A 72,089-nucleotide genomic window follows, 5' to 3' on the forward strand; every position below is an offset into this window, starting at 1 on the left:
GTGACACAATTACTACAGGCCATTTAACACAAATGTATACCCTGTTGCTATCCATTATGCTAGTAGCTTTAGCAATGTCAGTGCGTACAGCTGAGAGCACTGCACGTCATGAAAGAAATATGATTATATATTTCTAGCACAGCTCAGGCATACATTTAGAGCGCAAAACCTATGACAACATCTTACCACCTGAATGTTCAGGAAAATGCTACCTTGCAAACAGCTGCGGGCTACTGAAATCAGATGTTGGGCCAAAATACAATTTTTTTCTCCCTCATAATTGCCAGCCATTAGTCACATGAACAATCATCCTGTCTGCTTGGATTGGGTTCATCTCACCTGTCTAATTAATCTAAAAAGTTCATTGTCAAAGTCTGAACAAATCAGCTTGGACTCTCTGAAGAGCCAGTAAAGAGAAATGTGTATCTCTAGAGGATGATTTGTTTCATCCTGAAGTAGATGTCTGGATTGGCACAGAGGAACTACACCTTTGCTTGCAAGAAACTAAGTGAATCTGCTCATCTATTCCTAAATATAATAATAATTTTATTAGTCTGTACTCTGGTCAAATAACTTCATCTTCTTTCTTAAAAGCATTTAGAGTGTGAGCATTTAGAGTGACCTTGGGGTGGCTGGGAATCCATGGAAATTCAATTCCCACAGGAAGAACAATCAGAATTGAAGGCACTGGTCTATCCTGGCATCACTCAGCATCCCTCACTCAGATCGCTGGGACTCCCAAGGGATATGTGGGGTGTTGCTCCACTAAGCTGCAGAGGGATTTGGGTACCTACTGCTAATTTAGGACAGATGTCTTTCAGTGTCAATTGTCAACCAGAGCCTTTCTGGCAGTAGGTTGAGGAGAAAAACATCTGAACCTCCAAATTTTCTATGGGATTGTAACAATGGTAGCTGTATTTGTTTTACAGAGTTCATTTAAATGTTTAAATGAAGACCTGGAAATAATCTTTACTGAGGATTTTAAACTGCCTAACTTGAAAAGGAGAACGAGCTAACTGTGCAGAGGTACCAAATTTCTTCTCTAATAAAGAGCAGCAAGAATGATTGTTGTCTCTAAATGTAAAAGGAAGATAAGGTTACAATCTGCAAGATGCTTAAATCTCTCTAAAAAGGCTTTTAGAGATTAGATGCTGTGTGATGGTAAAATAATGACACTAGATGCTAGAAACAAGAAGGTCACTGAAGAGTCCCCCTCAACACTGCAATCTGCACACTGTCAGCCTGGGTGTTCTCCCACCGCTTTGGAGAGCAAGAGGCACAGAGGTTAATGCATGAGCCTCCAGCCTTGTGCTTGTTAGGACTATGGTGCTCCAGAGGTGCTGTCACATCTCCCACGCAATCTCCTCAATGCAGAAGGGTAGAATGGAAGAAAGACTGATGACCCTGCAATGCTGGCTGGCCACTGGAGCAAGAAACTGCCTTAAATTACGCTGCATGAGAGAAAATGAAATGGGGATTTGATGAGTTAATGGTAGACTTTGCAAGTCCCATTTTTAAAGAAATTGCCCAGGAACCCCAAGTAACTGCTAAGAAAATGCTGAGGAAGCTCTTGAAGAAATCCCATTTCAATTTCCTTATTTAAGTTAGTAGAAAAAAAGACCTCCTTTTTATCTAATTTGTTGATGAGTTTAGGCATTTTCTGGAATGATTTCTTGCATAATTTATCATATTGATACATTATTTATGAGTCCTTATTCAATTTCAGGCTCAGGGTTGGATGTAAGTCTTACATAATGAGTAGCTGGTGTCACTTCGTGTCAGAGGAATCAAAACTCATTCTGACAACACAGGGCTTGTCTCTGCAACAGCAATATAATCAGAGTTAATCTTTCATTGCTGAATTATTACAAAATACTGCATTGCCATTACCTCATAGGAATCTAATAAATTATAATGTCTTTTATGGGTTGAAGAAAACAAGTTCCTGAGGAGCATCAGTTCCTGGCTAAACTGCTTCCTAAACTGAAATCCAATATCTATGACTGGAAGCTGTGCTTTCACAACTTTCTAAGAGGACACAGAAAGGGTCTGTTAAACTTCAATCTGGATACAGATATAAGAAGACCACTCCACCCACAGTGGTTGGGAGTCACTCTTTAGTGATAGGCAGATAATACATTTTGATATACAAAAGGAATCAATTGGTTGCATGAGATAATAAATCACTTCCTCTTGGTTAAAAGTCTGGTGCTAAATAGCCAAAAAGATTCCTCAGCCTGTTTTGTTGTGGAATATTCTGAAATATTCTATTTCTGCCTTGTTGTTTTGTTTAGAGGAGCAGGCAAAAAATATTATTTGGGGTTTATTCCATGAGAGTTTATTACTTAATATATCAAGCTTTGAATCAGGCTGGCCGTATTAATGTAAGAATCAACCAATCAGTGTTCCCTATGAGGTGTGCTGGGCATTTCAACAACGGCATAAAATCCCTGTCTGTCATGATAAGATACACAGTAGGAGCATTTGTTGCTAACTTCAGGCAAACTCGGTTTTACTCCTAGCTGTATTTTAATGCCTGTTTATAAAGATATGAGTTTGAAATGGCTGTTCTACTGTTTCTTTTCAATTACTCCCCCAAAAAAGAAAACATTGCTTCTTATTAAAAAGTCACTAAATTTTTAAGTCTAGTTGCCAGTACTCATGGTGTGATGTTCTTATTTTTTATTTATTCTTTTTAGACATTAATTTTTAGAAGCTGGGGTTGGATTGAACAAGCATTCAGATCAGTGAAAACCTCCCAAACTCTACATAAGTGGACATCATTACCCAGTTTCAAGCAACGTAAGCCAGATGATACCAAACGATAATTGCTAGCCCTTTGCTGAATCCTCATTGGAGTCTGAAGCATATCACTCTCCAGCCCTGTTCATAATCACCCTTCCACACCAAGATCTAGTGGGAATTTGTTAAGTGGTGTACTTATGTAAATACAATGGGTTCTGCCTGCCCTCCCTTTGCACTTGTGAGTTAGTTCATCTACTGATGGCTGCTTTCAGCTCTGTGCAGGCTATCTTTGCAAATGCTTTGCAAAACAAACTGTGCAAGCCTGGAAGTTAGCAAATTCTTGCTGTTACAGATCAGTAGGTAACAACGCAAACAAACATGTCCTCATCAGGTGAACACTGAAGAGAAAGTAGAAGTGAAAAATGGGGGTTGGGATAGGTACTTTATTTTGAATAGTAGCTGTCGTGGACAGTTAAGTACATCTTTTCAAGTCCACCCTCTCCTGCCATTCACACAACACCCAAGCTTGAGACCAACTGTGAATCTAATCCAAATCAGAGAACTTTTCATAGGGCAAGAGCTTGTGCACTTACTGTACCTTAAGGAAGGATGTATGAGCTACAGCTTTGGTCACCAGCAGCTGCCCTGCTTCTGGCTGAACACACCCATGCCCACTGTACTCTGGTCAAGGAAAGGTGCCTACCTGAGAGTAAACGGACCACTGACGAATTACAAGATGATAATCTAGAGAGGGGAGTCCTCTTGTAAAGGCAATTTAGCATTAGATTTTGGAGATCTGCTCTTCAACACAGTCAGTATACAGATGTGGCAGATGAATGCAGGTCAGATACAGGTCCCCAAGATGTTAATGCAGGCTGCCTTGTCCTTGCAGCCTGGTTTTCAGAGGCTGGTATCTTTGGTCACATTTTGCAATCACACTACTTACAGGCTGGGAGCCTAGGTAGTGCTATCCTTCCACTGGTGCTGGTGTTCCAAGCAAGAACATTCCCCAGTCCTGCTTGTCCCTTGCATTAATGCACACTGGACTTCTGTTCATCAATTCAGAGTGACAAGCATTTTTCAGAAGGTTTTGACTATGGCCCAATATGCTGCAGATTTAATAAGGATGGCTGTGCCAGACTCCTGTATTGCTAGGGTTTATGAGTACCTGAATGGCAGGAAAAAGGATGAATTCAAGAACAACTGTGGAATTTAAATTTATGGACACCCATTATCTGAGTCACCATGACTAATTCTTATCTCAGGTTACTTTTATAAATGCAGGTTCAGAAGATATGTGTGCACAGATTTTAAAGATTTTTTCTCACACACCATTTATACATAGGTTTATCTTCTCCAGCAGTCATTCAGGAGAAGAGGACACAAAGAATAGCCCCATAGCTTAGAGCGAAAGGTTCATTTAGTCATGCTGGATGGCAGGAGACTTTTCTTTGAGTCCCTGAATTTTAGCAATAATTTAATTGCACGATGTCAGCATTTTGCTTAATGACAATATAAAAAAGAAAAAAAAAATGAAGGTGCTGCTCAAGTTACTTTGGTTTACTAGGAAAGGAAAATAACACATTCATGCATTGTTGGGTGCTTAATTCCATGAAACTGCTAGAATGCAGCCAAGCTTGCAAGTTATACAACTGTTAAATAAAAGGATTTTGAGTTACACGGGAAGCTGAGCAAAAAGTTATAAGCGCAGTTTTTGGAGGATGTACATTCAAACCTTGTGTCTTGGCCTTAACCATCAGGTGGATAATCTTTGAGGTCTGGCAAATATAGCCAAAAGGGCACAGGTTTATCTCGCTGCACCAGTTTCTACCAGCACGAACGGCTGGATTTTGTGATGATTATGAAACAATTCTGTCACGTTTGCAAACCTATTTGCATTGCATTTGCAGTGAAAGTGAAGCAGAAAAAAAAGAAATGAGACACCTCAAAGGAAGAATAGAAAAATAAAAATACACCCACTCTCTCTGTGGTTTCAAACTGGAGCAGAACATCAGAGATGAAAGGATCTGCTATTCTTTTAATCTCACAGTGCAGCTGTCTCATCTGTTGTCTGCAATGTGTCGGTGTCACAGTAGCAAGTTTCACCTTTCTGCAAAAGCTACATCCTTTTGACAGCAGTGATAAACAGTAAGCAGACAGTCAGGCTCACAGGATCTTCAAAGATACCACCTCCAACTGTGTCCAACTGACACTCATTTCTTCAAGATAGCTGTAAATCACACTGCAACTTTTCTGGCTCCCAGGGATCTCAGGGTGATCTTGAGTGTATTTTCTGAATTCTCAGTGATTTAAGCTCAGGGACCTCCTATGCTCTTTTGGGGCGAAGGGCATTAGAAGATGATTCTCCCGTGCTGTTCCCAGTGTGATCTAGCAAATCAGTGGATTAGGCACTATAGAAGAAAGTCAGTGAAGAATCACATTCTCATAATCTGGATAAACTCCACCAAGCCAGTATTTAAAGATTATAACAAAGCTTTCATTGTGCCAGAGGAAATAAAAAGAAGGTTTCTTTTTCTTTGAGATTCTGATGCAAAAAAAGAATTTGTTGGAACTTCTTTTCTCTTTATGAGTAGGGAAAAATTAGTTCCTGGAGGAAACAGTAAATTTGTCCAGCCCTGAGGGTGACACATTTGATAAAAAATAAATGAATACCACAAATCTTTAGCAATAAACTGGTTAATAATGTATTGATCTCTGAATTAAGAGACATGGCAGAAGTACAATATATCTTCTTAGAGGGCACACCTCCATTTTCAGGAATTCTGCTTATTTACTGCAGACACATAAATCTGCATTACTGAGGAGAAAGTTTAGTACAAAGGTAATAGTTGCTGCTGGTCCAAAGTTTCTTGGAGAGTGGCTTAAACATGCAACTGACACCAGCATGTGCAGAAAAAGAAAAGATGGACTGGTATTTTTAAAGTAAACAAAGCAATATAGTATTTTTCTGACTCGATTAAAGAATAACAACTAGGTATCACTTAGGGTGTGGACATATCTTCACTTTCCTTGTTTATGCAAATATCGATTTCAATATATAGATATATGCATAAAGCTTAATTATCGTTAGAAAGCTTAATTATCATGAGCAAAAATTAACTTTGCCTTTTCAAAGCACTGCCTTAGTGAGGTAACTGGGATGTGACCCTGTTACCACTGAAATCATGGATGCACACACAACAAAAAATCATTAAGGGGCAAAAATCGGTCTCCTAACCCTCCCCTGAGTTGCTCTGTGGCTAATGCAGTTGCTTCTGGTTCACCAACCCTATGCTTGTCTGTCTTGATCAATAAAAATCTCATTGTAACTCAGTGCCCATCAAAATTGAGGTAGTTGTTCTGGCTGCTTTTGGTTTTCTAGCTGACTATGGTATTACAGCACAACAAACCATAGCAGGCACCTCCAAAATTAATGCCAGCCTTATTCACAAGAAAGCATCACTCCAGGTGCTTGCACAGCCTCAGCAACAGCTGCACAGGATGGTTTGCATTATATCTGTTGAGTTAGTGCTAGACATTAGGTTTTGGACAGGCCATAGTAAAGGAAAATAACTAGAGGACTGTCAGAGCATTAGCTAGTGAGGATATCAAAGGAGAAGTCTTTTTCTTCACCTTCACTTTGATTGAATATTTTAGCAATTTAGACTTTGAGTTTGCAACAAAACTGTGTGAAACTTGCAGAAAGGAGAATAGACTGCAGAAGGAAAAGTTTGAAGATAGCAAGAAGATAGTTCTTGTGTTGCAAAATTAAATGCTACCTACACTTGTTGCACTTCTAATTCTTCCTTTAATAAGGCATCATTTACCTGACAGTTCTAAAATTCTCCTATGTAAACACTTAGTACATGGAGAGGAGGCAGAAGAAAATAAACTCTGTGCTTTTCTACTCTGATGCCAGCCCCATGGCAGAGAGTTTCTGGAGCACAGCTCACTCCAGGAACCTTGCCCACTGCTCCCAGGCTCCATTTTCAAAAGGTGTCAGTGCCATTGTTGTTTGCTTTTAGACTAGCCTGGCCATGTTCATACTGTTAAAGTCTTTATCTTCTAAATTAAGACTGGAGCTGTGCACGGAGAATGGTCATTTGCCCAAATTAACCCTCAGGGTAAGCTTGGGAGGTTTATTGAGTTACGTCTACAGTAGTAACTAAACAGGGACAAATTTTGATCACAAGCTCCAGTCTGTGGTTATCTATACTGCTTAATTGCTTTAGCACTGTCACAATGTCCAGGCACACTTTGGAAGATACCATGGGCCAAGAACTATCCCCATGGTGATGGAGGTCAGCCAGTATGGTAGGGGCAGAGTCTTCTAGTATGCAACTGAGCTGTGCTGTATTGCTAGATCTTGGGGACAGAGAAAAGAGCCTGGTGGGGGCTATTTAGTGGTATAGATGTGGCATCTCTATCTGTTCTGGAATTCTGAAGAAGTACTGTAGAAGTACTGCAAGCACAGTAAGTGCTGAATAAATGTGTTTCTGTGGTTAGCAACATATTACTTATTAAAAAACTCCCAAAACCAACACTGACTTTAAAAGCTACTGGTAAAGAAATTGAAACCATTATTCTCTCTATGTTTGCAGAGTAGCTTCTGTAAAAGTGAACATTTATGTTAGCAGAAGTGTGCATGGACTCTATTTTTCTGTGTGTCTTGTCACTACTGCAGAGATTTCTGTATTACAGAGGAATTTTTCTATATCCCTGCCTGTTTGCTTGATCACAAAATGAAATTGTAATCCTGATTTGGACACCACTGGTTATTGCCATAAATGTGACAGGGATGCTAAAAGCAATATTATCACCTGCATCATCTGATGTGTGTCCCTTGGTGCTAGGTGTAGATTTCTTTTCCCTACCTGTTTCTATGGTGTCAAAATAATGATAAGCTTTTTACAGCAAAGGTTTTACCTCTACCTGTATTTTTGTGCCACCTTGTAAAACTTCATTAAATTTTTGTTTCCTGGACGACTAAAACCAAGGACAAGTGAATAAATTAATTCTTGGGAGAATATACAGCCCTGTTCAGGTAGTCCTGAACTAGAAGGACAAGTCTCAACTAGTCTGGTGTTACTGGCCCTCAAAAGGCCCTTGTGGTGGCAGACAGGCAGAATGTCCCATAGTCCTGACATTCATCTTCTGCCACCAGCAGTATCTCAAACTGGTTGCAGAAAGCTGTGCTTTACTTCTGTGTCATATATATGTTAAGTAGCATAAAGGGCTTTACTGTGGCCCAGGATCTGATTAGAGAACTCTACTGTGAAAGGACAGCTTGCACTATGACTGATCAACTGGTTTAGATATAGACAGCTCTTCTAGCTCTTCCAAAAAATGAAAAAAGACCTCCTTTAACATCATAGGGGAGCATGTTGAGCGTTTGCTGTGACATTTGACAATAAGTATGCCACTTTTAGTCTGCTGGTGTATTACTTCACTCATTTGACACAAGAAGGCTGGTTGGACAGTTGCAGATTAAAGTTTGGTTCACTAAGAGAAACAGGGCTGAATTTTTATGTTACTGGAACTGAAATTCTGACTGCTTCATACTCATGGAATAGAAACTAGTCCCACTGACTTCAAAGGGAACTCTGAGTGCTGTTACTTCTGGCTTTTACACCGGGTTTCCCATACTTCCACTTCTGCCTAACTCAATACCAAAAATGTTGTTTACACTCAAAGGTCCCAATAACTTTGTCCTGACTTGTGTTCATAGCTTGAAACATTTCTCAATTTCTCTGTGTTTTCTTAGTGGACAGCTCATTTTTTCTAATGCTTTAAAAAAGCCAAAAAGGTGAAACTTGTGCAGAAATGCCATCAGTGTTCAGTAGGATGTTCTATTGATTTCAGATTAGAAAACATCATCTGAGAAAGGCTAAAGATAGCCTGTTCTTAGGAAAGACTGGGAAAAATGGTGGCAAAGATCTTGCAAAGCACAGCTTTGATCAGTCTGGGGAAATAGACTAGCTAATCAAATACTGCAGGTCTCTCTCATTGCTGAGCATGGTAGCAGGATTCATCTGTTTATATCTTTACCATTTGTCAGCTTGATGGATGTGTCACATACAAAGAAAACACATCATTAGGTTTAGACATTCATTCTAACAGGAAGAGAAGAGATTTCTCTCTCAGAGGTGGGGGGTGTACTGAACAGCTCTAGTTGTCCTCCAGACAGACCAGCCTTCTCTAGGATGCCATCTGACAAAATATTTAGGTATGAACTATTCAGTAGGTTTTAAGCATGTGGGTAAAGTTAAGTACTTAACTGTTTTGCTAAAAAGATGGGAATTGCAGATGCAGGCTCTTAACTGTGAGAAATAACATTATATTGTAAAGACAGTTCTTTTTTATACTTGTATTCTGCACACATTTGGAATTACATTTTCATTTGTCATCCTCATTGCATTTGAAATGCAATCCTCAGCACAGGCTGAGGCTGGACAGAAGAGTACATTTGAACCTGAGCACTCTGGTGCCTTTATCTGTAGATTTACATAATATAGGGTGTGTACTCCTGTAGTTAATTACATGCATTCATCATCTTTTGGTGGCATATTTCCATTACATGACATCTTTCCAGTGTCAGTGGGTGCCTCTTGGCACAGATTGGTTTGTTCTGAAGAATAAAAGGGAGATAATAGCAGTCTTCCCACCATCACGTTATATGACCTGAACTATTACTGTCCATAAATAAAAGTGATGAGGACTGTTGTGCACTACTAACACCTTGAAGTTTTCCCTGATCATTCTAAAGAAAGGTTTTTAATCATTCAAGGGTAGAGCACTATTTTCTAATGAGATCAAGATTCTTGTTAGGGGAAAACTTAATTTCCTGTTGGTAGAAAAAATTCTTTGGACATATTTTCAGACCTCTCTTGTGATTTGATAAATCTAGGGTGGTGGTGTGACCAGTGAAGAGGAGACAGAACTGCAACAGTACTTCAAAAAGTGCAATACATGGATCAGCTGTGAGTCATCCCCATCAACAACAGAGAAAACTGAGGCAGAGAGAAATGAGGGGACTTTTCTGAAGTCACCCAAGAGCAGACTCTAGTCCTTGTAAATGAAACGACTCATCCCACCTCTCTCCTCTTAGGAATGCCATGTAAATATCATCAGTCGCTCTGTTGAACACAGTAATTTTTTTTGACAAATAAGAAATGAAGGAGATTTCTTGTTCTTCCCCCCCCCCCCCCCCAAATAATTTCTGAGCAGAAAAAAAAGAAAATTGAGCAACTTACTGTTTGTATGAAATGTGTGCTCAGCTACAGGTGCTGTCCCTTCTCCCAGTAAATAAGTGCATATTGCAAAGTCTGCATCACATCTTACATTACCTAGGTGCTTTTTTTGATCTTTTTACTCTTGGTAGCAAAGGTAAATACCAAGTGAGGCCTGAAGACTGAACTGCCCTTTTCTCACTTGATAGCACGAAGCTGGGTGTTAGGGCTTTATACAAAATACAGAGTTCTTTTGCTCAGGTATCCTCAAAGCCAGAACAGGTGACTTCTGTTATTCCTGAGACAGGGGAGGAGGTTGGAGGGGGAAGAAAAAAAATATACAAGCAAACAGGGAAAACCTGTGAATCATCTTGCTCAGGAGAAAGTTTAGGCTGATGTTCTTTAGCTCAGAAATGGAGATGAAGATAGAAAATTAGACAAAGGCTGCGCAGACTAAATACTCTTCCAGGTAAAGTACTCAAAACCCTGATGGAGAAAGCCTACAAAAGACAGGGTGGTGTAAAAACACCCGAAGAACTTAGAAGAAGGTTTGAGCTGGCCATGCTAAGGAGATGCAGCAGTGTACCTTCCCTGTTGGGTAAGACATGCATTTGGCAGGTTCAGCTGCCTGCCATTCTGCCAAGCAGCGGCTATGATGCTTTACAGACACCCCTACATGGCTTGTGGGGATGGTTCAGGGGTCTGCAGCTCTGCCCACTGAGACTGACCGGCTGGTCATGCAACTACTCTTACTGCTTAGCCTCTGCTGATGTGGAAATGTTGCATCGCTGGATGTATCAATGCAAATTATGCTTTCCTGCAAGCTGGACATAATTTCAGATCCTGTCTGATCTCTAATACGTGCTCTGATATTTCCAGTCAACAGCACAAGGCAAAAAACAAAACCCCACAGCACACTTCTGCAGCTAACATAAGAAGATAATACCTACTTGTCACACCAAATACGGTGTCTACGAGTTTGCTTGGCTAACAGTGAGGTTTCCTAGACGCACTTGAACTAAGCTGCAATCAAGCTGCATCCTGGTGAATATAGGTTCACATTTGTTCTAATGGGTGATTGATGATACCACCCCATTTGGCACAGCATAGAATTAATGGAGTATCTGGAAAATGAAAACAACTAACATTCACTACTTCTTTGCCATGGAGAAAATGAGCTAATGATAATAATAATCTAGTTTCCAGACATTGCACATGCACCCTGCAATCTTAAATACTCAGGCCTGGAAATAAAACATGAGCAACTTCATGAACTGTGTTCAAGAAAATCTCAGTAAGTGATTAAGACTTCAAAAAGATCAAAGTTAAGACTGTTGATGAAATATTAATTTGCCTCTCTTGTGTGGTCATGTGTGGAAATGGTCTATAATTCTATGGGAAGATTTTATTTGGTTACACAGCGACATGACTTACTGGGTTTACAGCCTAAGCATTACTTTTGAGGGATTTAGACTGTGAAGGCAGGTTCATATGATCCTTCCTTATTTATTGCAGAAGCTGAAAAATAAGTAGTGATGGAAGTGGATCAATATTCTGTTTCATTATTAGTTTAAATGCAAATCAGCATAATTCCTTTGAGGTCAAAGTAGTTGAATGTGATTTTACCTTATGCGCCCAGAATATGGCCCACAGGAAATGCATACATTCTAAATCACCTCAAAAGGAGTTCTCAAATCTCTGACTTCACTGGCTGCTTATAGGTCCACTTGGGAGGTTGCAGTTCTGTCTGGTTTTCTCCAATAGCCTAAACATCTCACTGTCCACCTCCTGTCTCTCAACACTTCTTCCTCTTCCTTCCTTTCCCCATGTGAGCAGAAGGATCAGGTAGCATCCAGCAGACATGGCTTGGTGAGAATCAACAAATACGTGTAAACTAGCAGATACTGATCCCCAGAATGTTGAACCTGCTGGGCCCAGATCCCAAGCCCTGTTCCACCTGCTCTCCATGCAAGCACAAGGTCTGTGTCCTGCAGCGTGAGGGTGGAAAGAAGAGGTGAATACATTCTGTGGATAGCTCCTGTGACAGCTGCAATCCAGTAGTTCATCTGTCCCTCCTTTCAGTGCATTCTAAGGAGCAAGATCCTTCTTTTCTTCACCTCAAAAAGTACTTGTAGACCCAGACCTTTCTCTCCCTTCCAAAATTATTTCTCTCAACACAGTCACAAGTGACATTCTGCCCATCCCCAGCAAGAAGTTAATGGCTAGAAGGAGCTGAGGAGCTCAAAGCAAGACAAACTGCTGCAAAACATTGCCTGGCAGGATGCGTCAGGGGGCAGAATGGAGCAGTGTGTCTCCTGGATGTCCTACTTAGAAGGAGGTGGAAACAGGATGTACTGGGAGGTGGGTGCAGTGGAGGGTGGTTCAGGGAGGCTCTGCTGCAGCACATTTGACACTCCTCTTATCATCCTTTACACTTCTCTGGCTCCACCAGCGCTGAACTAAAGAGCCCCTTGGACACACAGGTAGGAAATCCTATTTGATCTTAAATTGCAGTCACCATATGTGATTACAAGCCAGGCCTTTTTGCCAGCCCCATTTACCCCTTCATTTGCCAGTCTGCTGGAAGCATTGCTGGGACATGTATGGGCCTTGGCATGCCCAGGGTATGCCAGCACACCCTGGGCATGCCAAGGTTGCTGAGATTGCTTCTGAGATTGCTTCTGAGATACCATATCCTGATGTAACTCAGGTTCAACCTCTGTCTCCTGCCCTGGTCTCCACGGACTTCATCACATATACGAAGGGGATCCAAGAAGGGATCCAAGGCTCAATATTTTTAAGGTAACTCTCTGGAGAACTAGGGACTGTTACTGAACCATGGCAAATGTCTTCTCCATGCTATAGGCATTGCCCTTCTCAATAACTTCTGGCTCTTAAACATCACTGCCCCTTTAGCAGTAAGAACCTCATAAATGAGGTTGCATTTCAGCTTGGCCATGGTGGACTGGACACAAAATTTGTGTTATGGGTTCTTACAGATCTTTGTAAAGCATACAAACCTTAAAGGTTTTGTGGTTTTAAAGATACAGTAAAATGGTGCTTTTCAAATAAATGGTAAAAATTGCGTGCCTGATTGATTGATACTAAATTGATTTACCTGTCAAAGCTGAAGGATGAATGAACTTTCTCAACAGAAAGCTGTAAGACATAGAATATGTATGTGTTCACACACATATATTTACATATGTACATACACAAATGGAATGGCAAAGTGATGCCCCCATCCCTCTGCCTTCCCTTTTTCACACTGGAGAAAACAAAAAAAACCTAACCTTTTTTCCCCTGAAACTTTCCATTAAAATTATTTTTCAAACTATAAAAAGTATTCTTTCTTTCTGGACATTAATTCTTCCCTCTTCCCCATGCAGGTTGAAAAGAATGCTGAAAATTGTTGTTTTCAGTACAGGTTTCTTCATAAGTATGATTTTCCTTTGAAGCAGGAATATCTGAGGGCTGAATGACTGGGGACCGTTGTTTAATTTTACACCCTGGATTGGTATTACTATAGACCATACCAAATATAGATGGCAATGAATTAAAATACTTACAGTTTTCCCTCCAAACCTACATGTTCCTCAAAGAAGTTTTTTTTTTCTTTAAGTTGTGAACCCCATTAGGAATAGACACTGTGAATGTGTAAGTGTGATATCATTCTACCAGATTCCATTCAAAATTTTATGAGTCTGGGGGATTAAATTATCCATTTCTGACTAACACAACTGTGGAAGAAAAAATGCTGCTTATTTGTTGGGAAGTGCCTGTATGCTGTTTCACATTGTGAAAATGACTAGCTGTTTCCAAAGAAAAGTTGCAGCTTTGTAATTAATTTCAGATTGGTAGAAACATATATTTACTTGACAGATTTGTTACACTCAATATTTTAACAGACCAGTCTTTTCTTGCTTTGAATATTTTTGGTCAATATTATCACATTATTTTATTACAAGGAGTCCTCAGTTTTGATTGTTTTCAAAGTCTGACTTACCCAATCAATCAGAACTACACAGTGACAAGAAAGAAAATCCATCAGAAGTGAGATCAAATCCTCAAAAATAACAATAGAAAATAGAAAACTTAAAAAGAAAATAAAATTTCAAAAGATACTTTAATAGGAGGTGAGTTCCAATAAGAAATAGTCTTCGCAAATATTTCAAAATATTTATAATTAAATCTGAGCCAAAATCAGAAATGTCTGCTCCTGAAGTGGGAGAAAAGACGCGCTGGACCAAAGGCAACAGCTGAATCAATAATTTTTGTGCCTTGTTTAACTCATAGAAGCTTCTGGCCAGTGTGGTACCCAGAATTATTTGCCTGTAATAGCAGTAATATGCATATCAAGGTGTTGGGGGCTTTGGCAATCACCAAAGAATACTTTACAGCCATGTCTGCAAGCCAGCAGAGCCAATTAGACCAGACAGCACATGCCGGGTGGTGATCCTGAGCTGGAAATGGTATCAACAGTATTGGACTCTCAGACAAATCTGTTGGCAAAGCAGAATGAGGCAGAGATGTAGCAAACGATTGCAGTAGTTGCATAAACTCATGGAGAAGGTGATGGTGAAACTGGAAGTGAGGTTCTGGAGGAGTTAGATAGTGCAAAAGACATTTTAGGATAATCATTCCTTCTTGTTTCAAGAAAGGGCCCATATGTGGACCTCCAGGGAAGTGCTCCTGGCTGGCGACCTGAGAGAAGCCAGATGCAGTCCTGCATTATCAAATACAGGATTAATAGAAAGACAGGGTTAAAAAAGCCCTTTTGCCATCAGCAGCTCCCCATTTACTGCCTGGATGTGTCTGAGCTGGATTTTCTGAGGCGCTTAGCTTAGAAGAATTACATTAATCATCATGCTTCTGCTTGGGGCTTTACTCTCAGCCCTTCCCTTTCCTTTGATGTGCTGTAGAAGTAGTGCACTTCTACATGCACAACTCAGGGCCTTGTGAAAACTATGTGCTGCCAATTTCCCTCCAAACCTATCTGAAAACCTAAGCTGTGAATAAAAAAAGAGATAGTACCCAAAAAAAAAAAAAAAAAAAAAAAAAAAAAAATCATAGAAGAAATAACAGAAAGTAGCAGAAAATGTGGGCTGGAATTAAAAAATGGGCAATGTTACTTGTTCTGGGCCTTCCAGATCCATTTCTTTACTGGGTTGTGTTTAAGATTTTCAGCCTCCATTATGAAACATACTGTGCAGTCATGTGGATCAAGGCAAGCTAAACACTCATCCTGGCTGGTGTTTTCAGACCAATCTGACGTTTTCCAGACAGACACAGCTGTGCCAGAGTGGTTAGAAAACTGAAACAGTTTTATTACAGTGTTAATTTCCATGGGTTATATTTCACTTTCTTCTGGGTGAAATGAAATTAATTGGCTTTTTCTTTTCTTTTTTTTTAAACTGAACTTTAAAGAATTGTGCAAGTTAATCAAAAGTCTAACTGCTTTTCTTCAAGTACTGGTGGAGCTGCTGTGCTTGCTGTGGATGGGAATTCTTTCCCAGTAATGCTCAACAAAACCAAGACCTATTTCTGTAATGTGATGTGTTATTCTATATTTTATTTAATCAGTGTCTTCCACTGGATGATATAACACAAGATATTGTAGATGGTAAAATGTCCACAAACTTAAAAAATGTCCAGACAATTAGTCGGAAACTATTCTGTAGAACGGTATGAAATAAAAGTAAGTAACCTTTGGCTTAGGAATGAGCATGGGTTGCATGCTCATGATTAGATGCTGAGTGAGTGTACCAGGGAAATATTAAAATACATTAAAACATGTTGTGCTTTCCTTGGGCAGCCTCATCTGTATAGATTACAGTGTTGGTGTTAGTTAAGAGTAATATGCTTATATTTCATCTCTAAAAAAGTGGTACAAGGAGGCTGCAGTTGTATCCAGACCTTATGGCTATGGCTTGTGCTGTTCTTTATGGTACAAAAGTGATAGGACTTAGGCTGAGTAAGCATAAAGTTTTTCTTGTTGAAGCTGCAGGACACAAGCAGCATCCTATGAGTGTTTCTGTTCTTTATGACCTTGACCTTATTATGATCAGGACCACTATTCAGGGTTTTCATTTAATTATGGGGTATGGAAGAGAATAATGAATAGATTCACAGAATAACTCAGTCTGGAAGGAGCTCTGCAGGTCTCCAGTTCAACCTTCTCCTCAGAGCAGGTCTAACTTCAAAGTTAGACCAGCATGCTCAAGGATTTGCTTGCTTTCAAATTCTGAATCTCTCCAAGGACCGAGATTTCATGATAGGACTGGGCACTTGTCCTCCTGCTTAACCATTTGGAATTTCTTTTCCTCTTACAAAAGTCAGATATTCTCCTGCAACTCGTGCCTGTTGCTTTTTTTCCTTATACTAACGACTTAGGAGAAGAATTGGGCATCTTTTCTGTAGTGGAAGAAAGCACCGAGAGCCCTTTTTAACATTTTTAAGGCTAACCCCTCCAATCAACTCACTCCAGTCCCTTCCAGCAGTGGTTTTGGTAGGCATCTCATTAAAAGACAAAACTACCTCCACAAAGGGTGAACTAGCCCAGACCTGCTCACAGTCAACACTGATGTGATCACTGTGCTGCAGGCATAAGGTGCAGCATGGGGCAAACAAACATGCTTAACTATTAAACTGCAGATCCAAACAGGGATGCTATGATCTAGCTGCCTGTGACTGGATCTGGTGATACAATTCAGCTGCGCAAACTGAAAGGGATGAATGTATGTAAGGAGCAAAGAGTTCTCTGACTGGCTTTTACAGATTGGGTGAAGGGGAAAACACTCTCTCAGCACTGAGCTGAATGGGCTGTGAGGTGTTTGTGAACATTTTCAGTCCGTCTTCATACTAAACACTGTAGGAATGGAAACACCAGTGTATAGCAGTCTTGTGGAAAATTAAACTGTTGATTATAATATGTAGAGCTGGATATGATTTTTTTTTTTTTTATTTTTTTTATTTTTTAACTTTTTTTTTACCAAGAGCCTTGTTATAGAAAAGAGTCCATAAATTGATACCAATACCAAAATTTAGTAAGTTATGTGCAGAAGTGTACTCAGCTTGGCAAACATTTCACATGGAATGGTTTCTTTTAGGCAAGGTGTAACTTTTGCTAGGAATAAAGAAAGCAAAACTCATAGCTTTCATGGGGGCTTTTAGTGTTGAGGAAAACCTCACCTGAAGTCCATGCTTGGGACCAGGTAATGTTGTAGAGAGTGTGAGGTCTGTGAGTTTTTTGTGCCTGGATCACTGAAATGGTATATCTGCAAGCACAGATCATTCTTTTTTCTTCGCTAAATAGTGCAAAATGCCGCCCTTTTGTCTGCTGCATAATGAATCCAGATAGTGAAGGATCAATAGTTTATGCAAGGAAGAATTATTCTTCCCTGGTTGGCTCTGATAGTGTGCAGTCCCAGACTTCTGATATGTGTCCACAGCATACAAATGAATAATTTCCAGCAACAAATCAACAATGTCCTCTTTTCATTTGCCATTTTATTACAGGGTTTTTTACATTTATTTTACAAAACATTTTCCTTTATAGGTGTCTTTTATTTCCTCAAAATTGGATGAAGCTGCTCATATCAGAATGATAGAACAACTACAAGTCTTTTAGCAAATAAATAAGAGCTTAAAAATTATTCTTCTATTATGGAAACTGCATTAAATTAAGACTTTATCAAAACCAAATGAAAGTTACATGGTTCATATTTGATTTTCCCAGATTTACTTCCCTTCTAGACAGGTAGAATATTTCAGCTTTCAGTGCTAAAGATCTGGAAACTTTCCTTATCACTTCAATTTACTTGTTTATGCAAAGAAACAGAAAACAGGGAAATCATACCTCTATATTTTAGACCTAGTTGCAGCATTCAATACAATTCCAGTGCCAAAAATGACATTATGCACTTAATTGCATTGGGTTTATGTTTCCCTATACCTCCTTTTCTGATTTATCTTTTCAAAAATCTAAGATTTGGTCTTTGGCCATAATTAAATGTGAACTGTGTAGAGAACTGTGTTTCATTCATAAGTCTCGCATTTCTGAAATCTGTTTTGCTTCTTAGTGTGAAAGAAATAATGAATTTTTAAAATTCTTTCATAAACCATGTTTGATATTTACTTATCTTGATTTGATGATCTGGAGGTGACACTTTGATGGGCTGAGTTGTACTGGGAAGCAGAAGACCCCAATTAAATGAAGCCTTGCACTATGGAAGCCCTCTGTGAATAATTTTCCAGGGCAGCTCCTGTTCATATTTATCACACTGCTATTAAAAATGACCTTTCCACCAGAAAATTTGTATTTTCTAATGCTTATAAAAAGTGGAGCATTGGGGTGTATCCTGCAGTGTTTTGAAGCAAAACTGACAGGTAACTGAGGGCACGATACCATCCCCTGCATCTGGTGCCTCATTTTTCCCAAAACATTCAAAAATGTTGAGGAAGCTGATGATGTTGGAAGCTGTTTAAAGAAAACACTTTCAATCTTTTTCCTGAAACTGGGTCACATATAAGAATTCAGCTGCTGCTAATTAATTTTTCTGTTAGTCTGCTGTCACATCTAGCCTATCACATGATGGCCCTTAACTTTCAGTGCATATACTCTTCGCTCTCCACTGTGGAAATCAAATTTGTTCCCAAGGTCAGGCATCTTTATTAGCAGCTTTCCTTTACTGCATGTACAGTAAGCCTCATCTGCTCTGGTGTTATCACATAAAACCTGGTTGCAATGCCTGCCTCAGAGGTGAGCTGGCATAAGAAACAAGGCATCATTCAGCCATGCAAGTGATGATTTTGCTTAAGCTGTTAAAAAAGTCCAACCCACAGCAAAAAAAATCACCCTGAACTAGTAGGCTTTGCTGGAGATTGTGTATTGCCCTGGGGTACTTGCTGTAGAAACTGTGCTTTTTACTGTCTGTCTAGGGGTGGAGGAACATGTAGATGTGTGTCTTTACTGCTAAGACCTTAAATTCCCTTTTCATATAGCTGCTATGCGCTTCACTACAGACCAAATCTGGCAGCATGATGAGGGAACCAGCATGAAGAAGAGTATTTCTGTCCATTTTCAGCTTTTACATAAGAACTAATATGATCATGTATGCGCTTCTGGGTTGCTGTTAGAGACGTGCTATACCACCTCCTGCCCAGACGGCAAGTCTGGGTTATGATTCTGACTTTTTTTGAGTATGGACAGTGCAATGGTAATGCTCATTTATATCATCTGCATCAGATCCTTACCAGCATGACACCTAACCTCAACCCGGGGAAGGCAGAGAAAGTTCTCACCCAATTTGTGGAAAGGCTCTCTGAGATTTACTTCAGTGTGTTATAACAATTTCACTATACTTCATGGTACAAAATGAAGATAGGGTTATATTTTGCTGTAAATTTTAGAGGAGCTCAGAAAACAGCACAGCCTTTGATTTGTTAGTTACTGTCATGCTGGTAAAGTGCTTTTTTGTAATGGTAATTGCAGTAGAGTAATTGTAGAGCACCTGTAGTGGAGAAATTACCCTTTATTTGTTTGAATAACAAAGACTCTGGGCTATGTATTATATCACCTATTGAGGTCTTTTTCAGCTTATATTTCTAAGCTCCTATGACTCTACTGGGATGACAAAAGCTAAGGACAAAGATTTCTCTCCTCAGAGCTTGCAGTAATTGCAAAGCAATTGCTGAATATGATCTTACAAATTAATTTTACAGCTTTGGGACAATGGGTTGCTCAATTCAACAACTTTTTTACTTTCATTTGGTGCTATTCCTTACTCTTGATAAAGTGCTCTCTTGGTGGTGCATGTTATCATCTTTCATAAGTAACAATTGGAGGAGCATTAAGTACATAATAGAAAAGGCCTGATCTTGCTCCCAGAGTGCTGTAGGTAAGCTTTATGGTTGGCTTATACATGAGCAGAATTTGGCTCCAGGGACAAGCTGCCTCTGAGCAGAGATCACCAAGATTTGTTTCATCGCTCAGATTTGCACTGCAGGGCATTATTCAGCTTCATGTGGGGCAGAGTGTGCGTGCTGATCGTGCTCATGGGATGGCAGCCACCCATGCTGCAGGGCATTGAGTGGAAGAATCACCAAAGTACCAGTGTAGACCTAATAATATTGAATTGGTATTTTTCTTGTCATGGGCCTGTCCTTTTCTTCCTGTCTTCCTCAGACAGCTCACTAGTTACATGCGGTTCTGTGTGGTGCAGCCCCACACTGTGGAGTCAGGACTCCAGCCCCTCCTGTTAACTAACTGCGGAAAGTACCAGCGTGGTTCCTTTAAGTTATCAGCCCCATATGGGCCATGATCAGACTTAAGTTTTCTTTGTTTCCACTCTAGCTGTGGGACATTGTCAGAAACATTCTTGATATATTTCCTGTGAACCTGGATGTACGCCTATCCCAGAGTAAATACCTGGGAGGTACTGTCCAGAATTAACTATATATGAATTTCCAAAGATCAATTCCATTTCAAAGTAACTTTGCAACAGAGAATGTGGAGATGTTTCCACCTGGCTGGCACTCCCTCCTGTGTGTTGCCATGAAAGAGTCCTCCCCTTCCAAGTACAACACTAATGTAGATCTTGTTAATTGCCTTATGTTGGGTTCCTCACTTGATTCCTGAAGAGCAGGACTGAAAATTGGCCAAAAATTCTTTCGGGAATTAAGGCTGTCAGGCTGAATCTAAATTTTAGACTAATTTTGAAACAGCTCTGCTGAAAGTAAGTATCTCCATTTCTTGAGTAGCCAGCATCTTGTAGGAGTTGCCTTTGAAGCTTTCTAGAGGGAAATCCTGTCTGACATCCTTCAGCACTGGTTGTTTAGGCAGGTGCAATGTCTTGCTGGAGATCCTTCAGAAAGATTGGCTTGCCAGGCACCAGAAAGCAATTAATCTTGTATGCATGTACTGCAGGGTAGGACAAATTACCCTCTACAAACAAATTACCCTCTACATCTTTATTTTCATTAAAAGCAACAGGATCTAAATCTTCAGTCTAGACAGGTAGCCTCTAGATACTCAAATGAGGTCAGAAAAATTCACATTTCCTGAACCCCAGGCTCATCTGCTGAGGGAAACTTGAGGCAAACTTCTACTGACAGGCAAGTTCATAAGCATCCTGTAGTAAGAAGTAGGTTTAATACCTTCCTTCCTTTTCTATGCAGATTTTGTAAGGCTTATGCAAAATGATGTCTGTCCCTTCTATCTCAACTGTTCCTGTACAAGTGGGAAAACTTCAGTTACTTGATGTTCTTTCGTAGTCTGAGTCTGTATCAGATTCCTGGTTCAGTGCAAAGAGGTTGGTCAATCACTGACCAGTTTAGTGAACTCAACTAGAATTACAGAAGACTCCTGCAGGCATTTTTTTACATTTTGTCCCAGCACATATGAAGAATTATTGCCATTAGAGAAAAAGCTGAGTAAGAAGAGGATGACCACATGTCACAGATCCTTCTGTGTGTAAGACACTAGTTATGGTTTCCTTTGTGCATGTTTTCAGTAACTTCAGGGGTGCCCAGGCAAAGTACTGATGCTGGGAGGAGCACATCTATCATCTCTACTTTGTAAGGCTTGGGAAAGTAAAGTACCATGGATCATGAGCCCATGGACTAATAAAATAATCTGCTATGAAATGCTATTAAGGAGAAATGCAAATTAAATCACTTTTGCTTTCCCTGTTCTCTCTCTCTCTCTGACATACATAAAGTCCTTTGCATATTGTATATAAGTTCTACATATATATTGTGAAGCTTCTTGCAGTGCAATTTGGAAGCTATGTCTTTCCTCTTTATGTTACACAATGAAACCAAAAATGTATAGCATAGATTTATTACAACTTTGTCTCCTTTTCCAGTCAAACAATCCTTTTCCTTCTTAACAATCAGCAAAATTTGTTCCATTCAAAAATATTTTGGAACAGGCTGTAATATATTGTTCTACGTGCGCTAGAAATGAAAGTACTGATCCAGTTCTTTTGCAGGTCCTGTGTGGCTGTGATGCTTCAGGCTGCTTTAACAATAAACTTGCTTCGCCATATCTTCCTTTTGACTTTCACTCCCTGTAAATCTTCAGGGGACCATTACTGCTGAAATAAAAAGTGAGTTGGAACTTCATTGACGTTTACCTTTAAAAATAGCATGTGTGATGAAGTAACAAGACTGCAAGACTGCATTGTTTTTCAACCTAATCTTTTGTCATAGTCATCAGCTTCTGTACCTGAAGGAAGAGAAGGCAGGTGTGTTAACCAGATGGACAGATGGAACAAAATGTCACTGAATTGTGCAGGCATGGAAATAGACCTAAGACAAATGTCATTTTGGATGGAAGGTGACCCAGTCAGTCAGTTGTAGGCAAATTATTAAAATTGAAAGAAACTTCTAGAAAACAAGTTTTCAGATGCAGAGAATGTTGCTGAATGTTTGTTACCATTGTAACAGGACAGGCAGGTCTAAAACTGGAAGTTTAATACACAAGAAATGTATTGGAGAACCTCATCAGAGGAATATGATGCTATTTATTTATTCCCTTCAACCACCTTGGTTTAACTAGGAGATCACTTGTAGTAATTTCAGACCTTTGGGGATGTCCTGGTTTGAGCTGTAGCAGTTATTTTTATCTCCTTCCTAACAGCTGATGCAGTGCTGTGTTTTCGACTTTAGTCTGAGAACAATGCTGACTGATAACACACAGATGTTTTTAGTTGTTGCTAAGTAATGCTTACTCCAATCAAGGACTTTTCAGTCTCTCATGTTCTGCCAGTGAGGAGGGGCACAAGAAGCCAGGAGGGAGCAGAAACAGGACACCTGACCCAAACTAGCCAAAGGGGTATTCCATACCACAGCATGTCATGCCCAGTATAGAAACTGGGGTGAGTCACCCTGAAGGCCCAGATCGCTGCTCGGGTTGGGCTGGGTATCAGTTGATGGGTCGTGAGCAATTGTATTGTCCATCGCTTGTGTTTATTGTTTTCTTTTCCTTTTCCCCTTTTAGTTTTATATTCTCTGCCTTTGTTATTTCTATTACTATTATTATTATTACTATTATTTATTATTATTATAATATTATACTTTAGATTTTGAACTGTTCTTATCTCAAAGATCTCCTATGGGGTTTATACTCTTTTGATTCTCCTCCCCATCCCACTCGGAGTGGGGAAAAGGCAGGGGTGAGTGAATGGCCGCGTGGTGCTGAGTTACTGGCTGGCCTTAAACCACAGCAGAGGAACACCCCTTGCTTCAGGAGAGCTCTCTCTGGGAATATCAAAGATAACTCCAGTCTCCTTTAAACTCTAACCTCTTTGGAGCAAATTCTTCCACTTTTCCCTTCTTGATTACAACAGCCCATATCCATATGCTGTTTCCCACCTTCTTATTCTGACCCACTATCTGGATATTTTTCAGTTTGTTTTTCGTTTGTTTGTTTGTTTGTTTTTAGCCAATAACAGATAAACTGCCTCGCTCATGTCGTACAGGAATTTATAATATGGCCTTTTCTATTATTACTACCATGTGAAGGATTTTGTAGTAAGGGCCTTTTCTGTTACTACTGCTGTATAATGATTATAGTGATAGTCTGAAAATAACTATAGTGAGATTCTCATCTTGGCTAGACAGCAGCATGGAACGTGTCATTCTGGCACTCAAATTGCTGTTTCTGGGAGGCCACGGAAACCCTACAATTGGTTGTTTTTCACTATAATTCTGAAATCTACTTTTTATAGATGCAATCCTGGAAAAATCATATAAACTATAAAATTAACCTCAATTTTTTTAATGCCAAGCACAAAAAATTGATTCTTTTGCCCATAATGAAAAACAAAAAAATACATAAATATCAATGACTTGGTATCGGCCCAAAAAAGAATAAAAGAAAATGTGTTGGTTTTGGTCATTTTGCAAAGTGACCAGCTGCCCAGTCTGGCATAATTAATAAGATATGCACAGAAACAAGCATGCTAATTATCTTCAGTTTTCAATTCAGACGCATGGATGCAGTGACTAAGGAAGAGCAGAAGACGCACATAAAAGAAGACACACACCCATGACTGGACTGTAATGAACTATGAATATAAAGGAAGCTGTCCTACAAGTTGAAATTCAGACCAAAGGTGACAGAAAATAGAAGCTAGTGGCTCAGCACATATATGTAGATTTCATCTTCATTCAATCTGATTTGTTTGCAATTAAAAAGCAATTTATATTCATACAACTGCTTGTTTTTTCTTTTTTTGTTTGGGTTTTTTTGGGTGGTTTGGGGTGTTTTTTTGGTAGCTGCATTTCTTGATGTAAATTTATTAGCCAAAGAAAAGACTTTTTTATATCTGTACAGACATTTACACTGAGAAGGTTCATAACTTAGCATAGGAAAAAAACATTGATTAAGGTATGTTTATTATTTGTGTGTGCCATTAAATAAAAACACATTTTTCTTCCTCTTTAGGAAGTGCAACAAATGATCATCAGTAGTAACTACTATTGATATTTTTTACTTATTTCTTCCCATTTAATAACCCTTAACTTTTTTGATACAACTTTCATGTTCAAAGACATTAGGAAAATAGGACCACATAGATATCTTGTAGTCATTCACACGTAAAGTAAGTGATTTGGTTTTGTGACAGTTTTTGGAGGCTGCCACACACGGTGTCGTAAAACTCTTGGACACCCATTCATACTTGTTCTTCGTCCTGGAGGCTTCCATCCCCACAGTGGTGTTCAATGTCAATATCAAACTTTATGTGTGTTTGATAATACTCTAATTATGGGAGATGTGGAATAGGAAGGCAGAAGCAGCTGTGGTGGCAGGGAGAAAATGGTAATTGCTTTTTCACTTAGAAAGAAAGTCAGTCAATTGCACTTCTAGGGAATGATTAAAAATCCTATTTTGTGACAGGCTGTTTCCAGTCCTGACACAATTTTTGTGTGGATCTGCAAGCCAGCACTGATTATTACCATGACTGTTCACATTCATCTGTTACAGGCTTCCAACCACCAGTTTTACAAAAATATTGAGAAAATCATCTTCCATGTATCTTAAAGGTATGAAGTCTTCTACATTGCAGTCTTTCAACCCAGGCATTTCCCTACACAGCTTGTTCCTCACTTGGTTCACTTATTAAGTTCAGCTAAGCATTGTCATATTGTCTGGTCTTCCTCTTCCCCCTGTGACAGGGAGTCAGTGATTAGGTGGAAGCTGAGGTTACTTCAAAAGATCATAAAGGACAAAATTTATCGTTGGGTAAAACCACCTTCTATAACCCAAACTCTCCTTCAGCCAGTTCCACTGACTGTAAAAATGGCATGGGACCAATTTTTAAAACAACCAATATCAGTGATGTCATAATTACTATCAGGGACTCTCCTTTGTCGGGTGAAATAACTGAGCTCCTTTGGGTCAAAGAAGTATCTGAATCTGGAAAGAAGACTTTCATGCTTTAACGTAGACTAGTCCAGGCAAAAAGCTCATTTGGGATCATGCTGTCTGTTTGAGGAAAGTTTTCCAGCATAATTAACCTTATAACTAAAAAAGATAATGTGTATGTAGAGCCTCCTGGGATGAAGAGATGGAAAATGGCACAGGGCTCCAGTAAACATTTTAGGTCCCTTGCTATTTGTATATGTCTTTTCAAATTTTCCCAGACCTTGAAGCACTGATCTAACAGACCCTAATAAATTAATTAACACTGAGACTGGGAGTATCCTAGTAGGTCTGGAGAACAGAGAATAGGCAGAAGAGGCTGAAGGATATCTTTAGGACAAGAGGAAATGTCCTCAAGCTGCACCTAGGGACGTTTAGATTGAATATTAGGAAACATTTCTTCCCAGAAAGGATTGTGAAGCATTGGAACAGGCTGCACAGGGAAGTGGTGGAATCAGCATCCCTGGAGGTATTTAAAGGACCTATAGATGTGATGCTTAGGGACATGGTTTAGTGATGGACTTGGCAGTGCTGCATTAAAGATTGGACTCGATGATCTCAAGCATCGTTTCCAACTTCAACGCTTCTCAGATTCTGTGAAAGATGCTGGGTGAAGGGGTGGTGGGCAGGGCTGCACACGGGCCCTGTCACCCGTGTGTCACAGTGCCATCACCTGGCAAATCAGCAGTTGCAGCAGGGGAGGCTTAGATTGGATATTAGGACCAATTTCCTCCCACAAAGGGTTGTGAAGCATTGGAACAGGCTGTCCAGGGAAGTGGTGGAGTCACTATCCCTGGGGGTATGTAAAAGACATGTAGACTTGGTGCTTACAGACATGGCAGTGTTAGGTTAACAGTTGGACTTCATGACCTTAAAGTTCTTTTCCTATCTGATTCTATGATTCTATGACATTAAGAGTGACAGAAGAGCTTTGGTTTGCGGGGGTCTGATGATGTACATCCTTCCCTGTGTAAGAGCTACCCATCTTCCAGTAAGGAAAGTGGTGAAAAGAGCAGTCTATCTTGATACAAAGCAGAGAGTTAGGGAGGAATAAATGTGTCTTGGTCCTGTAGCTCCTGAGGGCATTTGTAAGTTTTGCAAAACTTTGTTTCAGAGACCGAGGGTGCTCCCTCATTGCATTTATCATACCCAAGAGAGAGAGATTTATCCCTGAGAGAAACTGGGACTAGGGAAACCAGCAGAACCTGTCTGGAATGTCCCTTTTGGAAAGGGAGAAGGTGACCTTGCTTAGCCTGTCAAGTGCCACAGCAATGGGATCTCTGTGTCTCAAGGTCAGAAAATACATTGAAACTAATCACCTTAAGAGGGTTCAGAAGGACTTAGAAGTGATCTGTGCAAATAAGGTATAGTGAGACATCCTGCTTTCTTAAGTTCATTTACAAGTGTTTAAGCCTCATTCCTTCATTCCTCACACACTGTTTTCTGTCCTCAATAAATCTTCCCACCTCTCTTCAACCTTGCATCCTTATCTGTGGGGAGGTGGGAGATAGTTCCTGAGCTGGAAGTTGTTAAATTCGTGTTCTAGTCTTTGATCCTTGGAGCTTGTCACTCCCTGCCAGACAGTGCTATTAGTACTGAATTTCTTCAAAGATAGCAGCAGTCTCTGTCTGACGCAGCGAAGAAACATTAAGGGCATCTGAGAAACCCAGATGCAGGGAAAAATATCCCAACTCCTCAACAACAGTGGAGGAGTTCTATACATCCTTGAAGAGGGAAGAGGGAAGATATTTGAATTACAACATGGGGGAGAAGCTGTATTTGCTCCTGATTTGACTGGGAAAGCATTTGCTCTTACCTCTTTACTAGCAAAGTAGCCAGTGCCAGGAGCTGTAGTGGAGCCCTGAAGCTAGCTGGCACAATCAGGCTGTGCTGTGCCATTCAATTTCCTTCAAAATCCGGTGCTTGATGGGAAAGGTCCCTGGTCTGAACTGGCTCCTAATAGTGCTAGGGAACCAAACATTTGAGAGGCTGCTGGTTGGTCTGGGCCAAAACCAGCCAACGGCCTTTTTATGTTTTTAACAGCATGGATGTTAAATTCCTGCATCTGTGCCCTGGTGCTGTTAAATTTACTGGTAGAGAAATGGGCAGTGGCAAATGAAGAAAGAAAATTATACTGCAGGGGGGATCTAATTTTATAACATTCCAGGCTGCAGGAGTAAAACCGCAAATATCTTTATTTTCTCTTAAGCCAGATAGAGACAGCATTTAATATCAAGTGTTCAGCACCCCAATAAAGATCTCTTTCTTCAGTAGTAACAATACTGAAAAGAAAATACAAAGCAAACTTCACAGTCCTACATGGTTCACTGAACTAGCTAAGCACTGTATCCCAGGCTGCTCACTTTTTGGGGCCACCTACCCATCATTTCAAGCTGGGAACACAGGATTTGAAGCCCTAGGAAATCGTGCAGGAGTGTCTTGGTGTCCCTTGCAGCTCTCAGGCAGTGAAAAGAAGACACAAAAAGTCCCATCTGGGTTGTATAAATTAGGTATACTTCAGTGGTATCAACATGCAGGAGAAAATGGTGCTTGTGCTTTCATTGGCATTGCTGTGTTTTTTGATTGATGTCAAATGAATATTTAGGTGCTTAGATTTCTATTTCTATGATTTGTATTCACAATCTTTTCTCTCCAAAAAAAAAAAAAAAAAAAAAAAAGGCCAATAAACTGAAACGTTTAAAATGCCAATGGAGCATACTGCTTAATAATTACTTTCTTTAATGAGAAGACAAGAGAAGAGCAGTGATGCTGTTTGCCTCCAATTTAGCCAGGCCTTCATCACAGTCTCCCATGTTAAACTTATGGTCAAATGTAGGAGATAAAGCACGTGAAAAATTGTCTGGACCATTGGGCTTAGAGAATGATGTTCAGTGCTACAAAGTCCAAATTGCAGTTGGCTTTAGTGGCAACCCTGAATGTAAATTACTGAGATTGCTTAATGTCGTCATTAATAATCTGGATGATGGGGCAGTGCACTCTCAGCAAGTTCATGGACAATATCATATTGGTGAGGTGGTTGATATATGGGGAGTACGGTTGCTATATCAAGGGACCTGGACAGGTCAGATAAGGAGTTGACAAAAGGTTTGACCAAGAGATATGAAGAATCATAGAATCATAGAATGGTTAGGGTTGGAGAGGACCTTAAGATCATGCAGTTCCAACCCCCCTGCCATGGGCAGGGACACCTCACCCTAGACCATGTCACTCAAGCTCTGTCCAACCTGGCCTTGAACACTGACAGGGATGGAGCATTTACCACTTCTTTGGGCAACCCATTCCAGTGCCTCACCACCCTCACTGTAAAGAACTTCTTCCTTATATCTAACCTAAACTTCCCTATGTAAGATTAAACTAATTACCCCTTGTCCTATCATTATAGTCCCTGATGAAGAGTCCCTCTCCAGCATCCTTATAGGTCCCCTTCAGATACTGGAAGGCTGCTATGAGGTCTCCACACAGCTTCTCTTCTCCAGGTTAAACAGCCCCAGCTTTCTCAGCCTGTCTTCATACGAGAGGTGCTCCAGCCCCCTTATCATCCTCATGGCCCTCCTCTGGACTTGCTCCAACAGCTCCATGTCCTTCTTATGTTGAGGACACCAGAACTGTACACAATACTCCAAGTGAGGTCTCATGAGAGCACAGTAGAGGGGCAGGATCACGTCCTTTGACCTGCTGGTCACACTTCTTTTGATGCAGCCCAGGATACGGTTGGCTTTCTGGGCTGCGAGCGCACACTGCCAGCTCATGTTAAGCTTCTCATCAACCAACACCCCCAAGTCCTTCTCTGCAGGGCTGCTCTGAATCTCTTCTCCGCCCAACCTGTAGCTGTGCCTGGGAGTGCCCTGACCCAGGTGTAGGACCTTGCACTTGGCTTTGTTGAACTTCATTGCCTTTATAATTTGGAAACTGATGGTCTGAGACCAGTCCATGTCACCTTACATTGTGTAACAAACACCATCTATAAAACATCAAAATTGGATTGAAAATTATGGGTATTCAGACCTATTGAGTAAGATAAGAGAGCAAATTTCATGGTTCCCAGCATGGAATAGGCACCTCCAGGATTATAGATCTCTTTTTTTATCTATAGCACTACTGGTTAGATTGAAGTCTTGCTGATATTGCATATTTTTAGCAATAGAGCCGCTGGGCTTGGAGAGTGATAATATTTTCATGAAGAAAAATGTCATGCTCAGTTTGTTGTCCTTCCAGGTTGCTTGACATCGCCAAAGAAAATAATCAGATATTTGTGGAGGTATTGGTGATTCCTGGAATAGCATTATTCACTTGAACACTACTATGAAGTTTCCACCCTGATAATTATATTTTGATAGTCTCCTTGATCAAGAGGAAAGACATGTCTAATTTTACAGATATTCTTCACCATCTTCACTAGGATTTAAATCAGGTTACTTTTTCAAACACTGAATGAAGGAATGCAGACAACTGTGTGATCCTGTGCATACGATGATTGATTGAAATGGATACTTTGCACATCATACAGTTGTTACTAGAAACTATTTGGTGGATGTTTAAAATTCCTAAGTACGTTAGATGAAAACTCAGAGCTTCCTGTGAATGGTTCATTAATTGGAAAGGCGTCTAACGTCAATAATGATCACAGTTAGCCCAGCTGAATTTGGTTTTTCCTTGCATTTTAGCAATTTACTTCTGCCAAAGACAGAATATTGAATTAACTGAACACAGACTCACATTGATGAGATTCAGCTCACCTTATTCAGAAATGAGATTCCATCCTTCTGGTTTTGTATGCCTGCAATGTAGATGTCTCCATCTGAAACAGTCATCTTGAACCTGTTTATGTACAAGGGAAAGCATTGAGCAATTTTATCTATTTTAGCTGTCTTTGTTAAGTGAAAGAAAAGGACTCAAGGCAGTTATCCACTGAGTTCGAAGTAAGCCTCCACTAAGTTTAGAGCCTGCACAATTCTGGATATTTACTTTGTAAATGTCAGCATGTGGGCAAATGAATCAAAACTGGTATCTGTTAGTCTAAGGTCCCTATATAATCATCAAGAGGAGCAGACAAAATCAGTAGAAGATCTATTCAACATCATTCAAGATGCGAGGATCTAATCTACATAGGAGTCTACTGCTTTGAATTACTTGTGAAAGGGGACCACCTCATTCTTCCTGTTGACTGCAGGAGACAAGCCTTTTTATGAACACCTCCTTTCCTTCCTTCATTCATGTGGTAAGGTATTGAGGAGTCAATCTATACAATAGTGGATCTGTGCCTATTTATTACACATAAACCTAAAGACATTCAGTATTAGTATGCAAATTTTTGTTGTTCAGGCCACTGCAGTCTTTTATTCCTTTGTGTCCTTGTGTAGTTAATGGTGCGTCCTCACTTGCCAAGGGAAGAAAGATGGTTATGTCTTTTCTTTGTGTGGCGTATCTTTTCATGGTAGGCATTTCTGCTGCTCATCTTCTCATGCCTGCATAGGAGTACACGTCTTCTATTGTCTGCTCTAGTGGAGGGAGGATGAATGATAACCGCGTTCCCACCAGGTGTCTTAGTGTCTTCATGGTGTTCTTGAATCTGCTTTGTTCCTGAAACGTCCTATTTTCTGTAGAATTAGTAACTGCTGATGCAACATCTGCTAGAGCATGTGCTTGTGGGAAGGTGACCTTTGCAGTTCTTTTCTTAAATTCAGGTGGCAAATGCCCAAAAAGCTGTAGATGTGGATGAATGTCTATAGTTACTCACAGCTGAAGTAGGGACTGACCTCATCCTCTGAGTCTAAAAAGCTTTTCTCTGTCATTTAAGAAAACAGGCCAGTATGACAGCACTGAAAAAACTAAATCTTCGTTAAACTCTACATGCAGAGATACTTCAGACCTGAACAGATCCTTACATGTGTTTGGATTGGGCTGCATGATAATTAACCCCTCTATGGCAAGTATCGTTGTTTGGTGACGTTTCAGTCTTGGAATACAGACTACAAAGTATGCACCACTCTATAATAACAATTATCCAAAAGCAGTTGCATACTTCTGTGGAAAAGAACTCCATAATCAACAACATAAAATAAATTGATGTCTGGCTCAGGAAGCCACTGACTGGTAAATCACAGAAAAAGGGGAAATTTTAATTGCTTTTTAGATTTTAGGTGAGGTAGAGCTTTGAATAAAACTGGCTGCTGCAAAAGACAACATGAAACAGAATGAAAATCAATAATCAGAAAAACTGATTTTTTTTCTTTTCAGTGTAGTTCAATTACATAAATTACCAAGACATATGCAGGTGTTCCTTCTGTTGTGCCCAAACAGGAGATGGGAACTCAGATTGCTAACCAGATGGTTGCCCATTTCTGCAGTAAAAATAAAATGGTTGTCACCCTGTGTCTCGTGTTAGCATGCTTGTAAGAGGAAAGAGCTTTTGAGCTTCTCAGAAAGGAAACCCATTATCTACAAAAGAACACAATAAATGTTTGTGCTCAGCCTCCCTCAGGATAATGCATATCTGTACCCCAAGGTTACTCATCAATTACCAGGCAAAATAAACAAGGCTCAAGGGATTTGTTTTCTCCATATACATTTGCAAAATTGCTGTGTTTCACGGGCATGAACAGGAAGTTGGTAAGCTTCTACTTGCAAAAGTTAAGTTTAGCATTGGATTTAATTTGATCAAAGATGTTACTGTTAAAGAAGAAGAAGACATAATCGGTGTAATACAATGGCTTGCCATATTAGGTCTGTATTTTCTCCAGAGCCACATGGTAGTTAACTTTAAATTGTTTTAGAGGCACATTAGTAAATAGATAAATGAGCTACAAGTTTTAAACTGGAATTGTTTCACTCCTGTTTTGTTAATAGTGAAGGGTAAGGATGATGCTGTTACACTGTAGTGCTATTACACTTTAGTGCTATTACATTGTGTTTTATGTTCGCTATGAGATCTAACAAAGGATCAGTGAAAATAAGGGTCTCAGTCACTATTAAATATGATGAGATATTTTACTGGTGTCATAAAAAGTACTGCTATTGTTTTTTACAAAGAGTGGATTCATGTCTTTAAACTCAAATTAAGTTCAAAACAATATACTGATAACGTGATTAACTGAAAATCACTGAACAGCATATCCAGGTTCAATATCAATTAATTCAACAGGTAAACCTCAAAAATACAGTTGGGGTAATACTAGGGGTGTAAATCTCCTCTTGCACCCTCCTCCCATGGTAGGTGCGGGTGCTCCAGATGTACGTATGCTTGTACCACACGTGATGGGGTGAAAGGCCCTGCAAGGTCACACAGCTCCCGGAGGTCCCTAGCTCTCCCTTGCTGGACAGGTTCTCTCTTCCCATGGTCTTGCAGAGGTGAATACTCATCCCAGCCTGAGCAGGGTGGTGATGACATGGTGATGACTACTGGCAGTACCAAACCAGGTTCAGAGTGCTTCTCTTCCCACTGCAAGGTCTCTCTTCCCTTATTACACATTTCCAGGCTTCTTCTACATTTCTTTTCAAGCTGACTCCATCTGTGTTGCCAGAGTATCTTTGCTTTTGGGGGATTATATACAAAGATAAGCAAGTGGGAAAACAGCCATGTCTTGGAGACTGAAGGATCCCTTGTCCTGTACCGGGCACAGGAACAGATGCTCTCCTGGTTGGGTTGCAGTGGAGGTAACAACAGCATGTGACAGGATTGAATGCTTCATAGTGGCAGTTGCTATGCGAGAGCTTTTCCAACTTTGCAGAGTTACAGGACGAATGCATATATTGCATACATACATCAAGACCATCACATCAGTCTGCAGTTTTTGACTGCAGACCTTCTGTTTGTTTATTTATGTGAAAAAGCAGAATAGGTTGGCGTATCCAGAGGCCTCCACATGGCTCCCAACAATTGCATGCTAAACAAATATATTAAACTATGAAGTTTCTTACAAATGCTCTAAAATGACCTGTTTTCTGAATGCAGTCTTTATCTTGCCTCAGATAGCAGCAAAGTGCATCTGTGCCTAAATATCTTTTTCTCTGTCAGCCAAACTGCCGCCTACTGCTGGCATGGAAGCTAGATATATTAGAGATTTATAACAAATTATCAAAAGAGTTTATAATAAATGGGGGTAATCACATTTGAACAGAGCAATTCATTCTGGTAGTAACTCCACTGAATTACACCTGGGATAAATTTAGACCATTATTTATTGTGTAAGTGTTAGCAGTGCAGCACAGCAAATAAGAGTGTGTCTGGGGATCCGGATGACAAAGATCCATGTGGCATTTTTTCCCCTGACTGTTTCTCGTATTGTTCACAGATGGATGTTTCTGCTAAAAGTTAACAGTGAAGCTGATGACTTTGTTTTCATTGAGCTGAACAAGTCAAGTTGTTTTCCCTTCTCAGAAGGTTTATTTTGGCCTATCTTGAGACTGAGAATTAAACCCTGCAGCTGTTCCCAGTACCGATAACAAAAATCACAAAGGAGGCCATCCCAAAAAAATGAAACAGTATCACAAAGTATTTGGTTTTTACAGAATAAAAAGGTGTCCTAAGGATTTTTCAACTTCTGAACTTTTGGGGTCCAAGGAATACACAATATTCATTTCCTATGAAATACTTTGCCAGGCATGTGGGTGGGAAACACATGAAAAAAAAAAGTTGGTTGATATTTCCATACTGCCACCATTCTTGGAGGTTTAAAATAAATGTCAAATACAGCAAGAGTTTTAAGATTGTGAAGGTAAGTAGCACAGCTTCAAGAACAAGTGAGTCAAAGGCTGTGGTCCCATCTTTTGTCTTGGATAATAGTCCAAACAAGCAATGATCTGCAGGGAATGCCATGTTTTGCTAGGTGAGTAATTCTTCTCGTACTGAGGTTGTAAGTAACACCACAGTTTCTTAGGTCATTGCATTCCCTAGTAGTTGGGATGTTTATTACTACAAGATCTAGAAATACCGTTAAGCACAGGCACAGTGACTTCTGTTCTTACCAGATGAGTACAACTCTTACCCATTACTTCAGAGCTGTTCCTCATTCAGGGGGGGTTGATTGCTGCAGCCCAGGTACAATGAAGTATTTTCCTGAAATTTTTGCAGACTTGCATTAGAGCAATTGATTTGGGAAGGTGACAGAAATTTTCAGCAATTCCAGGTTTCCCTGCTCTAGACAAGCACTCTCATCTTGTTGTGTGTTTTGATCACTGCTACTGACTAAACATACCAAGGCATAAGCCCTCTTTGCAAGTTATTTCTGGTTTTCTCTTCAGTGCCCACTGAACAGCAGTCAGAGGGGCTATCTGCTCAGAGTTCGTTCCTTTCTGGTTATTCCATTTTTTTTTTTTGTTGTGGAAGAACTTAGTTGTATTTAGCTTTCTTTTTCCTCATAGCCTAATAAGAGGAAAGAATAGTTTCATTTATCTAAGTCATCCACTCATTTCATTTCTTCTTAAAGGAGCTACTGTGCTGTCATCTTTGAACTTGAGCTCAAAAAAAAAAAAAAAGAATCCAAGAAGGGGAGGCTCAAAATAGTCCTATCACAGTCTGAATGTACCGCTTATCTCATTTTTGAGTGTCTTCCTTTCAGACAGGTTTTCAATGGGGTTATTTAAGTGGAGGCTTTTTTTAAACTTTTGTGATTCTGCTCTTGTAACAGAAAGCTCTGAAAAATGAGAGGAAGGCTGGGAAAGGGCCTGTTTGTGTCTATGCTGCCTTTTAGATGTTTGTGAGCAATAACAGGAGAGGAAGAGGAGGTCAAGAGAAGACAATGAGATGTGAATGTTTTTTCAAAACAGCAAGACTGAAAGGAGGACATCCTTCGCTGTATCTAGCCAAGCCTCAAAAGAGCTGTGCATGACATCCGGCTGATCGGAGAGCTGACCACACTGAGTGTATTCAGTCAGTAAGTTTAATAATTTCTTAAGTCTTCCCAATTCAGCTGTTTCTTCGCACATGACACCGACTCATCTCATTACAAAACCATCATTACTTGTGATGGTTTTGGAGTTACACCCTGTCCTAAAGTTGCTGCTGAGAGATAACAGATGACTCGACAGGATGAGGGGACGTTTTAGGAACCTAGGGAAAGTGGTAAACACATAAATAACCTTTCCCATCTCTCATGACATGTCTGTGTGCCCTGCCTTGGGCAGCTGAAGATAGGCAGAGAACAGTAAATCATTCTGCCCTTGCTCCTCCCAGAGGAGAAACATTTGAATGTCTCTGGTGATGGGCTTGTCAGGAATATTTTCTTCACCTCGACAACATGAGTGATTCTGCCAGGAGTGTGGGAGCTAACACTTGTGAGGAAATCATTTCCAATATTAATGAAAGCCGTCAGCATCATTCCTAAGTGCAGCCTGTCCTTTTACCTAATCTCACATCCTGCAGCACCATTGCCCAATCTATTTTAAAATGCACTCACCGATGCAACATGTCTGTGGCTTCCCTCACAGGCCCTGACTTGTGTTATAGCACAGAAGTACCCGTCAGTCCTTATGGCAGAGGTGGCAATCCTGTGTCACAAGGGATGCCACCTTTAACACTTTCTACCAATATCTGTAAAACAGTCTGTAAAATGTGCTGCTCATGTCTGTTGCATGCTTTAATAGCTTATACATATGAATATATATATATATACCGCCTACAAGTGGCAGTAATGATGACTATGGAACACTGCAGGAGTAGACTTGGTTGATTTGTCTAGATTAATATAAGAGTTCACAATGCTTTGGGAAGGACATTAAAATAATAGAAGAAAGGGGACATCTTCACTACATGACTATGAATATGGTAGTGGAAGATTGCATGGCACTGCTGCTGAAGGTCAGTAATATGCAGTGGTATGACAAAGTGACTATTTAGTAATAAAGGTGTAGGGAATACTTAGGGCTACTTTTGCTGCATATAAATCAATGCTGCATCTCAATCTTCATTCCTATGTTTTTATACTGCATCATAAAAAAGATATAATAAAAGTAGATATTGTTCAGACAAAAGTGATCAAAATGGGCTAAAGAAAGAGCCTGTTTTCTTTTGGGGTCAGGCCACTATGGTACTTTCAGATTGGCTACACCGAAAACATGTTTTAGTAAAAAAAAGAGAAAAAGGTTATGTACAGAAAGTAACTGGATAAAATGATCTCCCTAATATATCCAGATGGTGAAACCTGGGACCTTATTAGTCTGCTGAAGTTTTAATGTGGTCACTGGCAAATTGCCATTTATAATTGCATTATTCCTTCCAAAAAAACCCAACAACCTTAAACTCAAATCATCCCACCATAGTTATATTGTCCTCAGGTGTAATGGTCACTGCACAGTCTGCAACTGAATTCCTGATTTATTCACTTCTACAATTGCCTATGATGCCTACTTTACATCTATGCAGGCTAAGGACCAAGGTGAAAGCCTTTGCTATATTTTGCTACGGCTCTTTATTTAACTTTAATTCTTTTCACTTTAGAGAGACGGACAGCACTGTCTTTCCAAAAGTAGGCTGACGACACTTTGTTTTCTCTTTGAAACCTCTAATTCTGGCTTGTATAAGTTGCTACCTCTTCTCTGGTGTCTGTGGAAAGGTGCTGATTTATATTACATGATAGCCTGGTCTTTTTTGTTCAACATTTATTTTCAGTGTTCTGTGCCTAAAGGTAGTTTTTGGCCTTTTTACTATTATAGCATCCAGAAAGGGAGGAGCCTTTCTTAAAAAAGCTTGAAAACCTGCTTTCCTTGAAAAAATTAAATGGAAGGCATTGAGCTTTTCTATGTCCCTCTAAAACATGATTACACATAGACTACTGTCAAATTAAGTCAGATCTGCTGCAGGCTTGTGTTCATATGAGAACAATAGGGTTTTGTGTACTACAAACAACATTCTCTCCCCAGCCATCCCCTAATACTCCAGAGACATAAAAAATAATATAGCAAAAATTGGGAAAGTGAAAGAAGGAAATTGATGAGCAGAGGCAGCAGAAAAAAAGAGGTATTCTGAGCACAGATGTTTAATTAGAGGGAGAGACAATGCATTGATGAGACGCATGCAATATGCTTGAAGGAAAAAGAGATACAGAAAGGGAACATCTTTTTACAAAACCTGCCTATTCTGTAACAGCTGGAAGAGTGAGTACTGCATTGAACTCACCATCAATAATATTGTTTAGATTGGTTTCTTTGTGATGTTTATGATATACAGGTGATGGAAATCTCTAGTGTTTTTTGTAGTGTCTTAGGCAACACGAAAAATACATGAATTTGAATAGTAGACCTACAGTTCAATTGCACCTTCTTACAAATAGCCTTCAACTCCAGATCCTCAGGATTGTTAAATAAAGAACTGAGCCGGTATGCCGATGGTGGTTCTAAGACAGACAGAAACTTGGATGGTACAAGCTATTGTGTGGGTTTGAAGGAAACCTCTCTTTCCTGGCTATATTTTAAATATCTAGAGGAAGAATTAATGTTATATGTAGAAGAATTCGTTATGGTCAATTAGCAGCAGCATGGTTCTGTAGGTATGACAGCCTGCATTTTTTTCTGTCAGCAGAGGAAATCTCTGTGGCACAGAGTAGGACTGGTTTATATTTAAGCTTGAGAATTTACATGTGGTAATGAGTGAAAAAACCTGCAGTGGTAAACTATGTCTCTGCCCATTACTTGCAACAGATGATAATTTTGTCAAATGGACTTGTCAGTAAAAGTTAATGACCAAAACTGTCTGTACATATTTAGCTTACTGGTCTGGTTTGTGATTTATGCTGCGATACCTTTGGCTATAAACCCAGGGCTTTTTTGGGGAAGATGATTCCATGATTTCTGGGAATATGTTAGTGTAAGGCAAGGTTTTATTTTTATATATATATGCACTAATTTTTTAGCAGCAGTTATTACAGGATTTTTAAGTATGTTCCAGAACCTAAATTTAACCGACACTCTGCTCTACAGTCCTCAAAGGTAAAGATATCACTGCAAAACCCTATATATCTCCACCTTCTTGTGCCTTGTTGGAGGGCCTGATCTGTTGTTTGGGCAGAGCAACCATGCTACAGGGAGCTGTGTTTCCTGGTTGTCAAGCTGAAAAGGACTCCAGTGAGACTAGTATCGTCGTAAGGGATCAACCGTCTGAGCTATAGAGGATGACAAGGAGTCTTAATACTGTAGTAAAGCAATGTGGACCACTGCATATGATACAGGACTGATTTTTTTCATCTGTCATACCTCAATTGACTTTGCCTGTTTATGATCCTGGAGATATGGAAAGTATAAATTTTTGGAGTTACCCAGACTTGTGGATCATTCAGCTGTAAAACTGAAAAATTTGTGTTGATCTATGTTCTAGTGCAAAGTGTTTTTATTTTCAGCTTCTGTAACAAAACTCAGATGAAATGCTTTGCATTGCTGAATACTAAATATGAACCAAAGACAGTTCTGACAGTGCTAATGCTCGATAGCAATGGAATAGTCTGCAGAAAAATGAGATGCACATTTTGCAGCATTTAAAACCTTATTCAAAACCATGATTTATAATGGCTGAAGGATATAATATCAATGCTTCACTGACTTCCCAAAGAAGATGCCCTAGTATTGCGAAACTCTACTGCATCCAGTACCTTCAGCTTTCCAACAGATGGTCACAAAAGGAGGTGACACAGACCTGTATGGTTTGTTGGCAGGTACCTTGTGGCAAAAACTTCAAAGCCTAGCTTGACCGGAACTGAGTATATGTTTTCTTTGAGTTTGCAAGGAAAAGCGAGATTCATGAGAGATTATTACCTCTTACAGAAATTCCAAAGAGCATAAAGTTCCTCTTCCCTGCATCTGCGCTTTTTATTTCTTTTGCACAGCTTTCTTTTTAACGTTCTGCAAGGTTTTTGACTTTTTTCCCCAGAAAAATCACCAGGCTACTGAAAAAAAAAAATCAAAGCCATCAAGTGCACTTCCCCTTCAAGGAGACATAAATACCATGAAATTACCATCATCAAGGAAGACCTTTATTTGCTAACAGCTTGAAAAGGTCTTTGGATGATGAAAACACTATCACTTCCTTATGTCTTTTCAGAATGATTTTTTTCCTTTGTCCTTTAACATCTAACAGTGATCATGATTCAAATTGAAAAATCATCTATCATCATTCTCTTTGCAACTGTGTGTTAAAGGACAAAGTCAATATATATAGTAGAAAAAAAAAGTCAGGCTGAGTCTTCATTGGCTTTTCAGTTGGTGGCATGTTTATTTGGTACTTCTTGGAAGGTTTAACAACAACAACAAGGAAAAGATTATGTATTTCAGTGGGGCAAGAGGAGCACTCAGAGACTTAGCAAACTAGGAAAATTAGAAATTAGGAAGCCCTCCCTCCATTTCTCCTGCAAGTCAGTGCATGATATTAAAGACTTATTGAATACAGCTAGGATGGCAAACCCTTATTTCAAATCTATCTCAGGAGGAAAAATCTGAACTGATTTTATACATATATTTCACATTGGTTTCACATTGGTGAACAAACCAATTTGAAGAAGGGATAAGGCTAATTAATAGCCTCTCAAACCCTAGTTCAGAGGCTATTGAAGCCAAATCAGAACAAGGAGTGTCTGTATTTTGGGATAGGTACATGCTAGCTGCAGTGACTCTTTTGAAGGAAAGACTCATAATTTGGGAGGGTACTTGGTTTTTTGTACAGCATTCAGCCTCAGAGCTGACTTGGGCTGTCTGCTCTACTGCACTGGGAAGAAGTTTGGAGAAACCTGGTATTTTCTCAAGAACTTTATCATCTTCACTCACTCAGTTCCCCTGAACTCACATAGCAGTGGCAGCAATATAAATGAAAGGCTTGCACCTAGGAGTTGTACGCTTTGTGGGCTCAGCTCCTTCATTCTTGCCAGCCATCATAATTAAGGCCCAAATGTACCTCTGCCAGTTTGCCCATTTCCAGAAGCCCAGATTAATTTGTACAGAAAGTGTAAAATGTCTCTGCAGAGAATAATTCTACTTTTAAGAAGGTGGTGCATTTGCTCTGCTTGCTCTTGCAATCACATGCTTAGACATCCTCTACTCCAGTCCATCTGGCAGCTACACATGGAAGCAAAGCCCACATGTCAAGTGCTGCTGTTTATATCCTAATTAGCAAGGGAAACCTCTTGCTCCAACATATCTGACACAGAGTTAAAAATGGGAAACATCCATTGTTTGACAGTCTGGCATATAAATTAATGAAGTAACTTCTCACATCATAAAAGCATATAGGACTGGAAAGGACAGTTGGAGAGTGAAATCTGTTTCATAATTGCATGCAAACTGTGTTATGGACCAGTAGTTAAAAAGGTCAGTGCCACATAACGAGTTGCAAACTTTCTGGAGATTGCTAGCAAACCAAAGGCAAAAAGATGAAAAGTTTCATTGATGACTTTTTTTTTTTTTTTTGTGTGTGTACTCAGTTTAAGAGCAAAAAAGCACAGTTCCATGTGAAGGCTCTGGAAACCTCAGGGTCCCACAGGAAAGGCCATTGCTGAAAATGTTGATACTGGCAATAGAAGAGGACTTACGTGTTGAAAATGCCCGTATGCTGCATGTTGTCTGCTAAAAAGGAAGCAGATTCTGTAAAATTTCTGTGAAATTTCCCTTTGCTGAGTAGACCTACAGGGCTAAACTTAATGAAAATAATGCTGTGTATTGACCTGCTGTCGTGGTTTGAGCCCAGCCGGTAACTCAGAACCACACAGCCGCTCGCTCACTCCCCGCCTTTCTCCCCCCGCTCCCGGAGGGATGGGGAGGAGAATCGGAAGAATGTAACTCCCACGGGTTGAGATAAGAGCAGTCCCGCAACTAAGGTATAATACAAAACCACTACTGCTACCACCAGTGATAATAATGATTAGTGAAATAACAAGGGGAGAGGATACAATTGCTCACCACCCGCCGACCGATACCGAGCCCGACCCGAGCAGTGATCTGGGCCTTCCGGGTAACTCCCCCCGGTTTATATACTGGGCATGACGTGCTGTGGTATGGAATACCCCTTTGGCTAGTTTGGGTCAGGTGTCCTGCCTCTGCTTCCTCCCGGCTTCCCCTCCTCCCTGGCAAAGCATGAGACTGAGAAAGTCCTTGGTTGGAATAAACATTACTTAGCAACAACTGAAAACATCAGTGTTATCAGCGTTGTTCCCAGGCTGAAAGTTAAAAAACACAGCACTGCACCAGCTACTAAGAAGGAGAAAAATGACTGCTATAGCTGAACCCAGGACAGTATCCACCCCTTATTCCATACCATTCACGTCATGCTCAGATCCCACATCTCTCACCACACCATCACCCCTGTCCCATATATACACATATATATACACCCACACCCACACACAGAGAAAGATATCATTCCCTAGTCCATGGACCAATCCCTGTAAAATTGCTGAACTCATCCAGTCCATGATGTCAGGCTCCATCTCTTGTAATAGTCTTTCAGGGCAGGAGGGACGGTACGTAGTGTTGGGTTGTTGCCTGCTGATGATACCGCCAAACTCGTCTGGTCACTGCTGAGCTCATCTGGTTTCCTCAAAATTCATTCTTTGTTGAGGTGATGATCGGAGGGAAGTCAGGGTCAATTGCTGGCGACCTGAAGATATCTAGCTGGTGGGCTATAAAAGTGTTATAGAGCAGGCAACAGCGTACAATTGAGTTCATTGGCTGTTTTCCCCCAAAATCAAATCCCCTTGAGGTACACATCGGACTTCCCCATCTTCCCGCATTACCCACCAAGTATATCCAGGTCCCTGAGCAAAAGCAACCCCACGAGTGGGTTTGCCTTTACCTGAAGCAGGAATAACCCAGACTGTCTTCCCCAACAAATTCTTTATGTGCACCACAGGAACTTTATCCCCCTCTACGGTACGTAAAAGTTCTGATTGGGCTGGGCCAGCCCTGTTGGCAGATCCCCTACTGTTGACCAACCAGGTGGCTTTTGGTAAATGTGTATCCCAGTGTTTGAAAGTCCCACCACCCATTGCTCTCAGTGTAGTTTTTAACAGCCCATTGTACCGTTCGATTTTCCCAGAGGCTGGTGCATGGTAGGGGATGTGATATACCCACTCAATGCCATGCTCTTTGGCCCAAGTGTCTATGAGGTTGTTCCGGAAATGAGTCCCATTGTCTGACTCAATTCTCTCTGGGGTGCCGTGTCGCCACAAGACTTGTTTCTCAAGGCCCAGGATAGTGTTCCGGGCAGCGGCGTGGGACACAGCGTATGTTTCCAGCCAGCCGGTGGTTGCTTCCACCATGGTAAGCACATAGCGCTTGCCTTGGCGGGTTGGTGGGAGTGTGATATAGTCAATCTGCCAGGCCTCCCCATACTTGTACTTCAGCCATCGTCCTGCATACCAGAGAGGCTTTAACCGCTTGGCTTGCTTAATTGCAGCACATGTTTCACATTCGTGAATAACCTGGGCAATAGTGTCCATCGTTAAGTCCACCCCTTGATCACGAGCCCATCTATATGTTGCATCTCTGCCTTGATGGCCTGAGGTGTCATGGGCCCACCGGGCTAAAAATAATTCACCCTTATGTTGCCAATCCAAGTCCATCTGAGCCACTTTAATCTTAGCAGCTTTATCCACTTGCTGGTTGTTCTGGTGTTCCTCAGTGGCCCGACTCTTGGGTACATGAGCATCTACGTGGCGTACCTTCACCACCAGGTTCTGCACCCGAGCAGCGATATCTTGCCACAATGCAGCAGCCCAGATGGGTTTACTTCTGCGTTGCCAGTTGCTCTGTTTCCATTGCTGCAACCACCCCCACAGGGCATTTGCCACCATCCATGAGTCAGTATAGAGATAAAGTACTGGCCATTTTTCTCGTTCAGCAATGTCCAAGGCCAGCTGGATGGCTTTCACCTCTGCAAACTGACTCGATTCACCCTCTCCCTCAGCAGTTTCTGCAACTTGTCGCAGTGGACTCCACACAGCTGCCTTCCATCTCCGATGCTTTCCCACAATATGGCAGGACCCATCGGTAAACAAGGCATATTGCTTTTCACTCTCTGACAGTTCATTATATGGTGGGGCCTCTTCAGCACGCGTCACCTCCTCTTCTGGTGACATCCCAAAATCTTTGCCCTCTGGCCAGTCCATGATGACTTCTAGAATTCCTGGACGACTGGGATTTCCTATTCGAGCTCGTTGTGTAATTAGTGCGGCCCACTTACTCCATGTAGCATCCGTTGCATGATGTGTAGAGGAGACCCTGCCTTTGAACATCCAGCCCAGCACAGGCAACCGGGGTGCCAGGAGGAGCTGCGCTTCAGTTCCGATCACTTCCGAGGCAGCTCGAACCCCTTCATAGGCTGCCAGTATCTCTTTTTCAGTGGGAGTATAGCTGGCCTCGGATGCTTTATATCCCCGACTCCAAAAGCCAAGGGGTCGACCTCGAGTCTCCCCTGGAGCTTTCTGCCAGAGGCTCCAGGTAGGACCATTCTCCCCAGCTGCGGTATAAAGCACATTTTTCACATCTGGCCCGGCCCAGACTGGTGCAAGGGCTACTGCATGAACTATTTCTCGTTTAATTTGTTCAAAGGCTTGTTGTTGCTCAGGGCCCCATTTGAAATCATTCTTCTTCCGGGTCACGTGGTAGAGAGGGCTTACAATCAGACTGTAATTTGGGATGTGCATTCTCCAGAACCCCACAACACCTAAGAAAGCTTGTGTTTCTTTCTTGTTAGTTGGTGGAGACATTGCTGTTATCTTGTTGATCACGTCTGTGGGGATCTGGCGGCGTCCATCTTGCCATTTTATTCCCAAAAATTGAATCTCCTGTGCAGGTCCCTTGACCTTATTCCGTTTTATGGCAAAACCGGCCTTCAGCAGGATTTGGATTATCTTCCTCTCTTTCTCAAAAACTTCTTCCGCTGTATCACCCCACACGATGATGTCATCAATGTATTGCAGGTGTTCTGGAGCTTGCCCCTGTTCCAGTGCAGTCTGGATCAATCCATGGCAGATGGTAGGGCTGTGTTTCCACCCCTGGGGCAGTCGGTTCCAAGTGTACTGGACACCCCTCCAAGTGAAAGCAAACTGTGGCCTGCATTCTGCTGCCAAAGGGATTGAGAAAAATGCATTGGCAATGTCAATTGTGGCATACCACTTGGCTGCCTTTGACTCCAGTTCATATTGAAGTTCTAACATGTCCGGTACGGCAGCACTCAATGGTGGTGTGACTTTGTTCAGGCCACGATAGTCTACTGTTAATCTCCACTCTCCATTAGACTTTTGCACTGGCCATATGGGGCTATTAAAGGCTGAGCGGGTCCTGCTGATCACTCCTTGGCTCTCCAGTCTACGGATCAGCTTATGGATGGGAATCAAGGAGTCTCGGTTGGTGCGATATTGCCGCCGGTGCACTGTTGTGGTCGCAATTGGCACTTGTTGTTCTTCGACCTTCAGCAACCCCACAACAGAAGGATCCTCTGAGAGACCGGGTAAGGTGGACAGCTGCTTAATTTCCTCTGTCTCCAAGGCAGCGATACCAAAAGCCCATCTATACCCTTTTGGGTCTTTGAAGTACCCTCTCCTGAGATAGTCTATGCCAAGGATGCATGGAGCCCCTGGACCAGTTACAATGGGGTGCTTTTGCCACTTCCTCCCAGTCAGGCTGATTTCAGCTTCCAGCATAGTTAATGCTTGGGATCCTCCTGTCACTCCAGAAATATAAATGGGTTTCACCCCTTGATACCTTGATGGCATCAGAGTACACTGTGCACCGGTATCTACTAGAGCCTTATACTTCTGTGGGACTGATGTGCCAGGCCATCTCATCCACACAGTCCAGTAAACCCGATTATCCCTCTCCTCCACCTGGCTGGAGGCAGGGCCCCTCTAATAGTGATCACAAAATTCTCCACTTCTGTCTTGTAGAAAGGGATTAGTATTCCTTATCACAGGAGCTGGAGTAAAATCAGCTCTTCCACTCCATCTGGGAAACTGCTCGCCAGAGACTGGAGCAGCAGCTTTCCTGGGAGGATCATCCTTGAGCATTGTTCTCCTCTTCAGTTCACGCACCCGTTGCTCCAGAGCTGAAGTAGGTTTTCCATCCCACTTTCTCATGTCTTCTCCGTGATCCCGCAGGTAAAACCATAGGGTGGCCCGTGGCGTGTACCTCCTATATTTTCTTTCTCGAGCGGTAGGGCGCCTTCTGTTAATAGCTGAGACATGGGTTGGTACGCGTGGGGAGCTGGATAGATCGGATAAATCGTCTCTCAATTGTTTGAACTCCTGGGACAGTTTTTCCACAGCTGAAATGATGGAAGGGGTGAGATTGTCTTCGAACTCTTGGAGTTGACGAATCAGGCAATCCACTGTTGGTGATATTCCGTCATTCCAGGTCATTGATGCCAATGTGTGGGCATATGATGATGGCTAAGTTTCTGCCACATGGGTCGTGTACATTCGACTTCATCTGGATTTACGGATGCGTTCCTGGCATCCGGCCTACGATAGATCATCTCTATAATGGCTGATTCCCTCAGGGACTGGATGCCTTTCTCTATCGTGGTCCAGTTGGCTGAGTGATTCGTAATATCATCTTTGTAGGGAAACCTTTCCTTCACAGCTGCCAGGAGCCGCCTCCAAAGACTGAGGGCTCGCTTCTCTCTTGCAATCGCTTTGTCAATTCCTCCTTCCTTAGCAAGTGATCCCAGCTGCTTGGCTTCCCTACCTTCTAGTTCGTGACCGTCGGCCCCATTGTCCCAGCACCGGAGCAACCAGGTGACAATGTGCTCCCCTGGAAGACGGGTGAAATCTTTTCGCATATTCCGCAGTTCGGTTGAGGTTCGGGGTCGAGAAGTGACCTCTTCTTCTTCTTCCTCTTCCCCTGACCCACGTAGTAGTAACTCTTGTTCAGATGCTGTTGCATGTAGTAATGGCATTGGGTCTTCATCTTTCTTCACTTCGTGGGTTGCTCTTTGTGCTTCTCGTCTGCTTTTGCTTACAGGGGCAACAGACATTGTCACAAACTGGCCATTTGGTTTAGCTGCAGTGTTTGTCACTGTGGTTGGAGTGGCTGCAGTGTCTGCCACTAGGACTGGAGTGGTTGCAATGTCTATTGCTGGGGTTGGTGCAGCTGTTGTGCTTGGGAGTTGAGTAACACCAACAGCTGCGTTGTCTGTTGCTGTCGGGGTTTGAATAGCTACTGTGCTTGTCACTGGGGTTGGTGTAGCTGCGGTGCTTGGAGTAGCTATATTGTCTGTTGCTGTCGGGGTTTGAGTAGCTACTGTGCTTGTCACTGGGGTTGGTGTGGCTGCGGTGCTTGGAGTAGCCACATTGTCTGTTGCTGTGCCATCAGATCCAGAGACATTTTTTTCCCTTTGAAGGTGCTGGATAGTGTTGAGCAGGGCTCTGTAGGCATAGGCCAAGCCCCAGCACGTTGCCAAGATTTGTCCCTCTCTGGTATAACCAGGACGACAGCACACCTCGTTTAAGTGTTTTACTAGTTTTTCCGGATGTTGCACTTGTTCAGTGGTGAAGTTCCAAAGCACCGGAGGGGCCCACTGGCCTAGATACTTGCCCATACTATCCCACACACACTGCCACTCATAACTGTCCAGCCTCAGGGAAAATCTCCTGGTGGTCCTCCTATATCGTCGTCTAACCCTAGACCAGATTCGAACCTGATACTGCTGAATTTTTGAGATTAAACGAAATAGGATGTTCCTACGACGGGATGGCCGTGGGTAAAACACACTCCGTATGTTTGCCAACATGCTGATCCCCAGCACAATCAGCAGGCAGGTTTCAAGGGTACTCAAAGGCCATCTAAAACCTTCAGAACTCTCAACTGCTGTTGCAAATAGGCTGGTGGGAGAACGGGGGGTGAAAGAGAATGCTTCCTTCGTAAGTTTACCCCCCGAGGAGAAAAAAAAAGGATATGCAATTGCTAAAATATTTCATTATATACCTCCCAATGTATAGAGGTGATGGCCACGCTGGAAGCACAAACCAGACCAGTTTCATGATCAATGAGTCTATTGTATTACAAGTCATTACCATGAAGTACAGTGAAACAAGAACCTTAGCCCAGGCCCCCCAGCCGATAAACACTAAAACAGCAAATAGTGGCTGTAAGTAAGGTACAACATGCTGAAATTCTGAGATCAAGCGCAACAAGTCTGAAAGCCAAATAATCACCATTGTGACGAGTAGTAACAATGAATGCTTATCACAAATATGATTAAACACACTCTGGTCAGATCTGTCGTCATCTCAACTTTTCGAGCCCCACGTTGGGCACCAGAAAGAACTGTCGTGGTTTGAGCCCAGCCGGTAACTCAGAACCACACAGCCGCTCGCTCACTCCCCCCCTTCCTCACCCCGCTCCCAGAGGGATGGGGAGGAGAATCGGAAGAATGTAACTCCCACGGGTTGAGATAAGAGCAGTCCCGCAACTAAGGTATAATACAAAACCACTACTGCTACCACCAGTGATAATAATGATTAATGAAATAACAAGGGGAGAGGATACAATTGCTCACCACCCGCCGACCGATACCGAGCCCGACCCGAGCAGTGATCTGGGCCTTCCGGGTAACTCCCCCCGGTTTATATACTGGGCATGACGTGCTGTGGTATGGAATACCCCTTTGGCTAGTTTGGGTCAGGTGTCCTGCCTCTGCTTCCTCCCGGCTTCCCCTCCTCCCTGGCAAAGCATGAGACCGAGAAAGTCCTTGGTTGGAATAAACATTACTTAGCAACAACTAAAAACATCGGTGTTATCAGCATTGTTCCCAGGCTGAAAGTTAAAAAACACAGCACTGTACCAGCTACTAAGAAGGAGAAAAATGACTGCTATAGCTGAACCCAGGACACCTGCCAGCAGGTAAGACAGCCTTACTAGTATACTTAATTGCATCCATCACCACATTTTCATAATTTACAAATATCTTTTGGGTTTGCTCTGCATGGAATTAAGACTTCCTCATGTCCCATTTCTCAAAGCTGTCTTTTCTGAATCCGTATTGAATGTACACTTCTATACCACTTTACCACCTGGATCACTACAGTCTTCACTACTGAGCATGTTTTTGGCTCGAGGAATAATGATTTATGTGTGTTAAACTCCAGCTCAAGGTTTCACTCCTTGTTACTGATGGCTCATCCAAGCATGTGGTGTGATGTGAGCACTGGTGAAGGACACTGAATGTCGCTACTGGGAATATTTGTAGAACGAGTGGGAAGGATGAACCCACAGCAGCAACCTTTTGTGCACAATATTTATATATTTATATAGATTTATATATTTATATAGATTTATATATAGATTTATATATTCTTGCTTGCATACAGCAGCATAAAATGCTAACAGTGGAAACAGTAAACAAAAATTATTCCATGAAAATGATGATTTAAATTAATTCTGTGAATTCTGTTTTACAAATCTATGGGGTTTTTTTCCTCTGTATTTCCTTGCTAATTGGGCTTATCCTTTGGACAACTTAGTTTGATCCTTTGTCATTCAGTGATGACAATTAACTATCAGGTTGTTCCTCTTCTTCTTTTGATTGACCCTCATTCTACTTATTTTCCAAATAATTTTTCTCTTGTATCTTAGGTTATCCCAACTCAGACCTTCTTGCAGATTCCAGAGTCATTTCATTGGCTATAAAATTGTCTTCAAATATGTAGTTTATCTTACAGGTAAAATGCCTTTTTTTTCCACTTGACATTTATTTAAAAATACCATACAAGCCTTTAAAACAATAGGTATTAACAGGGAAATCACGCATAAAATTTGTTTCTTGCTCTTTTATTTTTTACAAGGAGTAGTTGTATCCTGATGATTATTTTCAAAGGCATTTTCACAAAGCCCTTGGATTTTAATAAGAAAGCAAATTGACTAATCAGGCATTGAGGAAATGAAAGGTGAACTTGTAAGTATCTTTTGGTCGATACTTGGCAGCGCATTCATTAATCATAAATGCTATTATTGCTTCTGAAAGCACCTTCTAAGACATCTGAAATAAAGTTTGTATATCTAATAATTTATTTCTTTAATATTTTTTTTTTCCCTGCAGTCATACAGTACTCAATTGTAGTCATTATTACACCTACCTTGTTTTTTCTAACAGAGGAATTAGTGACTCAGGAGGCCTTTTACATTAATGAAAACGATTCAGTGTTAACCATTATTTAAGGGGAAAAGCTCCTGTGTGAAGCACTCAAGGTGAAGGAAATCAGGAGAGGGGGAAAAGAAGCTTCTGTTGTGCAGGTATATGAGCTGGTCTTGGGCAGGAGATGTGCTGAAGGTGTCACCTTTGGGCTTCTAATTTGGATCCATGTTTCTTCTCTTGGGGTTGTCCCTCTGTCTCATCTGCAGAGAGAATGCAGGATCTGGGACATGGCTCAGTATGCAAAAATATGTTCAAGCATAAGTGAGAGATTAGTGGATCTCACTGAAATGAAGCACTTGGTCTTGTTCCTGCTCTGCAAATATAGTAAGAAATGGCATGGAAATAGCACTTTCATACCCAGCTCAGTTGTGTGAGAGGGTTCTTGATGATAGATAGTTTAATAGGTTCTCTTAACAGAGAGGAGTAAGAAAAAAGTGTTTCTGAAGTGGGAAGGTGTTAGCAAACTTCCCAATCTACTCTGGGAAATGTCAGCAGCTTTTGGGGGTATTTGAGTATCTGAGTTACTGGGCTGTGTTGGAATGGGGCTGAAGTGTCTCCAGTTTTCAGCTCTGGTTTGCTCCAGGTTGCTGTAGCCCTGTTTGTCATATCAAAGTTGAATACACTGGGTACCAGACTGCTCTTGCGTCTTCTATTACTGCTAGAAAAAATCCATTGCTGATATGAAAAAAATCTATGCTGTTCTTTGGGGACATTTTCACCAGTAAACTTCTTTTATAAATAAAACAGTATCTTCTTACTAAAAAGGTCACAAGAAAACTCATAACTAGTTCCATTCCTTGATAAGTCTAACCTATATGGTTCTCTTGAGGGATTTCAAAGTATCTTTGACATGAATCACTGGACAAATATGAGTTATCACTATCCCACCTAAAATGTTGATGCAGAGTTTTGGAAGCAGAAGGAGCTTAGCTCTCAAACCATGGTCCCATGGAGATAAAACATCTTCAGCAGAAGACTTTGTTAACTCAAAATTGAAAGAATACTTGCTGTTATTTAGGTCTGTCTTGACTGTACTTGCAGTTACCACAACAAAAAGTATCTTCTGATGCTATAGCATAGATGGGGAAGGAATATACCATATCAGTAGGTCGCTTACTTCTGCTCTTTCTGTAGTGATGGACCGTTGCTCTGATTCCATCCCTCTGAGAACATAAGGGGCTTTACAGGAACCTTTTTGCAAGGCATAGAGGCACTGAGGCAGGATGAAGAAGGATTTGCTGTGCGTGCTACACAGAGTTAGAGAAGTGACCTGACAGTGCAAGAGGATGGAGCTGGAAAGTGTTGCTGTAAAGTACAGTCATCTTTTCAGGTGGAGAAAATACTGAGATTTATTTTTACTATTTAGCATTCAAGATCCAACCCCTTTTTAGAACTTGCTCACAGTGGGGGATGCATTCCTTTCCAAGGAAGTGCTTTCTCTGCCCAGATGGCTGGGGGTTTGCGAAATACGTTGGGCAGGCGTGGGAGCAGACTATCAATCTTCTGTGCTTATGCCAAGGCCAAAGGATTCTGTTCTAGCAAGCTCTGCATTAGGAAGAGCATTAGAGAGCTCCCCGCAGCAGCTGCTCACAAATGCCAGGAAGGGAAGTCCAGAAGTAAAAATGTCTGTTTCAGAGCTGTAAGCTAAATGGATCTTGACTGACTGGAAGATGGTAATGCTACAGACAGATTGCCAAGGGCAAGAAAGGTCATACACACATGTTCTGCTGTTAGTTGGGAATAAAATCTTAGCTTAATTCAGCTGAATGACAGAAACTTCTGTTTGACTTTGTGGTATCAGATTGTCACTCAAAGTCTTGAGGTGGTGACTATGTCTATATTTCAGAGAAAAGTAGGTTTGTGCCACACTGTAGCACAAGTGGTCTGTATTACACTGTGCACATTCGTTCATGCCATGGTGGCAAAATGCATAGTGATGATGAGCAGGTCTCAAACTGCCAGATTTCCTGGAACTTTTCATCACTGCAGACATCAAAAAAAGATGGTCAAATTTGATTTCTCAGGAAATTCCCATTTCCTGTCCCCAAACGAAGTTTAAAACAGTCCTAAAAAAAACATTTCCAGGTAGAACATCGTAGACTGCACTGTGAGGTAAAGAGTGTGAAAACAGAAAATTGGTGTTTGATGCATTCTGCGCATGAGTTGTTTGTGGTTCAAACTGGCTGGGTGGTGTTTTATATGGCATAGTGGGAGAACTTCCTAGCTTCTCCACTTTCAGCCGTCCTGATAGCATCATGTATATGTTTAAAGGGATGAGATGAATTCCTTTGTGAATCAAATTGGGATCTTTCATTTCCTGTGGACCTGTTCCATGGAGACATAAAGATTTACATTTCCTTTGCTATATTTCATAGAATTGTAGAACCACAGAATCATTTAGGTTGGAAAATACCTTTGAGTCCAGTGATTAACCTAACACTTCTAAGTAAGTCCCCCACTAAACCATGTTCTTAAGTACCACATCTACATACATACAAAAGACAATATCTTTTACATAACTCCAGGGATGATGACTCCACCACTTCCCTGGGCAGCCTGTTCTAATGCTTGACAACCATTTTGCTGAAGAAATTTTTCCTTATATCCAATCTAACCTTCCCCTGGTCCAGCTTGAGGCCATTTCCTCTTGTCCTATCTGTTGTACTTGGGAAAATATACCAATCCCCACATCTCTACAACCTTCCTTCAGGTAAATCCTAAACAACTCCAGTTCCCCCAGCCACTCCTCCTAAGACTTGTGCTCTGGACCCTTCGTCAGCTTTGTTACCCTTCTTCGGACATGTACCTCAATGTCTTTCTTGTAGAGAGGGGCCGAGAACTGAACACAGGATTCGAGGTGCAGCCTCACCACTGTCAGTCACTTCCCTAGTCTAACTTCATCTAACTGCTCCTAATTATTTCCTTAGGGAACATATGCCAGTTCCCCTGGCTTGCAGATGGTGATGTCACCCTTTCTCTCTATACGATGCATTCACGGGATGAATGGAACAAAGGGAAGTCATGGGGATTTTAGACGTTTTCTGAAATTTGTTCTCCCTTTGAATATTTCAGCGAAGTTCTGGGGTGTAAAAGGAGTAGTTTAAGTTCTATCAAAGTAGGTCACTCTATTTTTGTTAGTGTATTACACAACATTTCAAGAATATAAAATGGTAAGGTTTTATTACAAAAATGATGAAATTGGAGATTCAAATATCATAAAAACTATCTTAATTGACCCTTTACTCCCCTTGAATCTCCCTCTGATGTGATTTCATGATGTGCTTGCTTGACTGTTGAAAAGGATTTTCTGTGCAGACACCTCTCTCGACATCTTTTTCTATAGTGCTGAAGAAGCATAAACAACAATGCAAACATGTACAGAGATTTTCTTCAACCTGTTCAACCTCATCCCATTTCAACTGCTCTGGCCACTGCTAACATTCTTAAATAAGGACACAGCTTGATCAGTGCTTATTTCTTGGTAGCTGGTCACATGCAGGCAGACTGGTTACCATTCGTGCATTCAAAAATAATCAAACTTTCATGTGCTCCTTTGGCTTCTTTCCCACTGACTTAAACTGGGGATGGACTGCAGGATTTAGCCAGTTGAGTTAGCATGTGGACTTGTTTGGCTTATTAGCTCCACTAACAGAATGGCTGAATTTCCTCAAGCCTTTAAATCTCAACAATTGCAGTTCTTCCAGCCAAATTAGCAGTAACAGGAGGCAAAAGAGTAGCAATTCTAATGGAAGATGCTGCACTGCCTTTCCCCTTTGGGAATGGAGCAAAACATCATGCATTTATATGTCTGCAAATGAGCAGAGGCACGTATCCTTCATGAACAAATGATCCTTGGTGGTAACCAGTAGGCAGCTGGATTGGAATTAGTAAACTATGCTCATACCAATAATTATCCAGGGAAAATAACATAATTTAGAGCAATGGAAGTGAAAAAGAGTTGGCAAAACAGTAGGCTTTTTAATTATTTGATTTTAAATAGGTATTGGATATGTCTCGATTGCTGAGCAAGGTGCAGGTTGTGCATATCTCTGTGCTTTTTCCTTCTTATGTTCAGGGTACTGCTTGGTGTGAAGTGCCTTGAATTACATTACTGTAATTAAAAAAAAAAAAAAAAACATACAAAAGAATCCCTGAGAGCCCTTTCCATGCATTAAGGTGGATATTAGGGATGGACTAATATACATAAACTTGGTCTTTTCTCTAGTGTATTTAAGGAGGTAAAGCACAGAAAATTGGGAAAAGAGCCTCACTGCTCAACTGACTTGCTTCACTGCATAGATGTGAAAATACCTGAGCAAACAGATATGAAAAAGGTTGTTTTTCCATTCAAAGTCCCTAAATGAATAACACAAAGCCAGTATAAAGCCTAAAATATTGTAAAATAAGCAATAAGCCTGTACCCAAGCAATCAGAGAAAAGTTAGTATAGTGAAAGGGAAAACTGGTCTGGGTAAGGGTTAATAGCGTATATTTACCTAGTCTGGGCTTTGGGAGGTCTAGAGCCAAGTGCCTCTGCTGCAGGCTGCTTGTGCGTTGCTTGTGTGATTGTGGACTATTTTCTTTGTATCTCCCATGACTTAGACTCCTCCTTAATCCTTTTAAACTGCTTATATGTACCTAGCAAGAAGTTTGAAGTACTCATATTTGGTGTTTGTTGTATAACCAAAGATAAAGAAGTAAAAGATATCATTGATGGGCTTGGCTGTATCATCTTCACTAGCTAATTAAATGGTGAGAGAATAGAACCAGATACTTGAAGCCAATTGGCACAGAATGACCTGCATCTCTGCGATTAAACTATCTTAACCTTCAAAACAGGGTTAGTGCATCCAAAGTGCCAATTAGGAATAGTTTCTGGCTTACGTTAACTTCTGAACCATATCCAGAAGTTGCCTGGGGGAGCTGCATTTGACCAGGGACCATTCTAACAATTTAACAGTGTATAGACAACTGGGTTTTAGCACCCAAGAATGTTCAATAGTACAGCTTAATTTTCCAGTGTGAGATGATCATTTAGGATGTTAACATTCTTAAATGCACTTTCTGATTTTGCAAGTGCAAAATATCCCTTTCCACTGGCAAATGAAGATTTGGAGCCTGCACCGTGGATCTGTGGGTTATTTTTAATCAAATTCTACTCTTTACCTGCACAACCAATTGAAATCATAACAGCAGCCCAGTTTTTGACCCCTTCTATAAGTGCTTACTCCCAGCTGTTTAGGAGGCCCCTCCAGTATTACAACATGACACAACATGAAGTTCCAGTGCTGTTCCCTAGTTTGTCTCAAAGAACTGTGGAGAGGTTCAGGATTCTCAATAGAGTAGTCTTAATCAACAGCTGCTCAGTTTGCGACTCGACTTCTGCTTCTACAGTGAAGAACACTCAAGTATTCATTATCTGTTGCAAATATGTGAGGGTAATTGCATGTAGAAATGGATGTACCTGCAAATACTCCGCTGAGGAGAATTGGGGAAATATTTTAAAATCTTATAAGTTAGGATCAAAATTGTAATTTGGAAAGATGGAGACAATATTCCCATAAATGATGGAATGCAAAAAAGCTCTGAGGACTGCAGTGAAAGGAAGTCACTTGTTTATTTACTTTTTATAAAAAGTAGATTTTTTGGTAGTAATGATTTTTAACAAGTTCAAACGAAATGTGACAAACACAGTAGCATCTAAAAAAGCAAACTTGAAAGAATTTGTGCCACTAAGGTAGTCAGCAGTCTCTTCCTTGACACAAGAGATGTGTTGAATTCCTCCCCATTCTTTACTTATCTTTTTGGGAAAATATTTTAAGATCTCTCTTATTATATTGTGATGCAAGAGAAAAGTATAAAGTCTTGTCAGTGTGTAGAGTAAGATTTCCTTTATTAACTAGAGGTATTGTTCAGATCTAATGCTAGGGAATGGCAATTATGTATTAACATCATTCATTCTTCAGACACAAAGGTCTATGAAACTTCCATGGCAGGAGGTGAGTCTTCTCTTGATCCATACTGTTGCTTTGCTTCTAGGGTCATTGGTGACTGCGAGGATGAGTCTATCACAGGAGACATTAGCTGAAGCTGGTTTGTTCAGCCTGACAAAATATCTAGGAGGACATAGATCACTGGAAAACCAGGTGAGAAGAAGCAAGCAGTGGGGTGTGACCACCAAGGAAGTTAAGACTAAGAGCTAACAAGCAGCATAAACATAACAAATAGCTGTAAACTGGCCATTTAGCCTGGAAAGAGGAAGATAGATAGCTGAAAACTTCTATAGTGGTGTAATGTGCAGCACAGTTTCTTAAGAGGAAGCAGAAGTGAAGGCAAAAACCACAATACATCTAGTGTTAGACACCACACCAATGTCCACCCAAAATCTTTGAGGCCAGCTTGCATGAAGAGGCAACATATCACACTGTCAGGTGTGTCTGACTGCCACAACAAGGGGACACATGCAATGGTCCTTGGCCTGTGCAGCCTCTAACCTGTGCTTCAGAAGAGACTGGTGGCTGAGGTGAAAGATTGGTGAGGAACTAGTCTAGTAAGGTAACAGTATAGGAGATTGATTTCCAGTGCTTGGGCCTGGCAATACTTAATTTGCTAATACAAACACAGCCTCAGTGTCTCCTTCACTATGTTCCCTTTGAGTTTTGAGAACTGAGCCTGACATAGGGACATCATTAAATAAACAAAACAATAACTTCCTATTTCACACATTGTCTCTTCTCACAGGGCAGCATTTGAAAAGCAAGGGAAAACAACAACAGCTCTTCATGCTGCAGAAGTTACATCTGTTATTTGACTAATTAGTGACACACAATGACCTGTATGAGCCTTGGCAGGACAAAAGCTGCTTTAGTTCTGGACACTCTCCATGTAAACCTCCCATTTTCACATTCTCATTTGTGACTGCAGAGTGCTGTGTGTAGAAGTCAGTGCTGGGAAGCAATGCATCAGAGTAATGACACACTTTGAGGAAGAGGGGGAATAAAATTGAGCAGAATGGACATGCAGATATGTCTTGCCTAGTTTTGTTTACAGCCAGAAGGAGGAACATTAATCTCTTCTACCTCCATGTGACCCATGAACAGCCCAATGGACTGGGCAGGTGCTCAGGGGAGAATGCAAAGTGCAGAGGAGGTGAGAGGGTTCCATCATCTGTGACACTGTAGAACTGGATAAACTCAGGATCCCTGATCTTTTTATCCTTGTTTGTTTTGGCAGAGATTTTAGGTAAAATGTGTTTACCCAGCACATTTCATTTAGATAGTGACAGATCTTATTTGGTAGTAAGGAAGAAAACCATGATCACAGCAGATCTGGCAGTTGTGAGTTCATATTTTCTCTTACATGTATCGATTACAGTGTCAAAGATTCAAAATCAATTCATATAAATATCCCTCTAGAAAAAAAATAATACATCTGTCAGTGCTGTAGAATAATGCCACACTAGAGGAAAAAAAGTTCTGCACCCCGCTGACCCCTTAATGCTTGGATGTAATATATGGTGCCAATAAGAGAACACTGCCTTGATATCAACAACAAAAATAAGTAGGATGAGAAAAAGATAAGCAATGTATCCTATTTTGGCAATATACTTATTAAAGCATACAAAGAACTCAGAAATGTTCTAAAATCCTCATTGCAAAACTGTCTGACTTCTTTTACAACTTCCCTAACTTTTCTGTTGCATCCTCTTTTCCCTGTTGCAGGTCTATAAGCTTCTGTCATTCTGTTATCCTAACAGTATCTTCCACATTTTCTTACTTCCTTTCTTGAGATTTAGACTTACCAGTGTCTCTGAGGGTATTTAGTGACAATACCCTCCTCCCCATTGCTCCAGCAAGTGCTAAACCATTTGCATTTGCTGAAATTGCAGGTGTGTTCTGGACCCTGCTTGAACAGTACCTCAGAGCCTGCATGACTGTCCCTGCATTTCTTTTTTCCTTCATCTCCTTGCAATAAGTAATTGAACAGGAAAATTTATCAATGTACTAAAACCAGAGCAGGGCAATTTGCTTTTCACTGAAGTTAGAGGAATAAGTAACATTTTGCTTTCTGGCTGCTCACACAATGAATTACTGTCATAATGTCCTGGATGACCAAAGGTCTGTTCTGTTCTCATGGAATCAAGAAATGCTCCATGTACCTGTTCCAGACTTTGTCTTCATGCCTTTAATCATCAGAGATAGATGGTGCTGAGGCAAAAGACAGAAGGAGCATTGCTTACCAAATAGCTTTCAACCGTTTCAAGTTTGGATTTTTTGTAGTTTGGATGTGACGTGTTGTTTAGCCTGGTTCTTGTTTTCAATCAGCTGGTTTCATTCACCTCCAACTGACCCATAAGCATGAATTAATGTGTGGGCTTCTTACAGAGTGGCTGTATCTTCTATACTTTCTCTCATGAAGCATAAACCACAATCACTTACCCTGAAGCATACAGTGTTCTGAAATTATAATTCCCAACCTAGGAGTGAGGAAGTTTAGGCTCTCATGGAGGAAGTCGATCTTGCTCTATTGCCTAGTGTAGTTTTCTCAGGTGCTACTTCCTCGTTATCTTTTTATTCTGCAACCTCAGGGCCAGCCGCAATTGTTTGTCCCCAGAATTTAGCCCAGTGAGAGAGTCAACAGAGAGTGGGTTTTCTGGAGGTCACTATGAATGGCTTGTACCCTTGCAAAGGGTAAAAGCCATGATACTAGCACATGAATAACATGGACCACAAGGAGCTGCTACAGTGGGGCCCAAGGTTGTGAATGACTGTGGCTTGGATAAGTCATTGACTTTGGCTGCTGTAGTGAACACTGCATCAATTTACTTTGCAGTAAAGGGAGATGCAATATTATACAGTGGCTGCAGGATTAGCGTCAAATCCTTAAACCTGTGTAACTCAGTGACCATTAAAGCAAACCTGCACAAAACCCTCTGTGACATTTTTCCTCAAAGCTGTGTGGTCTAGGATTTTCTATGAAAGATAGCAGAATTCTCAATTTCACAGAAAAGTCTGACCTGGATATCAACACAACAAACTTTTTAAATGTGCCATTAGTACAAAAGGCTAACAGGAAAAAGTCAGTCCAAGTAAAATAATTATGTTGGGGGGGGGGGGGGCGGGAATCAAAACCTAAACCAAAATGTTCAAAACAACATGTTTTGGATTAGAGAAAGCATTATGTTCAAGACAAAGTAACTGCACTTCTAAGCATACTGAGGTGTTAAAACTAAACTTCAGAACTACAGCTATTTTTATTTCTATTTTATCATTGAAATGTTTCACTAAGAAAATGGGTGTATGAAATAGTTAACCTGTGTTTCTGTCAGAAAAGCAACATAATACAACCAAGACAACCGCAGCTCTAGACCTTAAAGCATTTCCCTATCTGGATGGGAAATGGCTTAATTAAGACTTGTTGCCTGACTCCAGTCTGGACAAAGCTTCATTGCAGATGATAGAACGGTGGTTTTTCATTCCCAAAGGACTTCATAGTTTTGGACATTGATGGGTGGTGAGAAGGAAACAGTCGCTGGGCTTGCAGTCTCTCTCAGTCCAGCCCCATACCCTTGCCATATGCAGAATGTACAAACTGTGCCAGTGGGACATGGATCCATTTGGCCGGAGTCCAGCAAGTGCTCTGCTGCTCTCCACCATCTCACATTACCTTCAGGGCACTTCTAGCAGCCCTGAGGAAGTCTCTGTTAGGCAAAATGCTTATTTCTGCCTAGTTGAGATTTCAAAAATCTGTGGACAAAAACATAGACACAAATGGGTTGAAACAGGCTGAACAGACTCTTACACTGGCAGAGGGATGTTTGCGGCTTGCTACCTAGAGTCTTTTTCTGGTGCCTTTGGTGCTGACATATAGAAAGGCTTTTATAACTTAAGACATAAGAAGGACTTGTTAAAGCAAGTCCAGAGGAGACCATGGAGATGCTCAGAGGGCTGGAACACCTTTGCTATGAAGACAGGCCGAGAGAACTGGCCTTGTTCAGCCTGGAGAAGAGAAGGCTTCATGGAGACCTTAGAGCAGCTTCTAGTGCCTAAAGGGGATGACAAGAAATCTGGAAAGGGGCTTTTTACAAATCTGGAGGGCGTGTAGTGACCCGGCAAAGGGGAATGGATTTAAATTGAAAGAGGGGAGGTTTAGATAAGGCATTAGGAAGAAATTCTATACTGTGAGGGTGGTGAGGCACCGGCACAGGTTGCTCAGAGAAGCTGTGGCTGCCACATCTGTGGCAGTGTTCAAAGCCAGGTTGGACGGGGCTTTGAGAAACCTGGTCTAGTGGAAGGTGTCTCTGCCTATGGCAGGGGGGGTTGCAACTAAATGATCTTTAAGGTCCATTCCAACCCAAACCATTCTGTGATTCTACAATTCTATGACTTCCACGAAGGTGGCTGCAGGAAGACATCTTCTACTGATAAATCTGGGCTTCTTTAACTTTTAAACATTGCAAAGGAGTTGTAATAATGATATATCCGTCCTTCAGGGAATTCCCCAACTGTTTGAAACTGAGCCAAGAAAGTGAGTCAGAACTACAGCAGACAAGGCTGCTCCTAACTCTGGCCTGTGCTTGGCACTGCAAGCAGCATGCCAGCCAGCGTGGAGAAACTTAATACATGTGACAAGGCATTACGGAAGTTCCACACTCCCTCACTGCAGGGGAAATGACAGGTATGGGAACAAGCTGCTTTAGCAGCGGGCCAGTGAATCCTGACTTGAAATTTTTTTCTGGGAAGGCAAACAGGCAAGTTCTGTGTACATTTATTGAATTTGCTTGAAAATGGGTTGCAGGGATATGAAGATTTTTGTGAAAATGTGTCAAGTAGATTTACCAACAAATGAGAGAAATGGCTAAAATATCAAAAATCTTGGTCTGACCTAAACGAAAAAATGGATTTATTTATTTTTTTTTTTTTTCAGAAGTGGAAGATCGTGTCAAAATTGCCTAGATTGAAAAAATCAAAGGACATGAATAATTTAAAATAAAATGAAACATGTTTTAGTCTGATGCAAAAAGTATTATTCTGAGATGTTTTTCTTGTTTATTTCTTTGATTAAAAAGAATAACTGTCTTTGGGCTGAACTAAATCTCCCTTTCTTTTTCCTCTCCTCTCAATTACTATTGTGGATTAACCATTGAAATTAAATGTTACTCACCCAGCTTTCAGAAAGGATCATGAGGATGTCCCTACTCTGTAAACACAATAAATGATGCCTCTGCAGACTTTTTTTTTTCTTGAGCTCTATAGCTCTATTAATATTATTCCTGCTGTGCCTAGGAATGGACCAGGGCCTGATGACAGGAATATAATAGATGGGTGTTAACTACATCATTTTACCAGTAAAAATCGGCTGTATTCCCATCCTGTGCAGAGCTTCCTAATAGAGATACTGTCCCACTGGAGGAACCTGCACGTTGCTTGTGAGTCAAAAATATTTTTGATTGACAGTTGTCTGTGATGACAGGAGGCCACAAAGTTTTAGTAATGAGTGAAAAATTGTGACCATGAAAGCAATTTATTCTAAGCAATGACTAAACATCTTCGGTCAGTAATTAAAGACAGCAATTGCATTTTTCTATATTGCTATCTAAGCTACCATCAGGAGGGAAATGGTAGGTTACTTGGTGACCAAAGAGCTATTAACCTACTTATACTTTGATGAATTCCTTTCAAATCTGTGGAGCATTTAATGCATTCTTAAATGAAGCCATCCATAAGTAAAAGCCTTCCAAAACACACACATGCACTGGATTCCAAGAGAAGCTGATTAATTGTTAATGAGGTTCCTTCACTTACTTGACAGATTGGAAGAGAGGAGGAAGCAAAGCAAGAGATAGAAGCTGGTGTCGCTGCGCAGATTCAGTGAAACTTTGCTGTTTGCCAGACCAAACTTCTGTTATGTGACTGCTTCTCCAAGCTCTGTGACAGAGCCAGTTTTGGCCATTAGGGAAGTGAGTTCTGCTTTTCCCATAATCCCACTAACAGGTGAAAGCTCTTAATGAAAATTGACCCAACTTGACTGATGCTTCAGGAAATTGTATAATAAGGTTTTTGTCATCACACTGCTAAATTCATGCTCGGCTGGACAAAAACAGTGATGCTTTTTAAAGTGTATACATATTTCAAATATATTGTAAACATGATGTTTCCATCAAATATCCAGCTTCCTCTGTACATACATGGATCTGATGACACTGACATCGGAACAGGCAGTATAGTCTATCTATCTGGAAGGGGAATAGTAAGAACTATAAGTGGGTTTGCATGGGGAAAGCATGTAAAGGGGAACATGCTGTTTCAGAGTAGGAAGCTGGAAGTGGGCCTGCGGGTGCTAGATTTACTGCACTATTTTGGTTTCTGCATATTTTGCTTTTTCTCCCCCAATTCTCCTTTTATTTTTCTCAAAATAAATAAACTCTAAACCCCTCCACTCATTCTGACCATTCAAGAATCATAACACTTTTTATTATTGTGTGATTTTTTATACATTTTTACATTCTCTGCTTAGTTTTGTGACTGCCATGGCACAGAATTCACATGAAATGAAGCTTAGACCTTGCGAAATTTAGAAACGTCTATTGAAATATATATTTTTTCTCTTTAAAAGTATTATGAATCTCAGGCTTGATAGCTGAACATTTCCCAAAGCAAGAAGAAAATGATGTGTGCCCTGTTTTGGTCCTGGAATGTACTTTTGCTGCAGCTGGAAGCTCCCTGTATCCGTGGACAGATGGAGCCCTGCACCACTCACCATCTCTATACTCCATCATGGTCCTAGAGGCAGCTAGAAGCTCTCCACAGTAATGGGCAAAGGCCGCTCTGCATCACCCACTGTCTCCGTGTGAAACTTACCTCAAAATAAAGCTGAAGATTCATGTCTTTTTGATGGTGAAAAGGCTGGAAGAAATGAGGAGTGACTGTGAGGAGTGACTAAGGACTTTGAGCTCGGAGGAAAGGAGGCTGAGGGGTGACCTCATTGCTCTCTACAGTTTCCTGAGGAGAAGTAGTGGAGAGGGAGATGCTGACCTCTTCTCCCTGGGATCCTGAGACCGGATGTGTTTGAACGACTCAAACCTGCACAAGGGGAGATTTAAACTGGGCATTCAGAAGCATTTTTTTACAGAAAGGGTGGTCTAACACTGGAACAGGCTTCCTAGAGTGGTGATCGATGCCCCAAGCCTGTCAATGTTTAAGAGGTATTTGGACAATGCCCTTAACAACATGCTTTAACTTTTGGTCAACTTTTTTCTGCTGTAAAGAGATAGGTCTCGTCGAACTGAACTCTTCCTGTTCTAAAATAAATAATGGAATAATAACAATCAAATAAATAAAATAATGCTGACCAAAGCTACAGGATCTGTGCCTTTTAACCCTCTGAAGGCTGGGCTGGACTGACCATGCAGTTTTCCCACTTCTTTGGCAAGCATTGTACCTCCCTAAGGAGGTAAGTGTCTTGTGAGTGTTTCAGCTCGGCTCACTTAAGGTCTTTCAAGGACTGGCAGATGGATGCCCTGCTGCTGAATTGCAATATATAGGGTCACAGTGTGGGGAAGGACTGTGGTGCAGGCAGGAGCACAGTGTCAGAGTCAGCAAGGTGAGCGCAAAAAAAAATGCCAAGCTGCTGAGCATCCCAGCAGTGATGAGGATAATCTAAAAGTGAGTGTGGAAAGTTGCCGATGAGTATGAACTCACTCAAGGTCTATAACAACAAAGCGGCTCATTACAAAACCAGATGTCAGGCAGAATAAGGTGGACTGTGATTTACACTGTGTTAGGGGAAGCATTTGGCAGTGTGAGATGAGCAAGGCTGTAGTACTCAGTCCTGGATTTGTGGAAATAGAGCAATTGAGAGCAATCTGTGTACTGAATTTTCTGTATTTCTTACAAGATGCGTAGCTGTCTGGTGGCAAATTGGAACAAATTGGTGCAATATTGAAACACTATCATCAGGAAGGAAAAAAGGCTACTGGGTTAGCGAGGAGAATGGTCAAATATAAAGGCCCTTGCACTGCGCTAATTAGCTGAACTCCCCTTGCCTTGGGAAGGTGAAAAGCTTACTGGAATGAGCCACTAACTGGCAATACCGTGGGAGAGGCAGGAGAGCTGAGCATGACATGGCTAGCACATCGCATGTGCTAAAAGAGGAAAGAAAGGCCTGGCTGAACAAAGAGATTTGGCTGGAATTCAAGGCAAAAAAAGGAGAGATTATGACCTTTGGAAGAAGGGGCAGGCAACTCAGGAGGCCTACAAAGGTGTTGTGAGGTTATGCAATGAGAAAATGAGAAGGGCCAAAGCCCAATTAGAACTGAACCTGGCTACTGCCCTAAAAGAAAATAGACAATGTTCCTATAAATACATTCACAACAAAAGGAGAGCTAAGCAGAATCTCCATCCTTTATTGAATGCAGCGGGGCGAAAACAGTGGCAAAGGCTGAGGTACTTACTGCCTTCTTTGCTTCAGTCTTTACTAGTAAGACCAGTTGTTCTCAGGGTACCCAGCCCCCTGAGCTGGAAAACAGGATGGGGGGCAGAACGAAGCCCCCATAATCCAAGGGGAAATTGTCAGCAACCTGCTGCACCACTTAGACACACACAGGGCTATGGGGCCAGATGGGATCCCCGCCAAGGGCACTGAGGGAGCTGGTGGAACTGCTCACTGAGCCACTTCTCATCATTTATCAGCAGTCCTGGCTAACCAGGGAAGCCTGTCAGTCTGACCTCATTGTAGGTCCCTTCCAGCTGAACTGTTGTATTCTATTTCTGTTACAAAGTAAAGTGGAAATCTTACCATACTGTTTCTTCTGTTCCAAAAAAAAAAAGAAATTAAATGAAGTTGCATTAGGTCTAAGCGTGTGTATGAGAGTCAACTGTGCTCAAATATATATAATTTTTGATTCATATTTGAGTAAAGATCCAAGCACAATTGAACATGACCTGTCAAAAATGGAAAAAGCTACTCATCTTGGGATTTTTTGCTTCCCCTATGGCCTCAGCTATGTGTGTTCTTTGGAAGCCTGATTTACAATTTTAAAATTACTATTAAAATGAACAACTTCTAATAAAAGGGTTTGTATTTAAAAGGTCTGTCTGCTTTCATGTTTTCTATAACATCTAGCCTGGCAGATTTAACTCCATCTGTGTTCAGGGCTTGAGGTGCTATTGAAATGAGCATATTCATAGCATTTTTCAGTATGTATTTACATTATCAGCTTGAATTGTTATATAAATGATATTAATGATGACTTCTGATAAAATACTTAGATTTCCCTTTGTTATGTATATGCAATCAAAGCACTACTGAAAGCTCAATGTTTGGAGAGGATTTAAGTTATTTCAGCATTTTCTAAACCATCCACAAATCAAATTCACTACAAAATGAACAAAACCCCAGCTTAGAAGTGCACAGACACTATTAATATCTGGCCAAGTTTCACTGACATTATAGTTGTTCGTTGGCTGACACTGTGCTGTACATTATATTGCACCGATTACACTTTGAGAGGTTCCTGATCATTTTACACCATTAGCAAGATCAAATCTTATGGAACGGCAATAGCCAATTACATAAACACAAGGCCTGGTAGAAACACTCCGGCAAAGCTAAAGCTGCAATCTGTCTTTACCAGTGCTGACTTTATAGTATACACTCACATATTTAGCCCAGCTCACATTGATCTGGAGGGCTCTTTCACTGCACAGCTATGCCAGCAGGCCAATTAAAAGCAGGATTTAATATGTATCATATTTAAAATTATTCTGCTTTAATTTTCAACTTCCTTTTTTGGGTAGGAGAATTATTTGGAAGCTTTTCCAACAGCAAGAAGCATAATACTGCAAATGATTATCTATCCATGGATAAAAGTGCTTTTCATAAGATTCAGCAGTGTGCTGCTTTTGGAAATGTAGCTTGAAACAATGAATCACTGTCTTTTTAAAGATATAAGAGGAGTTAAGAGTAGATGTTCTTAACTTTAAAATACTTATTGCAGTCGTAATGAATGTTGGCGTAAGTGCTCTAATGGGGAGAAATGGTGCCTTGAGCTTTAGGGTTTTCATGCATGCAAAAAGTCAAGGATAGTATATTGTTTTGTGTAACTGCCTCTGACACTCAACTCTAGGGAACAAATGGACTAAAGCAATCCTTAGGGTAACTTTGCTTCCTCCCTGAGGCATAAATTCACTGCAATGTTTTTGTTTCTTAGTGTTAGCAGATATTTTTAAAAAGAGGGGATATTTCCGAAGCCAAGGAACTCTTCCACTACTATTTGTGAGCTGTACAAGACATGCAAGTTCTACTATGGGAGAAGCAAGAAATTTAACACATGTGGTCTGGATAAAGCTTTAACTTCACAGAGCCTGAGGCAAGGCAAGCAACCAGGCAGGGAAAGGCACCAACTTAATTTTTGTTAATGCAGGGGTTTTTTTGGTAGGATGTTTTTATGTTTTTGTTTTGGGTTTTGGTTTTTTTTTTTTTTTTTAGTTTTTATTTTTAACACGTGTTTTCCCAAGGTCTTACCTTTTTTCTTAATAAGAAACATATCCTGTGCCCTTTTTGTATGGATGGGAACTTAATCAGTAGCATTTATCCTACTTAATGGCTGCAATCTTCCAACCTGTGGGCTGTACAGGGCTCCCTTAGTCCAGTTGCAATAGCAACTGAAGCTTTCGACCACTGCTTGAGCACCTAATTCTGCCCCCCTCCAAAATATGAGATAATAGATGGCTGGAAAAGCAAGAATGTTTAGGACTTGGGGGACAGGAAGATTCAGGGAACACATATCTGTAGCCGGAAAAGGAAGACTGAAGCGTGCAAAATGGAAGGGGTTTAGGAAGCAAGTTGAATAACAAAGCATCTTTGAAGAAAAAAGTTTGGGAATCCTTGAAAAAAGAGGAATGTCAATCAAAGTTAGGGAAAAATTAATTGAATGAGTGTGTGAGGAAGAGAGAGAGATCATAACTTACTTGAGTACCTGAAGCACAGCCCAGATCAATTACTTGCAGCTGTCAGCATCATCAGTGCAATGTAAGAAAGATTGAATGCATGCTATAAAATGCACTGTTTAACAAAGTTCAAGCTATTAAGTAATTAGAATATAATATGTGAACATGCTGAATATGCTTATTTAAATGTAAACAGTTATTCACGGTTTATTTTTAGTACAGAAAAATTACCCAGCTTGTTTAGTTGTCCTTGCTGTTTCATATATTGCTGATGTACTGAATGCTTCTAAGCCAGCATTCAGAGCTGCTTTTTTATCAATGGCATCCAGGGACTCTTGCAGAAAGGTGCATAGCTGCAAAGAAAACAAATGCAAGGTGTGTGATAAATATTCTTTGCTCCAGTGGGCTGAGAGAATAGCAACATTACATTTCCACTTATAGAGAGATCACTAATATGACCATCTGTCAGTGATGTTAAGGGACACAACCTGAATGCCTAATCAACTAATATTACTCACTCAATGGGAAAGATTAGCCACACGAGTAAATGGTTTTGTTTGTAAATGAGGAAATAGTTTGTTCGAATGAGAAAATATTGAAGCTATGCTGGTTGTGTGCTGGCACTTAACAGAGAAAGCTTGCCTGAGTCTGCTACTGGCAGATTGGATGACTTTAGAAGATCATTTCACCCTGAAATTATGGCAAAGCACTTCTCCCCCATAGATATTAAAGCAATGACTACTGTAAATTCCCAAATGAAGACCACTATTTTGCTCCCAGTCACAATTTCCAAAACAACCATGAAACATGAAGTTTAGTTTGTCTTCGGGGTCTTTCTGATGTTAACACGTATTGATCCACTAGCTGGCAACATTAGGCAGAACTTTGCTCTTGATAGGGTTAGTCCTACTGATTTTGTTAATCCCAGCACTTTCAAATGAGAGTTTATCAGAATCCCAGCATCCTAGAAGGGTGGCAAAGAGAATGCTCATTTGCCTGAAAAAAACTGTAGAGATACACCCAGTGTTTAGTAATACAAATAAATCTGGGTGCAGGTATTTTTTTTTTGGGAGGTGTATGTCATATTTAAAAGCCATACAGCAAGGTGCCAGATTTAGTTCTAAGGCCTTTATTTAAAGGTCTCTGATGTTATTAGTCTTTTGTGACTGCAAGCTATTCACTAAGTTCCAGATTCTGAAAAGTATGTAAGAACCATTTTGTCAACAACACCTCCTGAAGCATGTGGTCTTTAAGGTCTTTTGAGCTTGCTTATGAAAGAGGTGATTTGTACTTGGCTCAAGGCTAGTATCAGAAAGGAACAGCTGAATGTGCAAATACTATTCTAACAAGTAGCATAACATAGTAACTAAAAGCCATATCAAGATTTCACCTTAATCTAAGCTAGATAATCTAACAAATGAATATCTTGATGAAAAGTACCAGGTGATACAGAGTAAACCTCAGATAAGAGAGTAGACACTGAAGTTCCTACTCTCTTACAGACTTTCTGTGTGACTTTGGGAATGACAACGTTCCTGTCTATATCTCTTCTAGATAATTATTCTGGGCTGCATCAAAAGAAGTGTGACCAGCAGGTCAAAGGAGGTGACCCTGCCCCTCTACTCTGCTCTCGTAAGACCTCACTTGGAGTACTGTCTACAGTTCTGGTGTCCTCAACATAAAAAGGACATGGAGCTGTTGGAGCAAGTTCAGAGCTTGTAAATTGTCGTTTTCTTATATCATCACCAATATTCTGCGCCTGTAACTTAGAATATCACTGATATAAAAGTTTGGGACTCACAAACAAAAACAGCTGATGCAGTGGGTGAGGATGCTGGGGATAGAGATGGAAGATAGTGAATGTTTCAGACATCATTAAAAAGACAGGGGGTTTTTTTAGAATAGAAATTTACTGACAGACCTTACATTGTGCCATGCAGCTGAGCATACATTTCACTCCAGTGAGCAGTGAATACACAATAAATAAATATGCCATTATGAGACACCTGCCACATACATCAAGAAAGCATTGGAAAAGAAGCTTAGAAGTGAGGTGCATATGAAACAGGTTGAAGAAATGTATTTCACCCTGCAGTCTATTTGTGCTAGAGGACCCACCTTGTCCTTTACAGGTTCTCAAATGATGGGTGGTAAAACACTATCCTTGATCAGTTCTGATGGATCATCTATAGCCTAGGTTGGAGGTTTCTATGATGCCTTGTAGGATTTTACGTTTGATGTCTCAGGTACTTTGGCCACTGCTGTCAGTCTGAATTTTTAAGCTCTAATTACATGAAGTGTATGGAACAGAAGATAGCTGTGGCATTTGCATTATATAAATCCTGCTGCATAGAGAGAAAACTTTAGGTAAAAAAACAGGTGGAGAAAAGCCAGATAAAAAATTATGTTTGCTGTTCTTCTGTAAATACTATTTCTTAATAAAAGATGACATTCTGGAACAATTCTGTAGGGCAAATTCTTTGGCAGTGGAGGATGACAAGAGACCGATTATATGCTCTGCAGCACTAAGAAAGAAATCTCTTCCCTATCTATTTTGATTAAAAATACAAACTTTTTCTTCACTTTTGTGTTTGAAAACATATATATAGGGTACACTTTATAAAAACTGTTCACAAAAAGCTAGGACTTTCCCAGGAATCATTATTTTCTCCTGAAATTTCTTAAGGACCACATGAAGACTATTGTTTCCCTGTCCTAGACTTTGACTGAGCTGTAAATAAGCTCTGCAGCTGTGGCCCTACCAATAGTCTGCAGGTCTTCCCCTTTGGTCTTGCACAGGGAATGCCTTTTCTGCCATATACTCCCCCTGTTTAGGGCTCAAAGACCAAGACACCATTAACTTGCACCATCTGACTGACTTTAAATCTGTGGGAATTGGATGTGAAGTGCAGCTTCTTGCTGGTCAGCACTGGATGGACAGGATGCAATCAGATCTAACCGGAAAATAGGAATTAAGGGAGCTGTGTGAGAAGCAGAAGGAATCTTATCACAGTCTCTGCAAAAGGAACGACAAAAACATGCTCTTTTCTTTTTTAAATACGACAAGAATGTCAGCAGATCATCGTAATTCTGTTGCATTGTGTCTGAAAGTAAAATCCAGTGTTTGAATTGTAATTGCTTTCAGTCATATCAAAAACTCAAAGCTGGGGGATTTTTATGAGAAATCGAGGCTGAAGATTTTAAAAGGAAAAGATTAGAGGGAGTTGTGCACCAAGCTTCTTTGAAAATTCCACTTTCTGACCTCTAAATAGCATCAGGTTGATTAAATTGTTCTATTGTAGCACTGAGGAACCTCAGGAAAAGATCAACACCCATTTGTGCTGCACATAGAAGCAAAATAGCCCCCAGGACATACCGACCTGGGGCAGTGTTGATGATTAGGCAATGATTTGTCCTAAGTGGCATGTAAAATGGTGTATTTTAGTATGATTTAATATGTAATACTACCTTGCTGATAAAAGGATAAAGGCTCTGCCGTGGGAGGTATTATGCAGTTATGTAGGAAATTGGGGTTTACATACAATCTACATCCAAAGAACATCTGTCGAAAGGGTTCAGCAAAAGCATGACATGGGTATTAAACTGCACAGTCACTGTTTCAATGTCATGATTTTTAGGAAGTTAGGCAAAGCAAGGGGAAAAGAAGCTGGAAATTATCATCTTCAAGGTGGGAATGACGAGAAGTTGTATGTAGATGGCAGAGCATGGATGTGTACAGAGACTGGGAGAGTGAAAAGGAAGGGAACTGGGTTTTGGAGGAGAAAACCAACTGTGGAATCCTGTCCTTGACAATAGAAAGTGTGTGTGCCAGTCAGTGCTGCTCTGAAGAACACCATAGAGTGGATCTTGAGTGTTAGTGAGGAAACAAACCCACAAAATGCTCTGCAAGGAGCAATTGAGCACTGTGAGATTAATCTTCTCCTTTTAAATTCTTTCAATGTGTTTGAAGGATTTTTCTGTTTGTTTCTATTTTATTTTTATGATGTGTCAGCATTCAAAGCTTGCATGTATAGTGTTGCAAAGTTATAGCCTGATCCCGAAGCAAATACCAGGCAGTGACTACTCTATGGGCTGTATGTGTATCAACAAGCAGGAAAACACAGCTAAAATAGCTTCTTTAACAGCAGCAGAGTCCCTTTAGACAACTTACAGACTTTCACCTGAAGTAATTGCACAGTCAACCTCTAATGTACTGCAGTCCTTATTTTAAATCACACCATCTTTCTGTATTGCTTTTTAGCTGCAAAATTGTACACAGGTACTTCATTAATTGTGTGTATTGTTCTGACCGTTTAATATCTAGCAAACTGGTGATTTAAAATTGAAAAAGCCCTTTTTGGACTAGCCTTTTTCAGTCAGGAAAAACTAGAATAATGTAAAGCACATTTAAGAAAGACGTGCTTCTTCCAGGATGGAAAGACCTTTAAGATGCTGGGATATTCTGATGCACAGAATGTGGGCTGAACACGGGATACGGAAATTAAGAAATTTTCTAAAAGTCTTCTAAAAAGAATCATAATTTTAAAGTTTTTAAAGGATTTTAAATTGTTTCAAATCAGTGAGACTTGTTCAGCTTTGTTGTTTCTGGATGATGCTTCATTACCTTCATCTGGATGATGCTTCTCAGTGTCCTTGTATTTCCTTTTCTCTGACCCAGTCTTATCCCACATTAACAAACCATCCATAATTGCCCTAATGTCCCAGTTTTTTATGTCCATTATCAAAAGCCTGGTATTCTCAAAACTGTTACCTACTGATATTGTACATATTTTTTTCTGATATTACCTGCAGGTTCCCCTAGACACTGTGGGCTTGCAAAACTCCTCTACTGTCCAAAAAGACATTTTCAATTACCTGGAAAGTTTGGTGGCTTCTCACATACCTTTCCCTTGGATAGTAAAGGAAAGGTATGTGACATGGCAACCCAGCCATCCGTCACGGTGTTGTGACTTTTGTGAGCTTTGCACACTGCTCGTCTCATCCAGCGATTTCATTTATCACATCCGGCAGTTTCCCACGTCCTACTCAGTCTCACTGAATTTAAACCACTTAAAAAACCTTTACAAACTTTAAAATCATTCCCCTCTTTAGAAGACATAGACAATTTCTTAATTTTCATATAACATGTTCAGTCCACATTCTGTGTATCAGAAGATTCCAGCATCTTGAATGTCTTCCTTAACCTTAGCCCAGGGCTTAAGGAATTTCCTCACAGCCCTAACAAGGACCAGTAGCTGTAGAAAAGCTGTGAGAAGAGTCTGCAGTATTGGTCTGACTTTTCCATTATAAATGACCTTCTCCTTTCTTGCTAAATCTGCCATGCAGGGACAGAGAAAGTACCTGCTTGCACCTGACAGTCAAGGTTGACAGTCAGTTGACCTGACAGTCATTCTTCATTACCTTGAAGGTCTGAGATTAGTATTAGTGTGTTTTGCTTAGATAATAATATGTAAATCAAATAAATTGAAGCATATGATTTCTTTCTCTTGTGAATTTCTTTATTTCTGGAAATGTACTTGAAACTGTTGTGGGCGTATTTGATCTACCCTGTGTTGTGCAGAGTGGTTAAATGTGTGGTTTAGGTAAGTA

The 72,089-nt window shown here is 40.7% G+C and overlaps 1 long non-coding RNA gene across 1 annotated transcript; it reads right to left on the minus strand.

Annotated features, from left to right (window-relative positions):
• Window positions 1-25,900: 25,900 nt before the first annotated feature.
• Window positions 25,901-39,858, minus strand: LOC115610030. The gene is made up of 3 exons (XR_003992084.1): window positions 39,849-39,858; window positions 36,656-36,661; window positions 25,901-25,979 (listed from the first exon to the last, which is right to left on the minus strand). It is a non-coding gene; the product is annotated as an uncharacterized LOC115610030 (long non-coding RNA).
• Between the last annotated feature and the right edge of the window lie 32,231 nt (window positions 39,859-72,089).

This window comes from Strigops habroptila, chromosome 6, assembly GCF_004027225.2.
Source record: "Strigops habroptila isolate Jane chromosome 6, bStrHab1.2.pri, whole genome shotgun sequence".
Classification (NCBI taxonomy): Eukaryota; Metazoa; Chordata; class Aves; order Psittaciformes; family Psittacidae; genus Strigops; species Strigops habroptila.